Source organism: Panthera leo, assembly GCF_018350215.1.
Source record: "Panthera leo isolate Ple1 chromosome B3 unlocalized genomic scaffold, P.leo_Ple1_pat1.1 chrB3_random_Un_scaffold_42, whole genome shotgun sequence".
NCBI lineage: Eukaryota > Metazoa > Chordata > Mammalia > Carnivora > Felidae > Panthera > Panthera leo.
The window spans coordinates 61,967-134,055 of record NW_024962220.1 but is presented as its reverse complement, the minus strand read 5'-3'; the positions used below and the strand labels follow the sequence as shown (position 1 = coordinate 134,055).

The following is a 72,089-nucleotide window of genomic DNA, read 5'->3' as shown; positions in this document are numbered from 1 at the left end:
CAATTTCTTGCCATCTGATGTGTTGCTATGACAGACAAGAGTAAATAATGTCTGCCTAAATAACCCAGAATGATGGCATATAAGCCATTGGTGGATGGCATATAGAATATACAACTGGACTGCCATGAACCTCATGGGGCCCATCTCAAATCACATTAAGGGTGAATGTGTTTTAAGAAATCGAAAATACTTTCACTCATACTATTGAAGAGGAAAAAAAGGGGCTCTGATGCAACACATAATTGCCTGTGTGAGCTTGATGTCTCTCACTATAAATGACCATGAAACCAATAACTTACATCAATAGCATGAAATATTGACTCAATTAAGCTAACTAGCCTTACTAGGAATTGGGCACTTTTTTCCACGTGGTTAACACACTATACATTGTTTTGAAACTGAAAGCAAGTCCTTTGAAAATTCTGTGATGGGATGAACAGAACTTACTAGAGATCCTTGGGGCTGCACTGGCATTTCCTTGAGGAACAGGGGGTCCCCTGTCCTCCTTATATCCCCGGTTATAAGTAGGTCCCATTGCACAGATGTCTGCGACTATCTGAGAAACAAAGTGTTCAAATGATTGGAAATCACCGAGGGGTCTCATTTCATGGGCAAGTTAATCCAACTTCATGATATCTTCAAGACTGCCATAGCCTGTGTCACTTGTGACCATGGAAAAAGGAATCTCCTCCAGGTAGCTGAGGTAGTAACAGTCTGGAGGCATGAAGGGGTAGTCCACCTGCAAGGCTCCCTGAGCATCCTGAGTCATCATCAGCAGAGTCTGGACCAAAAGAGTTTCTTGTGCCGCATGTGCATAACATGTCTCTTGCCCCCAAAACGCAGGCTATAGGACAGCCAGCCAGGCATCTGAATGCCTTTGCTGTGGTGCGGCTCCTTCTTGGGAATTACCACCTCAGAGGAGACGTAGCGCCATGAGGGATGCCCTTGAGAACCCTGCACAGGAGCCAGCACTGCCCAGAGTGCAAACAGCAAGAGGGGTGCCCTCAGGGTGACCTGGCCCTCTGCCAGCCTCATGCCCCTGCTCAGAGACATCTGCCAGTGAGAATGGATAAATGGAGGATCCTCAGCAAAGCCAGGTCTAGACCATCAGACAGAATAGAGGGCTGTGCCAGGTGGCCAGCACCCTGCACCTGGGGGCCCCCTGTGGGTTTAGGCAACAGTCCCAGGATGTGGCATTGTGTGACCCTGCACATCAGTTCGGCTGGGGTGGATGTGGGAGAGGCAGGTGGGCCATGGTCAAGAGTGGTCACATGGACATGGGTAGGGATTTGGACCCAGAGGCATGGCTCTAGTCAACACCTTCAATCTTTCCTCCAGCTACTTGCATATGGGCTATGCAGTTATATCACCCTGAACTTCTCTACCAATTCCATGTCCTGTGGTACTGCTGGGTCACTTTCTTTGGATGACTACTTTTTCTCATTACAGAGACCACTGCTTTTGCTTCCTTGTGATGTGGAGGTAAACATTGTCAATTTTACCTTTAGGGGTGATGCTAAAAATCTCTTTGTAGTTTTGTGTGTCTTATTCTCCTTGGCTATTAGTTTGCAAGCCATTTGATCCTTTTGGTTTTTGCTTTGAAGGTTCCTCTGAGTTCACTGAGGAAAACATTTGTCAGTATTCTGAGTGATGATTGGTGAACTACAAGGTTGTATTTTAGTATTTTCTTATGCCAGCTGGGGAGAAGAGAAAGTACTGCTGACCATGTGTGAGCCCCAGGGGTTTTCTCCTCTAATTCCTTATGGGGGTTCTTTCCTGGCCTCTGGCAGTCTCCTCCCATGTAGTTTGGTTCCCTCTTCAGCTGGAGATGGAGGGGAGTTGAGGTTACTTTGGCAGCTTGCACCATGGAGTCTGCCCATGATCAAAAGATGGTATTGACCATGGCACTGCCTTGCTTGTTTAAGTACCCTCTACTGCTTTAAAACGCCCTGGGTCAGGGAGAAACCTCAGAGGTGGTGTTTGGACAAGAGTTTGCCTTCTCCCCAGTGGCTGGCCTTCTGAATATAGCTCAAATTTCTTTCCCACCAAAACTAAAACTTTGAACATTGACCTTTCCAGCAACAGGCAGCTGAATTTGGGTTTTGATAACAATGAAATGGAGAGTGAAATGGCAGTTTCCAGGGCCTGGCAGGGGGGTCAATGAGGAGTAGATCTCAAGGGCTATGATTTTGTGTTATGCAAGATGATTAAGTTCTAGAGGGGTCTCCACATCATTACCCCTGTAATTAACAATACTGTAATGTATGGTTAAAATTTTGTGAAGAGTGTGGGTCTCATGTTCAGTGAGATCTTACCACAATATAAAAGTGGAAGACACGAGTTTTGCTTCTCACACAACAGTGTGCTGAACTGCATGGACACACTCTCTACTGATAATTTGAAAACAATTAAAAAAAACTTATATGTTTTGAAAACTAACCCTGAGGATATGTCATTTACAGATATCTTCTTCCATTCCCTAGGTTGCTTTTTTGTTTTGTTGATTGTTTCCTTCACTGTGCAGAAGCTTGCTATTTTGAGGCAGTCTCTCTCTATATATAATTTTCTTGTATTATATTAATGTAAATTCAATCTGTTAACATACAGCGTAGTACTCATTTTAGGGGTAGAATGTAGAGAACCATCGCATACATATAACACCCAGTTCTCATTTCACCCAGTGCCCTCCTTAATGGCCACATGCCATTTAGCCCACCTCCCCCACTTCCCCTCAGTTTGTTCTCTGTATTTAAGAGTGTCTTCTGGTTTCCTCCCTCTCTGTTTTGATTTATTTTATTTTTCCTTTATGTTGTGTTTCTTATATTCCACTAATGTGTGAAATCATAGGATATTTGACTTTTTCTGACTGACTTGTTCCACTTAGCATAATACACTGTAGTTCCATCCACATTATTGTAATTGGCAAGATGTCATTCTTTTTGATGGCTAAGTAATATTGCATTGTATATATTTACCACCTCTTCTTTATGCATTCATGTGTTGATGAATATTTGGGCTGTTCCACAATTTGTTTTTTGTTGATAAGGCTGCCATAAAGATTGGGATGCACGTGCCCTTTCGAATCAGCATTTTGGCATCCTTTGGATACCTTTGGTATCCTTGGAAAAATGCAATTGCTTGATCACAGGATAGTTCCGTTTTTCATTTTTTGAGGAATCTCCACACTGTTTTCCAGAGTGGCTGCGCCAGTTTGCATTACCATCAACAGTGCGAAAGGGTTTCGCTTTCTCTGCATCCTTGCTGACATTTTGTGTTTTCTGAATTGTTAATTTTAGTCATTGTGACAGGTGTGAGTTGGTATCTCATTGTGGTTTTGCTTTATATTTCACTGATGAAGAGTGTTGTTGAGCATCTTTATTCGTGTCTTTTTGCCATCTGGATGTCTTCTTTGGAAAAATATGTATTCATGTCTTCTGCCCATTTCTTCACTGGATTATTTGTTTTTTGAGTGTTGAGTTTGGTAAGTTCTTTATAGATTTTGGATACTAACCCATTGTCTGAGATGTCATACAAATATCTCCCCCCATTTTGTCAGTTGCCTTTTAGTTTTGTTGATTTGTTCTTTGCTGTGCAGAAGCTTTTTATCTTGATGAGATCCCAATAGTTTATTTTTGCTATTGTTTCCCTTGCCTCTGGGGACATGTCTAGTAAGAACTTGTTCTGGCCAAGGTCAAAGAGGTTGGTGCCTGTGTTGTCCTCTAGGATTTTGATGGTTTCCTGTCTCCCATTTAGGTCTTTCATTCAATTTGTATTTATTTTGGTGTGTACTGTAAGAAAGTGGTCCAGGTTCATTACAAGTTCACGATGCTGTCCAGTTTTCTCAACACCAGTTTTTGAAGGGACTTTTTCCATTTGATAGTCTTTCCTGCTCTGTCAAAGATTAGTTGATCATATAGTGATGTGTCCATTTCAGGGTTTTCTAATCTTTTCCATCAATCTATGTGTTTTTTTTTTTTTTTTGCCAGTATCATCCTGTCTTGATGACTACAGCATTGTAATATAGCTTGATATCCAGAATTGTGATGCCTCCAGGTTTTTTTCTTTTTCAAGATCTTTGGTTATTTGGGGTCTTTTGTGGTTCCATGATAATTTTAGAGTTATTTGTTCTAGCTCTGTGAAAAATGCTGGTATTATTTGACAGGAAATTGAATTATTTGCATTGAATGTCTAGATTGCTTTGGATAGTATTGTCATTTAACAATGATTTTTCTTTTGATCCATGTGCATGGAATATTTTTTCCATTTCTTTGTGTTTTCTTCAATTTCTTCCATAAATGTCCCAGACTTTTCAGAGTACAGATCTTGTACCTCTTTACTTAGGTTTATTTCTAGTATATTATGGTTTTGGTGTAATTTTAAATGGGATTGATTCCTTGATTTCTCTTTCTCCTGCTTCATTATTGGTGTATAGAAATGTAACAAATTTCTATATGTTGATTTTGTATGCTACAAATTTACAGGTTTATTGTACCAGTTCTAGCGGGGTTTTTTTTGGTGGAGTCTTTAAGGTTTCTATATATGGTATAAAGTTCAACTCCAGAACTGAATAATCCTATTAAAAAATGGCCAGAAGACATGAATAAGCATTTTTCCAAATGTGACCTACAGATTGTCAATAAACACATGAAAAGATGGTCAACATCACTCCTCATCAGGGAAATATAAATCCAAACTACAATGAAATATCAACTCACACTGGTCAGAAAGGCTGAACTCAACAGCACAAGAAACAACAGGTGTTGGTGAGGATGCAGAGAAAGAGGATCCTTTTGGAGGTGCTGGTGGGAATGCACACTGGCACAGCCACTATGGAAAACAGCATGGAGGTTCCTTAGAAAGCTAAAAATACAACTACGTTACGATAGAACAAATGCACTACTAGGTATTTACCCAAAGGATACAAAAATACTAATTTAAGGGAATTGTACCTCTATGTTTATAGCAGCTATGTCACAAACAGCCCAGCTATGGAAACAACCCAGCCGAAGTATGCATTGATTGATGAATGGGTATAGAATACGTGGTATATCTACATAACCCCGTCCACGCACACTGGAATATTTCTCAGCCGTAAAAGGAATGACATTAGCTATTGTTAAGGACAGGGATGGGCCTAGAGAGTATTATATTTACGGAAATAAGTCAGAGAAAGACAAATATATGATTTCCTCCATATGTAGAATTTAAGAAACAACAAATGGGCAAAGGGACAAATAAGAGAGAAGAGGCAAACCAAGAAATAGGCGATTTTTTCAATGTTCACTTATTTATTTAGAGAGAGAATGGGAGGTGGGGCAGAGGCAGATGGGAAGAGAATCCCAAGGAAACGTCGTGCTGTCAGTGCAGAAACCAAAGTGGGGCTCAGTCTCAGGAATGATGAGATCAAGACAAGAGCCCAGATCAAGAGTCGTGGGCCTAACCCATGGAACCACGTAAGCCCCACGAAACAGATACTTAACTATAGGGGAAAAACTGATGGTTACCCTGGGGAGGGTGTGTGGAGGGATGGGGAGGTAGTTGATGGGGATTAAGGGGAGCGCTCATAACGAACACTGGGTGCTGTATTGCAATGTTGAATCACTATATTTTACACCTGAAAGTAATAGTACATTGCATGTTAACTAACTGGAATTTGAAGAAAAACTCAAATAATGTATTTATAGTGCCTGCAAATGGCCATGTTGGCATACAGCCCATGAAGAAGCATTTATTGCAGAAAATATACTACCAGAAAGAATACCTAGACTATTTGAACTAAGGTATGTTCTTTTCCTTTCCCACCCCAGATCAGCAAGAAGAAACTCCAGTGCAAGTAACTGTGACTATAGGCATGTGCCCCTGAGCCTGGCTGCAACCTCCCCTCCAGACTGTTGTAGCCAATACACACGGTTCCCGGTGACCAGCTCCTGTTCAGAGGACTCTTTCCCAGAGGGACAGGATGTCAGTGACCCTAAGCTGTTTGCTGTTGAGGCCAAGCCCCAGCAGGTGCCACTGAGATGTGCGACTCACTCATTGTTGGCAGCCCCACTCCCAGAAAGGAAGCTCTGCCCTGGGCACAGTCCACTAGGGATGCTGGGAACCTGATCACCCCAGACCTGACTTGTATGGCAGGAGTCTCATGCCACCAGGACAAGCAAGCCACAAGGCAGTGAAGCTGCCAGCCACCCCTAAACAGAGCCCTCAGTTTCCAAACTGTTTGGAATCCTGTTTGTCCCCGACACGCCCTGCAGCTGCAGACCTTTGCCCAGAGTATTGCCCAGGGTAAGGGGGAGATGGAGTAATCCTCTAATCCAAGGAGCAAATCTGTTCCTATAGAACTGACTTCATTTCCAGCTAAGTGTGAGGAAGAAGGTCTGGGCCTCATGTTGTGGGAGAGTCAGGTGCAGGAGACAGATGGTTTCAGTGGAGGATTCCTAACCTACTCCCCCTCACCTGCAGGAGAGAGCCAGAGCCAGGGACAGTGGAGGGAACAGCTCCTGTCAGAACACATATCAGACTATGGTCTCAACTACTCTCCATTCAGAGGAGTGCGAGGTTGTAGGGTTCAGTCTGTGGAGACTCCATACATCAGAGGGTGGTTGAACATAGGAGTGCTGTCAAATGAAGCAGAGTATCTCATCATGTGGTTTGGGAAAGAAAGAGATAAGGAATGCCCAACCAAACCACTGTCACCATGGTCTGGCTGTGTGAATGTCCCAGGTCACACCACCTCTGTAATTATGGGACTACCGCCCTTCCCTCCACATCATGTCTTTGAGTTTCACCTGATTTCAGGTGTGCATCAGTAGTGTCACATTTCTCTGGCAAAGCCTCCCATTGATGGAATTTTCGTAGTTGGTTTATTCCTTTATATATAGAAAGGCTTTTGCCTTATTCTGAGCTCCTAACACTAAGAAAGATGCTGTAAATCTTTACACACCATTTATTTATTTATTTATTTATTTATTTTTAATTTTTTTTTTAACGTTTATTTATTTTTGAGACAGAGACACAGCATGAACGGGGGAGGGGCAGAGAGAGAGGGAGACACAGAATCGGAAGCAAGCTCCAGGCTCCACGCTTCGAGCCATCAGCCCAGAGCCATCAGCCCAGAGCCATCAGCCCAGAGCCATCAGCCCAGAGCCCGACGCAGGGCTCGAACTCGCGGACCGCGAGATCGTGACCTGAGCTGAAGTCGGACGCTCAACCGACTGAGCCACCCAGGCGCCCCACACCATTTATTTTTTGAGCATGGGATTTCATTCTTCAGGGACAAATACTCGGGAGTGGTATTTCCAGGTTCCTTTTTATGTCATCCATGTATAATTTCATAAGCAACAGCCAACGGTTTTCCAGACCTGGTGTTTGTTTGTCAACCTTCCTGCATTGTTTGAGGCCCCACGTATGCTGGATGCTCACCTGGATGTTGTTGTCAGAGTTGTTCCTACCTGAGCCATTGGGATGTGTGTATAGGGCATCTGTTGCGTTCTTGATTTGAATTTCCCTGACAGTCGATGGTGTGAAGAGTCTTCTCCAGTCAGTAACTAATGTGTCTATAACCTCAAGGATAGGATGTCTACTACACAAGGCTGTGCTTGTTTGATGGAGGTTTGTTTCCTTTCTTCCTATTGACTGTTGAGGGTTCTTAGCATATTCAAGATGCAGGTCCCTTGGTGGTTATGCAATTTGTGAATGTTGTCTCTTACTCTGTAACTTATCTTACTATTGGTATTCACGTGGGCAGATAAGCGGAATTGATTTTCACAAAGTCTATTTATACCATTTCTTTTTATGGGTGTTGTGTTCTTAGCTATAGTTTTCCTTTTCTTGATGATTGATTGCTTATTACTAATATTTTTTTTTAAATGTTTATTCTTGATAGAGAGAGAGAGAGAGAGACAGAACGTGAGCGGGGAAAAGCAGAGAGAGAGGGAGACACAGAATCTGAAGCAGGCTCCAGGTTCTGAGCTGTCAGCATAGGGCCTGACAACGGGGCTCAAACCCTCAAATTGTGACACCGAGACCTGAGCTGAAGTGAGACACTTAACTGACTCAACCATCCAGGCACCCCACTGATTTCTTGACTTACAATGTAACTAAAAGTCTTGTTTTTTTTTTCTGGTTTCTCTCAATGTTGACATGTTCCCTATTTGGTCTCTGTTGACTTAGAGTTTTGTCGTTTGTTTTTAAATTTATAGACTCTAGCAAATCATTTTCGTGGCATGGTTTTTCCTAATATATGGAAATTAAGTGGAAATATAGGAAATTGAAGTTCAAATTTCACAAGAGTTGCCATTCTGTGTCTCTTTGGCCAGACTGCTCATCAGATTTGATAGATATGCTCCTGGGGTCCAAAAACACGTTTACCTTTTCAGGTGGTGGGCTTTCTATATGTCTCAGGAGCCGCTGAGCTCTGTGCACACAACTGAGTTCTTGACACAATTTTTCCTTCGCAATTCTATGTGAAACCCTCAAAATCCATTTTTTGCATTGCCAATTTTAGACACTTCATGAATAGAATGCATTGAAGCTCTTGTATCATTTCCTAAAATTATTTTACTCTTGCGTGTTTGGGACTGTAATTTTTCTTCTTCCTTCCAAGGGGAGCTCATATCTGCATTTGTGGAATTCTTCCAGGCTTCTCATCTCTTAATACTTTCCCAATGTGCTGTGCAGTTTTTGACCAAATGAATACTTAGGTTTATTTGTACTCTACCACATTGGGTGATAGGAGCCGCGCGAGAGGCTGCATCATATGGGTTTTTTTTTTGTCCCCTTGTATGTTACCTGTCATATTGAATGTTTATAGAACATATAGCCCCTCACTTTCATGAACCACTAACAGGGGACATGGTTCTCTTCAAGAGACAGGAAAGGAAGACAAGGGAGCTGAGAAAGCAAGTTGGGGAAGGAAACCCAGAGCTTCTCAGGAAGCGTCAACTGTCCACACTTTCCAGTTCTGCAGATGTGGGTCCCTGCTGAGGCCCAACCTGGGTTCTTGTGCAGGTGTCTGGACAAGCTGCCCATGATGTGTGGGCACAGGGGAGTTGGGAAGGGCAGCTGTGGTTTGAATTCCAGCTCACCTGGCACTGCTGTGAAAATTCATGAGTATGTTAATTTATGTCCACCATCAGTTAGGGATATAATGAGTAAATGCAAGACGTTAGACTCACTACCTTAGATTCCATGTTCATGACAATTTGTGACAACAATTCTCCCTTCCTTTTTTCCACTTTTTCAATTTTTTAAGTTTGTGTTTAAATATTTGTTAGTTAACATATTGTGTAATATTAATTTCAGTAGTAGAATTTATTGGTTCATCACTTACATTAACACCCAGTACTCATCACAACACGTGGCCTCCTTAATCCCCAACACCCATTATCCCATCCCCCACACACCTGCCCTCCAGCAACCCTCAGTTTGGTCTCTAACCTTAGAGTTTTTTTTTATGATTTCTTGCTCTTTTTCCCCTTCCCCTAGATCTAAATTCCCCATAGGAGGAAATCATATGGTGTTTGTCATCTTTGACTGACTTACTTTGCTTAGCATGATGCCCTGTAGCTGCATCAACATCTTTGCAAATGGCAAGATTTCATTCTTTTTTATGACTGAGTAATATGCCATTCTATACATATAGCAGATTAATCACATGGTGGACTTTTGGTCTCTTTCCTCAGTTTGGCTGTCATAGTTAATGCTGCTGTACACATTGGGGTGCATGTACTTCCTCAAATCAGAAGTTTTGTATGCTTTGGATGAATTCCTAGTAGAGCAATTGCTGGAGTGTAAGGTTGTTTAATTTTTAGTTTTTAAACTGTTTTCTGGAATGGTCTGGGCACTTTGCATTCCCACCAAGAGTATAAAAGGTTTCCCTTCTCTCCTCATCCTCATCAATATCTGTTGTTTCCTGAGTTGTTAATTGTAGCCATTCTGACAGGTGTGCGGTCATCTCTCATTGTAGTTTTGATTTGTAATTCCCTGATGATGAGTGATGTTGAGTGAATGTTCGTGTGTCGGTTAGCCATCTGAATGCTTTGTTTGGAAAAGTATCTCCTCATGTCTTCTGACCATTTCTTCACTGGATTCTTTGTATTTTGGGTGTTGAGTTTGAGAAGTTTTTTTTATAGATTTTGGATAGTAGGCCTTTATCAGATATGTGGCTTGCAAATACCTTTTTAATTTCTGTAGAATGCCTTTTAGATTAGTTGATTGTTTCTTTAGCTGTGCAGAAGGTTTTTGTTTGGATGAGGTCCCAGTAGTTCAAGTTTGCTGTTGTTTCCCTTGCCTCTCAAGACATGTCTAGTAAGAAGTTGCTATGTCTGAAGTCCAGGAGGTTGCTGCCTGTGTTCTCCTCTAGGATTTGATGGTCTCCTGTCTCACATTTAGGTCTTTCACCCATTTGGATTTATTTTTGTGTATGGAGTAAGAAAGTGGTTCAGTTTCATTCTTCTGCATGTTCTGGTCCAGTTTTCCCAACACCCTCTGTTGACAAGGCTGTCTTTTTTCCCATTACATAGTCTTTCCTACTTCATCCAAGATGAGGTGGCCATACATTTGTGAGTCCATATCTGGGTTTACTCTTCTGTTCTCTTGATCTATGTGTCTCTTTTGTGCTTGTAGCTTACTGTCTTGATAAGTACAGCTTTGTAATATAGCATGAAATCCATAATCATGAAGCCACAATTTCTTTGTGTAGCAGAGACATTTCAACACTACTTGCTCCTTAAATCCATGAACATGAAGGTGTTTCCATTTCTTTGTGTCATCCTCAGTTTCTTTCACCGTTTTTAGAGTCTTCAGATTATGGATATTTTAACTCTTTAGGTATCCTATTATATTTGGTGCAGTTGTAAACGGCATGGATAGTTTTTTTTATTTTTCTTTCTGTTTCTTCATTATTGCTGTGTAGAAATGCAGCCGATTTCAGTATGTTGATACTGTATCTTGTGACTTTGCTGAATTTGTGTATCAGTTCTTGCAATATTTTGGTGGAGTCTTGAGTTTTTTATATACAGTGTCATGTTATCTGTGAAGAGGGAATGTTTGACTTCTTCTTTTCCAACTTGAATGCCTTTATTTATTTATTTATTTATTTATTTATTTATTTATTTTTGTTGTCTGTTTTTGAGGATAAGACTTTCACTGCTGTGTTAAGTAGAATGATGGGAGTGGACGTCCCTCTTGTGTTCCTGATAGTAGAGGAAAAAGTTTTTTTCCCCACTGAGGATATTAGCTGTGGGGTTTTCATGTATGGACTTTATGATGTTGAGGTGTGTTTCCTCTACCCCTTGTTGAGGGTTTTATCAAGAAAGGATGCTGTACTATGTCAAATTTTTTTTTCATCTATTGAGAGGGTCATATCATTCGTATCCTTTCTCTGATTGATGGTATGTATTACATTGATTTATTTGTGACTGTTGAACCACCCTTACAGCCAAGGAATAAATCCCACCTGGTCACATTAAAGGATCCTCTTAATGTATTGGTTGATTCAATTTGCAAGTATTCTCTTTCTTTTTTTTGTTAACGTTTATTTATTTTTGAGACAGAGAGAGACAGAGCATGAATGGGGGAGGGTCAGAGAGAGGGAGACACAGAATCTGAAACAGGCTCCATGCTCTGAGCTGTCAGCACAGAGCCTGACACGGGGCTCGAACTCATGGACCGCGAGATTACGACCTGAGCCAAAGTTGGACGCTTAACCGACTGAGCCACCCAGGCGCCCCTGCAAGTATTTTCTTGACAATTGTTGCATTCTTGCTCATTAGGGCTAGTGGCCTGTAAGTCTCATTTTTAGTGGGGTTTAATCTGGTTTAAAACTGTGATCATACTCATCTTGTAGAATGAATTTGGAAGTTTTCTTTCCATTTCTATTATTTGGAACAGTTTGTGAAGACAGGAATATTCTATTCTACTTAAATAGAATATTTCACACTCTTGTTAAATATCTGGTAGAATTCACCTGTGAACCTATCTGGCCCTGGATTTTTGTGTGTCAGTAGATTTTTGATTAAAGATTCAAATTCTTTGCTCATTATCAGTCTGTTCACATTTTCTATTTCTTCCTTTTTCAGTTTAGGTAGTCTTCATTATTCTGGGAATTTATCCATTTCTTCCAGATTGCCCAATTTGTTGGCATATAAATCTCCAAACTATTGTCTCATAGATGTATTTCTGTGGTGTCAGTCGCGATGTCTCCTCTCAAATTCTGATTATATTTACTTTCGTCCTTTCTGTTTTTTTTTTTGCCAAGTCTGCCCATGGGTTTTCATTTTTATTTATTCTTACAGAAACCAGCTTATAGTTTCATTCATCTGTTCTACTGTTTTTCTTTGTTTCTATATCATTTATTTCTTTTCTAATCTTTTTTGTTTACCTGTTCATGCTGGCTTTAGGGTTCATTTGTTGTTCTTTTCCTAGTTTCTTTAGTTGTAAAGTGGTTGTGTGTTTGAGACCTTTCTTCTTTCTTGAGTTTGGCCTGTACTGCTATATATTTCACTCTTCCATCAACTTTGCTGCCTCCAGATGGTTTGGAACTGGCATGTTTTCATTTTCATTTGCTTCCATGTATTTTTTATTGCTTCTGTAATTTCCTGAAAATCTCATTCAGCTTTTACTACAATGTTCTTTAACCTAATGTTTTGGTGGTGTTGCCCAAATTTTTCTTGTGGTCGACTTTAAGTTTCATAGTGTTGTGGTTTGAAAATACGCATGGAGGGGCGCCTGGATGGCGCAGTCGGTTAAGCGTCCGACTTCAGCCAGGTCACGATCTCGCGGTCCGTGAGTTCGAGCCCCGCGTCAGGCTCTGGGCTGATGGCTCGGAGCCTGGAGCCTGTTTCCGATTCTGTGTCTCCCTCTCTCTCTGCCCCTCCCCCGTTCATGCTCTGTCTCTCTCTGTCCCAAAAATAAATAAAAAAACGTTGAAAAAAAAAAAACTTTGAAAATACGCATGGAATGATCTCAGTCTTTTTGTACTTGTAGAGGGCTGATTTGTGACATAGTATGTGATCTGTTCTGGAGAATGTTCCATGCGCACTCAAAAAGAATGTGTATTCTGGTGCTTTAGGATGGAATGTTCTGAATATGTCTATTAAGTCCATTCAGTGCATGTGTCTTTCAAAGCCATTGTTTCCTTATTGATTTTCAGCTTAAATTGTCTTTCCATTGTTGTAAGTGGAGTGTTAACGTTCTCTATTATTACTATTGTCTATTATCAATGAGTTTCTTTATGTTTCTTATTAATTGAGTTATATATTTCAGTGCTTACATTTTTGGGGTATAAATGTTTAAAGCTTCAGATCTTCTTGTTGGATAGACCCCTTTATGATGATATACTGCCTTCCTGATCTCTTGTAACAAACTTTGGTTTGAAAACTGGGTAGTGTGATATGAGTGTGGTACTACAACTTTCTTTTGACGTCCATTAGTATGATAAATTGTTTACCCTCCCCTCACTTTCAATCTACAGGTGTTTTAGGTTGAAAATGAGTCAATCGTGTGCAGTGTGTAGAAGGATCTTGTATTTGTTTTTATCCATTCCGGTATCCTATGTCTTTTGATTGGAGCATTTTGCCCATGGACATTCACGGTAATTATTGATAGATATAAACTTAGTGCCATAGTGTTACCTCCAAAGTCATTGTTTCTGGAGATTTTCTCTGCTTATTTCTAGTCTTTGTTACTTTTAGTCTTCCTTTCCCACTCAAAGGGTCCCCTTTAATTTCTCGCAGGGCTGATTTAGAGGCCATGAACTCCTTTGGTTTTTGTTTGTCTGGGAAATTCTATCATTCCTTGTATCTGAATGACTGCCTTACTGGAGAAAGTATTCTTAGCTGCAAAATTTTCAATTGCGCATGTTGAGGATATGATGCCACTCCCTACTTGCATGAAGGTTTCTGTAGAGACATCTGCCATAGTTTTTTTTTAATCTTCCCTTGTTAGTTAGCAACTTCTTTTGTGTTGATGCTTTTATGGTTTTTCTTTATCTGGATATTTTGCCATTTTCCTATGACATGTCTCAGTGTTGGCCTCCTTTTTTTTTTTTTTATTTTATTGGGTGTTCTCTCTGCCTTCTAGATGTGGATGTCTGTTTCCTTCCCCAGCTTGTGGGAATTTTCACTATATTCACTCAGCTAAAATGTATCCCCCTTTTTCTCCCTCTTATTCTTTTGGGACTCCTTTCAAAAGAAGGTTATTACAGTTTATGGAATTGCTGATTTCCCTAAGTGTACGTTTGTGATGCAATATTTTAATTTTCGTCTTCTTTCCAGCTTCATCTCCCCCATACTTTTATCTTCTATGTCCCTTCCTCATTCATCTGCTTCTTTCAGCCTTGAGGTCATTATATCCAATCAGTTTCACATCTCGGTTACAACATTTAAAATTTCATCCTGACTAGTTTTTAGGTCTCTTCTGTTTGCAGTAAGGGTATCCCTCATGTCTCATATATTTTCCTCAAGCACAGCTAGCATCCTTATGATACTTTTTGAAAATCCTGTTTCATTATGAGAGTTTTCAGAAATTCTGTTTGAGGCACATTAGTTTATGTGTTTTAATTATTTCCCTCACAATGACCTTTTATCATTTTTTCTTTTAGGATGAGTTCCTCCATCATGTTGTTGTCTATGTCTCTGCCTTCTTAAATGTTTTAGAAAATCCTGTTATCTTTTCTGCTTCTAGGGTAGTATCTTTATTGAGCAGTGTTCACATACTGTCCACGGCCTGACACTTCACGAAGCATTTGTTTTATGTTCCGTGGCACTGTGCTGTCGTGTTTTCGCTGCTCTGTCCCTCAGGACAGTCCTCTGCAGAGTTTCTTCTTGCCTCCAGTGGGGAGTGTTGGACCTTGTCCCCAGTGTTGTGAGTTTTAACTAGGTGAGTTTGGTCTGCTTGTTAAAAGAGGCTAATTCCTATCTCCCCTAGAGGTGAGGATATGCCTCACTGTATGATCAGCTGACTTGCTGCGTGTGGGGGCTTACGGTGGTCTTTGGAGGAAGGGGTGCAGTGGTGGTCTGGTTGCCAGGCACTCTTTCCTAGTAAGCAAGCACTTGATGGGGGCTGGAGTAGGTGGAGCTTGGTGTTAGTGGCTAAGCTTGCACTGGGGATGCTGTGCTGCTGAGTGAAATCTGTCCATGCTGATTGGTGGAAGGAAATATTGGCATCAGCTCCCTCTCTAGTCCCTGGAGTTGGAGTTCCCAGCCTCCCCTGTTCAGGAAGCCCTCACACAGAGAGAACACTTGTGGGTCCCAGGCTTCTGTCAGAATTGCTTTCACCCTGTCTGCGTCCAAGCCATTGACACATCTGGTGGCACAGGGCTCTTATGTTTTATCTCAGGAGCTCTAGCTGGGTTTGAAAACTCCAAATTGTGTGAACTCAATATGACAGGGACCCCACTGATCCTCTGGGAGAGGGTCTTGATGTGCTGTGCCTGGAGCTGATTTACCCCAGATGGGCAGCTGCATCAATACTAGGGGCTTGGAGTGCATGGTGAAGAACAACCAGAAGGCAGTGTCCAGCTAGCTGCTCTCAGAAGAGGCTCCTCTGCTAATGATCAGGGAACTTTAATGGTGCCTGTCAGCTCTCCTGTCCTATGAGAGGCAATGCCCCGTCTCCCAAATGCACTCCACAAAGGGAATTGTCTCTCCCCATGCGACCCAGGGGATACTCAGACCACAGTTCCCCTTATGGGCCTCTGCCCTCCTCCACAGGAGCACTGCTGTGCCCACCAGACTCCACCCCAATGATGGGATTGACTTTTAAATCTTCAGTCTTTGAGCTCCACGTTTACAGGGGGTTGACTTGTCATGATTAACTTTATAGGTTATCTTGACTGTGTCATGGGTGCCCAGATTCACCACTGTTTCTGTGGATGTCTGTGATGTGTTCCAGAAGAGATTGGCATTTCCATCCATGGCTTCTTTCTGCCTGGGCACCACCCATTCCATTAAGTTTGTGAATAGAATCTGATGCAGATGGAGGATGAATTCCCTCATTTTTACTTCCCATGTGCTTGTTTGAACTGGAATATTGGTCTCCTCTGGCCCTTTTTCTGAGAGTTACATCATCAGCTCTCCACGTTCTGAGACTAGACTCTAGTCAGAATCAGACAAGAATTACATCACTGGTTTTCCTGGGTCTTCAGCTTGTGACAGTAGGTCATGGGTCTTCTCAACATGTTTAGTTATGGAAACCAATGACCTTTTGGTTCTGTTCCTCAGGGGAATCTTGCCTAATACATGGAGATTGGTTGTCTCTCCTTTAGAGTAATTGAATAAAGCTGTAGCTCATTTAAAGTCCTGAGTAGCAAAGGGCTATGAAGAAAGTGTCACGTTGTTTGACTGGGACAAGGGCTGGGTGAGGATAATGAGGAGCTGTGGGATCCTGTGGTCCTGGCTGCACAGGGAGCGCATCTGGGAATTCTGTAAATGTGCAGCTGTTGTGCCTCAGGAAATCTGTAATTCACTCATGTTGAGGGACCGGAGTAAGCAAGTGCAAACAACTGTGTCTTTGTGCATGTTCGTCTAGTTTCCCTATGACAACCCAGTTGCTAATTCCGAGAGTTAATAGGTAAACACAGAATCATATACCCAGGGAGGCTCCCTGGGGAAACTGCTGTGTGGAGAGTAAGCCCCAGACCCTGACAGGAAACCTGCCTGTAACCTCCATGTGCACCTGCGCCTGGGAACACAAAGCAGAATTGTGCATAGTGTGCACCCCCTGGTGGTGCTGATTCCCTCCTTCAGGGAGGTTTGTGTCTGGGCTCCCAGTGAGGTCCCCTCACTGTGTCTTTCGCACAGTAATATGTGGCCGTGTCCTCGGTCTTGAGGTTGTTCATCTGCAGATACAGCGTGTTCTTGGCGTTGTCTCTGGAGATGGTGAATCGGCCCTTCACGGAGTCTGCGTAGCCTGTGCTACTTCCATCATATTTAATATATGCGACCCACTGCAGCCCCTTCCCTGGAGCCTGGCGAACCCAGCCCATTGCATAGCTACTGAAGGTGAATCCAGAGGCCACACAGGTGAGTCTCAGGGACCCCCCAGGCTTCACCAGGTCTCCCCCAGACTCCACCAGCTGCACGTCACACTGGACACCTGCAGACACAAGACATGTTGGTCAGGAAACTGTCACACATCCACTGTTTCACTCACATCCATTCACAGACTCAGTGTCCCTCGTTCACCATGAATTACCTTTTAAAAGAGCAACCAGGAACACCCAGCCCAGCACAAACTCCATGGTGAGGTGTGTGTGTTCTGTGCTGATCACAGAATGGGAACACCTGGGACTCCCGGGGCTGGGGCTCGTCTCCCAGCTGCACGGTCGGGCTGGGTTGGTTTTATCAGCACAGAAAGGGCCCCATTTGCATGTGCTCTGACATATATGTCAAGCTCCAGTCTTAGATTTGATTCTTTAAAAGTGAACTACAGGGTTAGGACGCACTTGTAGTTTAGTTTGTGTAGATGGTGCTGTGACAATTTGAATAATTGTATTCAGTGAGTACAGGTGTATTTGCAGTCCTGTGTGCATTTTTACAGGTCTTTCATCAACATAGATCATTTTCACTCTACAAGAGTTTTACATACTTTTTGAAGTTTAACCCAAAATACTTTATTCTGTGCCATTTTCACTTGTATAATTTTGTTATTTATTTTGCATGTATTTTCATGCTGGTGTGTAGAATCACAGGTCGTTTATTTTTATTTATTTTCTTTGTTCATTTTGCATCCTGCTCTTTTCCTCATTTAAAAAAACTGGTTCTAATATTTTTTTGTGGTATCTCTAGGGTTTTGTTATGTTTAAGATCAATGTCACCTGCAAACAAGTAATTTTCCTTCCTCCTTACTGATTTAAATGTCTTTTATTTTTTTAATTCCCTATTTTTTTCTGGTTATGTCTTCCAGTGGTAGGAGAAGAAAGCTTTTCCCTTCTTTTCTTCTGGGATTTAGCCAGTGTAAGGATTCAATTTACATAAGACCTTTCTACAGGAGAGAATAAATTTCATTTTGTAAGTGCATGGCCTTCCTAATGATATGACACCCAGAGAAAGGACAAAGCAGGTGGCACTTGTGTCTTTCAGACAAAAAAAACATTGGGTTTGGCAAGAGTTAAGTTTGGGGTATTATGTTAGTCACCAAGTAAGTAGGTTTGTTTGCGTAGCCTTCTTGTCCCTGTGTTCCTTATTCTGGTGCTAACGATGGTTCTTCCCTCTTGGTACACGGGAGGGAGATTTATATCCTGCTGTCAAGGGACGATGGAGAGTCTGAGTGTACTTGGGCTCTTTCTCAAGTGACTTTCACCCAAATAAGCAGTGTGACAAGATGACATAGTTTGAGGTGGCATATGTATTCTTCACGTTATCATGGGGAATACTTATGTTAGGGGTGACCATCATTACCTGGCTCCTGATTTGACAGGAAAGCCTTCAGCATTTTACCGTTCAATATGCTGTCAGGTGTGGGCTTTTCATAGTGGCCATGATCATGTGGAGGTAATTTCCTTCAGTCCCTTTTTAATTGGGTTCTTTTTAAATGATGAACATGTGTTGAATTTTGTCTAATGTTTTTTTGAATCAATTAATGATGGCTTTGATTCAGTCATTCCCTCTGGTAATGGAGGACATCACATTTATGCATCTGTGTATGTTGAAGGATCCTTGCATCCCTGGATGAATCCCACTGGATTATGTTGTATGATCCTCTCAATGTTCTGTTGATTTCAGTATGCTCAGATTTTGTGAAGGAATTTTGCATGTATGTTCATTTGAGATAGTGACCTGTAGTTTCCCTTCTTGTGGTGTCTTTCTTTGGTTTTGGTGTGAAAACAATGCTGTCCTCACAAATTTCATTTGGGAGTGCTGTTTTTTTATCAGTGGTTTGTAATAGTTTGAGAAATATTGGCATTAATTTCTCTTTAAATACTTAGTAGAAGTTTTAATAAAGGCATGGACTCCTATGCAGATTTCTTGGAGGGCGAGGCTTTAGATAGAGAAATCTTATTAATTTTTCTTTTGTTCATTTTGTATTTTTCCATGAAACAGTGTTGGTGGACTACATTATGGCATAAAATGTGTAATTTGTTCCTGGTGATCTAATTGTTGGCCTATAAATACCTAAGTTTTTCTTTAATGATCCTTTTCATGTCTTTAGTTCAGTTATGTCTCCTCTTTCAATTCTGATGGCATTTGTTTGAGTCTTCCCTATTTCCCCAGGCTACCTATTTGTTTCAAATTTTATATACTTTTCCAAATACAAATTTTTATGTAATTGATTTGTTTTCTGTATTTGTGATAGTCTCTATTTTCTGTCTGCTTTATATTTTTATGTTATTTTTATGTTTATCTTGTTATGTCAGTAAAAATGCCAATGACTTTTTTAAGGAACCTGAAAAATATACAATTCATATGAAAGCACACAACACATGGAAGCAACAAAACAATCATGACGTCGAGAGAACCTGGAGACATCACACTTCTCTCTTTCTAAAGATATTGCAGAGGTACATTAACCACAACAGTGTGCTGCTGGCATCAAATGAGACATTTAGGCCAGTGGAGCTCATTACGGAGCCCAGAAGTAGAAGTTTGCAGATGCAGTGAGCAAATCCTCCACGAGATTTCCAACAATGCACAGTGGGGGGAGGATAGTGTCTCCTAAACATGGTGTTGACTAGGGGCTCCTGTGTGGCTCCGTAAGTTAAGCATCCCACTTCCACTCAGGTCATGATCTCACGGTTTGTGGGTTCGAGCCTCACATCAGGCTCCTGCTGACAGCTCGGGGCCTGGATTCTGTTTCTGCCTCTATCTCTGTGCCTCCCTACTCATGATCTGTCTCTCTCCCTCAAAACCAAAGTAAGAATTAAAAAATAGTATTGATATATACATGCCAAATAATAACATTTGGCCATAATCTTGCTTCATACATATACGTCGACACAAAAAAATCTCAAAATGGATGAAGGATTAAGAAGAACACTTGAACCTAAATGCCTTCAAAGAAAACATGAAAGATAAACATGATGACATTCACTTGAGAATGATTGATTTGATATAAAAGCAAAGTCACAGAGAACAAAGCAGGCAAGGGGGACTACATCATACCAGAAAAGGGGCAAGCAAATATTTGCAGAGCTAGAAGGCAGTCTATGGGAGGGTAGACATTACAATAAAAAATATTGAAAAGGAGTTAATATCCAAAATGCAGGAGGGACAATAAGGTGTTCTCATTTCCCTGCCATCAGACCACACCTCAAGCTTCCCCCTTTCCCTATTGGAGACCCACCTCCATTCAAAGTGCTCCTCAGAGGATGAGTCTTAAAGATGTGCCCACTGGTGTCTGGGCCTCACATGCACAAGAGGATGGATTGCCCCCAGTGCAGAGCCTGTGCTCAGGGGGCCTGAGAAAGGAACTGCCCCCACCCATCAGTAGCCAGATGCCCTGTCTTGCAGCAGAGGGAGGACCTGACCCTGTAATAGACTCTGTTACCGCAGGATGTTCTTGCTTTACCTCCTCACCGTGTAACACCCCGATCTTGTGAGTAAAGAAAGAACAGAATTTGATTCAGATGGAAATCAAAGCTACTGATTTGTACAATGTAGGAACCATAAAGTCTTTTGTCATCTATTACCCCCCCCCCCCATCTTTTGTCCCTAACCAGGCTGCCGCTCATGCCTCAATTCCTGGTGATGAAGATGCATTCCTGGGATGAACATCTGCTCAACTTTCTTGTCAATGCCATTGCACTCTGATTCACAAGTTCTCTTTTCATGTATGCTTGGGGAAGGCAACTAAGTTGGGCTCAATAGTACTCCAAGTTCTTGAAGCCAACTTACATTCTGTGCCTTCACCCAAGGCTGCACTCTTGTTTCGCATGTCTGTGACTTGTCACTCTATTACCAAAGGAGTCAGAGAGCCCTTGCAGACTCCCCCACCCTCCTAAAGCACCAGCCGGTCAGGGCCATACACCCTCCTGTCTTCTTAATGTCCATGGTTGCAAACAGCTACTGCCAACGAGGACTATGTCACAGTGCTTCGAAAATCACCACAAAGTGTCTTGTCAGTTTTTCACATCCCTCTCACCGGTACAAAAATGCAGTTGCATAAGCTTCTAAGGAAACCTGGCTACTGCTTCCCAAGGACCCCTAACTTCACTGCCTTTGTCTCTGTGAGCCCCTCACCCCTACCTGATGCTGCCACAGATTTCTTTTCGTGGCTTTCAGAGTCATTAACCTACTTTAAAGTGTTAATATTAGCTCTGTGCACACCCCAAACTCTCAACTGTATATCAACAACATGTTTCACCTTTCATTCCATGGAAATGGAGTGGCTGCAGGTATCCTGTGACAACCTGTGCCTCTCGGATATGTCCTATAACTTTCTTCCCATGAAAATTAGACCTTGGGCCATCAGGCCCCACTGCATGCTTGTACCCCCACAGCTGCTGTCTGGATACATTAGGATCCCCACTCACCTCTGTATTCCTCTCTGACAAGTTTGTAATTTCCAGGCCCACCACCTACCTACCAGCAGGCCACTGACCAACCCCTCCATCATCTTGTGTCATGTTAACAGTTTAAATTGGGCTATCCCACTCCCCTCTCTAAAAAGGGAGACCCAGGGCACCTGGGTGGCTCAGTTGGTGGGCGTCCTAGTTCAGCTCAGGTCATGATTTCGCGGATTGTGAGTTTGAGCACTGCATCGGACTCTGTGCTGTCAGCTCAGAGCCTGGAGCCTGCTTCAGATTCTGTGTCCCCCTCTCTCTCTGCTCCTCCAAACTCACACTCTTTCTCTCAAAAATAAATAAACATTAAAAACATTTAAAAGGGGGGACCCTACTTCATTCCACACGATTGCCCTCAGCTACAGGAATGGTTTCCGGGACATCTGGTGGTCAACCCTGAGTTCTATTTTTTAAAAAAAATTTTTTTCTTTAACATTTATTTCTTATTGAGAGACAGAGAGACACAGAGCATGAGCAGGGGAGGGGTAGAGAGAGGGGGAGACATAGAATCTGAAGTAGGCTCCAGGCTCTGAGCTGTCAGTCCAGAGCCCGATGTGGGGCTTGAACTCACAAACTGCGAGATCATGACCTGAGCTGAGGTCCATAGCTTAACCAACTGAGCCACCCAGTTGCCCCACCCTGACTTCTGTTTTGTGACAGCTTCTGTATGTGGGGAAACATAGGAGCCACTCAGGCCAGTTTCCCTACTAAAAGTACTCCAGGCGTCCTCTCTGCCTGCTGTAAAATCAGTCTAAGCCACTGCGCTCCCAGGTTTTCCCAAGCTTGCACATGTGCAAAGGGAAAGACCGCCACTATTCACAACCATTCCAGACATGCCCTGGAGTCTTCAGGGCTGTTGGCACCTCTGCAAATCCCACAGGTCCTAACCGCCATGAGTACCAGAGGACAGAGAACATTTTGCCAGCAGGCCTATAATTGCTGCCCTATTATACGCAACTGATCTTTCTGCTAAAATTGCTAACAGTCACTCTCCAGCCCAAACCGTGAGGAGACTGTCACTATCTCTCCAGCGACTGACAGAGCTCACAAGGCTGTCAAATACACAGCCAAGATCAGAGGCCCCTGTCCTTTCCTTCATTTTAGAAGCCTGCCTTTTTCCCTGACTTGGACTATTGTTTATCATGTAAGTTCCTCACAATGGGAAAAGACAGGTGGACAGATAATGATCAGATGGGGTGTACATTGGGGTTGAGTGGGCCTCCTGAGGCCCCTTTCTTCTCTCCTTTGGTCTTGCACCAGCCCCATCAGATGGGATAATTAAGAAACAGAGAGACAGCGGGTTCTTCCCAGGCATCCACTAAACCTCTGACTAAATTATTTCCCAGGGCACTACTTGTAAATCTCTCCAAGTTTTGTGTAATATCAGCAGGCCCCAGGGAGTCCCTCTAGCCCCTCCCTACCCACTGGGGCTCTCCAGATGGATTTGAGAAATTGGCTTCCTCTTTGGTTAATGGCTGCATGATTGGTGGATGGACTGATGCTGTCTGACTGGACATGCCAATGCCACGACTGTGGTAAAGAATGTAATGCCTGAAATGGTTCCTGGATTTGCCATTCCATTATGGATTTAGCCAGACCAAGGAACTCACTTCAGCACATAGACAAACTACATACTTGCAAAGACTTGGGGGTGATAATTAGAATTTCATACCCCACATCATCCTTAATCATCACAGAAGAGGACGATGAGGATATGTGGATTAGGAGAACAGATATGGAACATGAAAAACTAGACACAAAATTCCTTCAGGGAAAAACTGCCTGGAAACTGGCCTGGAACATCCAGAATCATTGTCCTTGGCCCTTAATGAGATTTGGAATGCTCCAAACATCAGGCAGTGACTGACCCCCTTTGCAAAGTATTTTAGAAAGGAATCCTTAACCCCTTCTCTACTGATTGAGTGAACTTTATGATAACTTATATGACCAAGTTGATGCCATGCATAGCCATGTCCAAGAACTAACAGGTGCACTTGGGTCGTATCATCCACAGACAATAAGAACATGGCCTCTGCCACTGACTAGCCTTGCCACCCTTTCTACAGAATATGGGACACTCATCAGGTCTTCAGAGAGCACCCAGTGCCACCTCGCTGAGAAGGACCTTATGACGGACTGCTAACCGACTACACTGCCATCAGAATTAGGGAAAGATTCTTCTGGATTCACGCAAGCTGCTACAGACCCTTACACCAGTTTTCCAAATCCCGTCTACAGTAAATAATCAGTCTGATTGTCAATCGTTTTGACATCAGGATAGCAAGTAAGCCCCCAAAGTCGTGTTATTTCCTGACAATGCAAACAGGTGAATGCACCATGTGGATGGACAAATGGAAGGGTGTGGTATCCACAACCAGAACGACAATGTCACTCTGCCTTTCCTTCCACTGCATTGATTGGGACCAAAACTTTGATGGAAGCTTCAGGATGGTCCTTTGCTCAGGTGAAGTATTGGGAGAGAATATTTCTCTTTGTATGAAGACAGTCATGGTGCTATGTTCTCTCTCTCGGTGACATAGCAAGGCAATCTGGTGCCAGATGGTCACAAGGTGCTCCAGCATAACTCCCATGGCACACTGTCCAGATCCCAAAATGTTTCAATGGCACTCAGACTACCTGTGCATCAAGTGGCATAGCTCAGCCACTTCCAGGTAAGGCTTCCTAACAGCACAAGTCATATGAGAGTAGACCAAAAATCTGGAGTAGCTCAGTCAGGTGACAAAACCCACCTTATAGCTGCTGAAGGGGTGCAGGCCTCCCATGTCTCACAAACTTTCAGGAATGCATGATAATTGACCAGTGACAGTGACCCTCAATTGCCCAGGCCAGTGGGAACTCATGACAGGCTCTACATGTGCTTGTCAGCCTAACATCTTGGCACTCTTTGGACTGTTAGGAATTCCCAAGGCAGCAGGGTAGAGATGCACAGGTTGAGAGCAGACTGTGGCTGGGACTCCTTGGTCATCGATGCTGAATGGGACATACTGTCTAGCTCAGTCATGACAGAGTCTCCCCTGTGGCCCTTTAGATACCCTCAACTGCCTAGACAGTCTTGGGAATGTGAGCCATCTTATGGACAGCTGGGAATTTACATTTCAGTAGTCAACTGTAAAGCACCACCTGTTAGGAGGGGGCTTTAATGCCCATCATGTGGGCAGACTGAAAGGAGAAATGGTGTGTTTACTGTCCCCGCTCCTTCAGTAAATCTTGAATTATGGGGTGCAATTACTCAGTCCTCTATTGCGCACAATATTGATGTGCATATACTGTCTTAATTGGATGTAGGGGGGTGCAATTTGCAGTCCTACAGACTCCTGATATGTAGTTCCCCCCAGGAAAGCCAGGCACTGGGTTTGTTCCCACTGGCCTGATGGCATGTGAGGGCATCCACATCATTAACAAGGAATTCCAGGAAACCTTGCATTTTCATGATGGTGTAGTGCCTGTCACCATATCTCTCTTTCACACTGGTCCGTGGATATGTTGGTGTAGTGGTCTTGACAGGGAGGACCTGGGATAGAAGTTAGGTCTTCCCAGACACGTGTGCTGAGGCCTCCCACACTGAGGTGTCCCCCACAACACCTGTCAAATAGGGAGTCATTGTCAGCAGCAGTGAGGAATACAGCCAGTAGGGGGAGGTTGCGGTCGTGTCCTCCTCCCAGGGAGACATGATGCTCCTGGTAGAGTTGCCTCTGTCACTAGGTAGGCATGGCTAAGCAAACACAACACCAGGGTACTGGTTGCAACACAGTGGACCCAGCAGCTGGCGTCTTCTTCGACACCAATCTAGGGATATGGTCTTCGGTGTCCAGCAATATCTCACTTGGAGATCAGTAGGAAATACACACCTCTGGAACCCCAGGATGGTGCCTGATTGTTGGTCTCTGCAGGGAGTCTGACCTTTTATGGCACTGGTAACTTAGGTTGGGGGTTTCTGGCAACACCTGGCATCAGCCCAAAGCAAAGCTACAGACCACCGGCAAGCTCCAGCTCCTTCCCAGAGCAGCTGAGATGTGGGGGTGAGGAACGAGTGAGCCATTCTCAGTGCTAACACATTGTTGGAGGGCACCACCTAGGCCTCCAATCCCATCCCTGGGGACAAATGTGTTGGGGACCCCAGTTGTTGTACAAAATTAAGAACATGTAGACTGTATCCTGCTGAAGGAATAGGCAAGAGCCATTGCTCAGGGGGTGGACAGGTGGCTCCCTAGGCATCTGAGCTCTGGCTTTGGATACATGAGATGCATGGAGCCCTCCTGACTCAAGGTGGGGTTTCAGTGCACCCCCAACATAGGAAATGGAGGCACAGGATTTATGACTCACAGGGCTCAGAAGCAAGCGTACACAAGGACCTTGGGAAGGGCAGGCCTCCTTCCCACAGCCCCAGTGATCAGGACATAGAAAACAGGGTAGCAAGTACCTGATCACTTGAGAATGGATGGGGCTGAAGTCCCTAACTTTTCACAGGCTCACATCTGTGTGGTTATTCGAGAAGGCTCTCAGAAAACCAGTGGGAATCCTAGGCAGATCCTTATCTAAGGTTAAACTCACTGCAAAGTAGGCAAGAGAAAGAGAGCAGGGATTCACATTCATCGGGCTCCAACTGGATGCCAGAGTCATCCATAGGCACTTGTGCCTGCCTTTCTGATTCATTTCATTGGGTGCTCCTTTAAACCTCATGGTCTCAGTCTCCCACATTTGGAAATTTTGTCTCCAGAGAGGCACAGCTTGTGCTAGGTGGAACCTAATGCCAGTCCCCTTCCGTCACAGCCCACAGACACCCCAGTGTGGAACAGGCAATGTGGGTGGGTGGTAGCCCTCCATTATCCTGAACCCACGTTGGGACTGGGGGAAGACAGATTACCTGGAGAATGAGAAAATGTTCAGTGTGCAAGAGCACAGTTTTGGAGACAACTCATGAATTTGTCCCTGAAAGAGCTTGTGTGAACGTCTCTTAATTCTGGAAGCATATACCTCAGTTCCAGACCCAGATGCTGACTCAGGTCCTCTGCACATAATCTCGGGCTCAGTTTGGGCTCTTGGAAGCTTAGATATATACGTAGAGGCCATAAGCATGCAGTTTTTAAGTTTTATTTCAGCGTTCTGGTCAGTGAGCCATGAGAGATGTGTGTCAGAGCCTGATGTGCCTGTGGACCCCTGTGTCTCCTGCAGACCCCCGAAATGTGGATGTCAGCTCTGCAGCCTCATTACTGTATTGTCACACATGTGCCAGTTGGATTGTCTATAGTTGTTCAGCAGTCAGGAGGCTAATTATGGATTGTCGTCAGAAACAATCAGTCCCTTAACTTTCTCGGGGTTGATAATTTGACATTTGTGGCGACACCACAAGGAATGCAGCTATTATGGCTTAAATGGGACCAAAAACCGCTCTGAGATATAACAGGGATTCATGACTTTGCCTCACTGGCCGCATTCTTGTTGGAGGGGTCCACTGTCCGTGCTCCCACCAGTGCCTCGTCCAGTGCACCATGGAGGATCCCTGCTTATGTGGCAATGGCAGTTCCTGTTATTGTCGCACGACCCTCTGTGACTGCATTTCTCCGGGATACAGTCATAGTTCAGCTGAGCCACACTGCCATTGCAGTAGGTATCCTGACATGTTTCCAGGAGCACATGACATACCAGTTTTCACATGACGAATATCGGTTGTGCTATGACATGAATCCAGCCGCAAACACCAGAACCCTGAGATCTTGGACGGATGGAATCCAACATGCTCTTGCAGCTGAAGGAGATGTGTGATATTCCTACACTGCAGCCTTCCACACGGCACGTCTGTGTGGGAACAGGTTCAGTGTTGAATTCCCCGGGGTCTTCTGCAGTGTCCATGTCGGCTGCTTTTTTGATTTATGGTCTAGCAGACATCTTCACCTTTCCAGAATTTTTGCAAAGATTTCTTGACAGTGCATAATGCAGTGAGTGCAGTTCCCATGATAGCAGCAGCCCTCTTCAGTGCACGGGGTTCCATCTTGCATATGGAAGTCATCAGGGCCCGACAAGGACACCCCACGGCAGGACTCTGGAAGATCACATATATTTTGGATTGGCCTGCCAAGTGTCCCAGCATCGAAATCGGTGCAGTTTGTATAGCATCTGCCTGTATTACATATGTCCCGAGGGGTTAAAATACAATCACTCATACAGCATAGATTGCTATAGAACTGCTCTAAGGAGCTGCAGTCACAATGCTTGCCTGGGTCAGCCAAGTAGTTTCCGAAATGACTGTAGGTAAGGCTTTTATTTCAATGCACCATTTAGATGTTGAAGAGGCACTTGCCTAATCTGTCACTCATTTTGTGCTGCATGTGAATGAAGAAACACTTCCTGAAAGCTTCAGGTATACAAGGGAATTGGGTCCTAATGCAGTTGGACCTTTTCTGGCAAGCATATTCATCCGTGTCAACCGACAAACCAATATTTTTTGCAATCTGATGTGTTGCTATGACAGACAAGAGTAAATAATATCTGCCTAAATAACCCATCACGATGGGGCTTTGTGGATGGCATATACTACATACAACTGGATTGAAATTAACTTCATGGGATCCATTTCGAATCGCAACTAAGGATGAATGTGGTTTAAGGATTCGAAAACCCTTGGACTCATAGTATCGAAAAAAACGGACTCTGATGCAACACATATTTGCCCATGTTAGCTGGATCTCTCTCATTATAAATTATCATGAAACCAATATAGTAACTTACATGAATCCCATGAAACAATGAGTCAATTAAGCTAACTAGCCTTGTTAGGAATTGGGCACCTCTTGACCCATGGTTGAACACACTATATATTGTTTTGGAACTGAGAGCAGAATTCCGTGATGGGATGACTACAACTTACTAGAGATCCTGAGGACTGTACTGACATTTGCTTGAACAGGGGTCCCTATCCTCCTTATACCCAGGTTATAAGTAGGTCCCGTTGCATTGGTGTCTGCCACTATCTGAGAAACAATGTGTTCAAATGTTGGGAATCGCTGATGTGTCTGATTTCTTAGGCAAGGTCATCCAACTTCATGATACCTTCAAGGCCCTGATAGCACGTGTCCATGGAGACCATGGAAAGAGGAATCTCCTCCAGGTAGCCGAGGTAGTAACAGTCTGGAGGCATGGAGGGGTAGTCCATCTGCAAGTCTCCCTGATCATCCTGAGTGATCATCAGCAGATGTCTGGACCTAAAGGGTTTCTTTGGCCACATGTGGATAACGTGTCTTTTGTCCCAAAACACAGGCTACAGGACAGCCAACCAGTCATCTGAATGCCCGTGCCATTGTGCAGCTCCTTCTTTGTAATTACCACCTCAAGGAGATGTAGAGCCATGAGGGACGACCTTGAGAACCCTGGACAGGAGCCAGCACTGCCCAGAATGCAAACTGCAAGAGGGATGCCCTCAAGGTGACCTGGCCCTCTGCCACCCTCATGCCCCTGCTCAGGGACATCTGCCAGTGAGAGTGGATAAGTGGAGGATCCTCAGCAAAGTGAGGTCTAGGCCATCTGACAGAACAGAGGGCTCTACCGGGTGGCCAGTCCCCTGCACCTGGGATCCACTTGTGGGTTTAGGTAACAGTCCCAGGGTGTGGCATTGTGTGACCCTGCACAACAGTTCAGCTGGGGTGGATGTGGGAGAAGCAGGTGAGCCAGTTCAACCCTTGCTCACATGGACATAGTAAGGACTTGGACCCAGAGACATGGCTCTATTCAACACATTCCATCTTTCCTCCAGCTAGTGAATATGGGATATGAAATTTTAACACCCTGAACTTCTCTACCAATTCCATGTCCTGTGGTACTGCTGGGTCACTTTCTATGGATGACTGCTTTTCCTCATTATGGAGACCAATGCTTCCTACTTCCTTGGGATGTGGAGGTGGACATTGTCAATTTTACCTTTATAGGTGACTAAAAAAATAGCTTTGTCATTTTTCATGTCTCATTCTGGTTAGACATTAGTTTTCAAGCCATTTGATCCTCTGGTTTATGGTTTGAAGCTTCCTCTGAGTTTACTGAGGAAACATTTCCCAGTATTCTGTCATGATTGGTGAAGTACAAGGTTGTATTTTAGTATTTTTTTATGCCAGCTTGGGAGAACAGAAAGTACTGCTGACCATGTGTGAGTCCCCGGGGTTTTCCACTCTAATCCCTTATTGGGGTTCTTTCCTGGCCTCTGGCAGTCTCCTCCCATGCATGTGTGGTTCCCTCCTCAGCTGGAGATGCCAGGGAGTGGAGGTAACTTTGGCAGCTTGCACCATGGAGTCTGCACATGATCAAAACACGTTATCAACCATGGAACCCCCTTGTTTGATTAAATATGCTCTCCTCCTTTAAAACCCCCTGTGTCAGGGAGAAACCTCAGAGTTGGCTTTTGGACAGGAGTCTGCATTCTCACCAGTGGCTGGCCTTGTGCATAAGGCTCAAATTCCTTTCCTACCAAAACTAAAACTTTGAACGTTGACCTTTCCAGCAACAGGCAGCTGAATTTGGGTTTTGATAACAATAAAACAGAGAGTGGAGTGGCAGTTGCCAGGGGCTGGCAGCGAGGCGCAATGAGGGTTAGATATCAAGGGGTGTGATTTTCTGTTATGCAAGACGACTAATTTCTAGAGGTCTTCTCTACAACATTACATGTGTAGTTAACAATATTGTACAGTACGGTTAAAATTTAGTGAAGAGGGTGGATCTCAGTTTCAGTGAGATCTTACCGCAATACACGAGTTTTGCTTCTCACACAAAGTATGCATGGACACACACTCTTTACTGATAAGTGAAAATAATTTTTAAAAATTTACATACTTTGGATCCTAACCCTGAATATATGCCATTTATAAATATGTTCTTCCATTCCATAGGTTGCCTTTTAGTTTTGTTTATTGTTTCCTTCACTGTGCAGAAGCTTGCTATTTTGAGGTACTCCCAAGAGTTCATATATGTATGTATTTAATTTTCTTGTAATATTTTTAATTTAAATTTAAGTGTGTTAACCTACAGTGTAGTATTGATTTCAGGTGTAGAATTTAGTGATTCATCACGTACATATAACACACAGTTCTCATTTCAACAAGTGCCCTTCTTAATCCCACCTCCCTTTTAGCCCACCTTACCCCCCTCCCCTTGGTTTGTTCTCTGTATTTAAGAGTCTCTTCCAGTTTCCTATTCTCTGTTTTTATCTTATTTTATGTTGCCTTCCCCTATGTTGTGTTTCTTATATTCCACATATGAATGAAATCATATGATATTTGACTTTTTCTTAGTGACATATTTCACTTAGGTTAATACGTTGTTGTTCCACCCACATTGTTGTAAATGACAAGATTTCATTCTTTTTGATGGCTGAGTAATATTCCATTGTATATATTTACCACCTCTTCTTTATGCATTCATCTTCTGATGGATATTTGGACTCTCCCACAATTTGCTTATTGTTGATAGGGCTGCTGTAAACATTGGGGTCCATGTGCCCCTTCGAATCAGCATTTTGGTATCCTTTGGATAAATCCTAGTAAAACAATTGCTTGATCACAGGATAGTTCTATTTTTAATTTTTTTCTGGAATCTCCACACTATTTTCCAGAATTGCTGCACCAGTTTGCATTCCCACCATGTTAATTTTAGCCATCCTGACAGGTGTAGGTGTTATCTCATTGTGGTTTTGATGTATGTCCCTGCCGAGGAGTGACAATGAGCTTCATTACACGTGTCTTTTCGCCATCTGGAAGTCTTCTTTGAAAAATGTCTATTCATGTCTTCTGACCATTTCTTCACCAGATTATTTGTTTTTTTCAGTGTCGAGTTTGAGAAGTTCTTTATAGATTTTGGATACTAAGCCTTTATCTGATATGCCTTTTGCAAATATCTTCTATTTTGTCAGTTGCCTTTTAGTTTTGTTGATTGTGTCTTTGCTGTACAGAAGCTGTTTATCTTGAGGTCCCAATAGTTCATTTTTGCTTTTGTTTCCCTTGCATCTGGGACATGTCCAGTAAGAAGTTGTTCTGACTGTGCTCAAAGAGTTTGGTGCCTGTGTTTTCCTCTAGGATTTTGATGGTTTCCTGTCTCACATTTAGGTCTTTCATGCATTTTGAGTTTGTTTTTGTGTATATTGTAAGAAAGTGGTCTGGTTCCATTAGAGTTTCCTGTTGCTGTCCAGTTTTCCCAACACCATTTGTTGAAGGGACTGTCATTTTTCCATTTGATACTGTTTCCTGTTTTGTTGAAGATTAGTTGACCATTTATGGGTTTTCTACTCTGTTCCATTAATCTATGTGTCTCTTTTTGTGCCAGGAGCATACTGTCTTGATGACTACAGCATTGTAACATAGCTTGAAATCCAGAATTGTGATGCCTCCATTTTTTCCTTTTTTAGGCTCGCTTTGGGTGTTCAAGGTCTTTTGTGGTTCCATGATAATTTTAGAATTATTTGTTTTAGGTCTGTGAGGAATGCTTGTATTATTTGACAGGGATATTTGCATAGAATTATTTGCATTGAATGTCTAGATTGCTTTGGGTAGTATCAACATTTTAACAATGTTTTTTGTTTTAATCCATGTGCATGGAATATTTTTCCATTTCTTTGTGTCTTCTTCAATTTGTACCATAAATGTCCCAGGTTTTTCAGAGTAAAGCTCTTGTAACTCTTTAGGGAGGGTTATTTCTAGGTATCTTATGGTTTTTGGTGTAATTGTAAATGGGATGAATTCCTTGATTTCTCTTTCTCCTGCTTCATTATTGTTGTATCGAAATGCACAAATTTCTGTATGTTGATTTCGTATGCTGCAGCTTTACTGGTTTATTGTATCAGTTCTAGTGGGGTTTTTTTTTTTTGGTGGAGTTTTTTAGGTTTTCTATATATAGTATAAAATCCAACTCCAAAACTGAATAATCCTATTAAAAAATGAGCAGAAGGCATGAATAGACTTTCCAAAATGCAACATACAGATGGCCAATAAACACAGGAAATGATGCTCAACATCACTCATCATCAGGGAAATATAAATCAAAACTACAACGAAATATCAACTCACTCCTGTCAGAATGACTAAACTCAACTACACAAGGAACAACAGGTGTTTGTGAGGATACAGAGAAAGGGGAACACTTTTGCACTGCTTGTGGGAATGGAAACTGGTGCAGCTTGTCTGGAAAACAGCATGGGCATTCCTCAAAATGCTAAAAATATAACTACCTTATGATTGATCAATTGAACTGCTAGGTATTTACCCAAAGGATACAAAAATACTAATTTAAAGGGGATTGCAACTCTATGTTTATAGCAGCCCTATCAAAAACAGCCCAGCTATGGAAACAGTCCAAGTAAGCATTGACTCATAAATGGATAAAGTACATGTGGTATATCTACACACACACACACACACACACACACACACACACACACACACACACACTCATACTCATACACTGGAATGTTTCTCAGCCCTGAAAGGAATGACATTTGCTATTTGTAATGATATGGATGGAGCTAGAGAGTATTATGCTAACTGAAACAAGTGAGAGAAAGACAAATATATGATTTCATTCATATGTAGAATTTAAGAAACTTCAAATGGGAAATGGGACAAAGAAGAGAGAAGAGCTACACCAAGAAATAAACTTTTTTCAATGTTTTTAAATTTATGTTGAGATAGAATGGGGCGAGGAGCAGAGGAAGCGGGAAGGAGAATCCCAAGCAGTCTCTTTGCTGTCAGTGCAGAAACCAAAATGGGGCTTGATCTCAGGATCCATGAAATCAAGACATGAACCCAAATCAAGAGTCTTAGGCTTAACCCATGGAACATATAAACCCAACAAAACAGATTCTTACCTATACAAAACAAACTTATGGTTACCAGAGGGAACGTGGGAGGAGGTTTGGGGAAGTAGGTGATGGGGTTGCAGGGCCGCACTCATAATGAGCATTGGGTGTTGTATGGAAATGTTGAATCACTATATTTTACACCTGAAAGTAATACTCCATTGAATGTTTACTATCTGGAATATGAATAAAATCTCAAATGATGTATTTACAGTGTCTTTAAATGGCCTTCTTGGCCTACAGCCCATGAAGAAACATTTATTCCAGAAAATATACTGACAGACGGCAAAGCTAGAATTTTGAGCTAAGGTATGTGCCTTTCCTTCCCCACCCCAGCTCAGCAAATGGAAACTCCAGTGCAAGGAGCTGTGACTATAGGCATGTGCCACTGAGCCTGGCTGCAACCTCCCCTCCAGACTGTTGCAACCAATACCGGGGTTCCTGGTGACCAGCTCCTGTTCAGAGGACTCTTTCCCAGAGGGACAGGATGTCAGTGACCCTAAGCTGTTTGCTGTTGAGGCCAAGCCCCAACAGGTGCCACTGAGATGTGGGACTCACTCATTGTTTGCAGCCCCACTCCCAGGATGGAAACTCTGCCCTGGGCACAGTCCACTAGGGATGCTGGGAGCCTGGTTGCCCCAGACCTGACTTGTACGGCAGGGGTCTCATGCCACTAGGACAAGAAATCCTCAAAGAAGTGCAGCTGCCACTCACCCCTAAACTTAGCCCTTATTTTGTCCCCACCTGCAGCTGCAGAGTTTTGCCCAGGGCAGGGGGGAGCTGGAGCAATTCCCTAAACCAAGGTGCAGATCTGTTTCAGTATAACTGACTTCATTTACAGATGAGGGTGAGGAAGGTCTGGGCCTCATGTTGTGGGAGACTCAGGTGCAGGAGACTGATGGTTTCAGTGGAGTATTCCTAACCTACTCCTCCTCACCTGCAGGAGAGAGCCAGAGCCAGGGACAGTGGAGGGAACAGCTCCTGTCAGAACACATGTCAGATTATGGCCTCAACAACTCTCCATTCAGAGGAGTCCGAGGTTGTAGGGTTTAGTCTGTGGAGACTTGAAACATCTTGGTTACAACATTTAAAATTTCAACATGACTAGGTTTTAGGTCATTTCTATCTGCAGTAAGGGTTTCCTTCATGTCTCCTATGCTTTCCTCAAGCACAGCAAGTATCCTTATGATAGTTGTTAAAAATTCTATTTCCTTGTGAGAGTCTTTAGAAATTCTGTTTGAGGCATATTAGTTATATGTGCTTTAATAATATCCCTGGCAATGACCTTTTATCGTTTTTTCTTTTGGGATGAATTCGTCCATCATGGTGTATGTCTATGTCTCTGCTTTCTTAAGTGTTTTAGAAAATCCTGTTTTGTTTTCTGCTTCTAGAGTAGTGTCTTTATTGAGAAGTTCAATTGCTGTTGAGGGCTTGACACTTTAGGAAGCATTTGTTGCATATTCTGTGTGCACTGTGCTGTCGTGTATTGGCTGCTCTGTCCCTCAGCTAAGTCCTCTGCAGAGCTTCTCCTTGTCTCCAGTGATGAGTGTTTAGACATTGTCCACACTGTTGTGAGTTTTAACTAGGTGAGTGTGTTCTGCCTGTAAAAGAGGCTAATTCCTATTTCCCCTAGAGGTGAAGCTATGCCTCACTATATGGTCAGTAGACTTGGTGCCTTTGGGGGTATATGCCATCTTTTGATGGAGGGGCGCAGTGCTGATCTGGTTTCCAGGCCCTCTTTCTCTAGTAAGGAAGCACCTGAGGAAGGCAAGGGGGGGGGTATAGCTTGGTGTCAGTGGCTCAGCTTCTACTGGGAGGTTCTGTGCTGCTCACTGAATTCTGTCCATGCTGATTGGTGGGAGGAAATATTGGCATCAGCTCCCTGTCTAGTCCCTTGAGTTGGAGTTCCCAGCCTCCCCTGTTCAGGAAGCCCTCCCACAGAGAGAACAATCTGTACCTGTGGGTCCTGGGCTTCCATCAGAACCCTGCCTTCACCCTGTCTGTGTCCAAACCATTGGCCCACCTGGTGGCACAGGGCTCTTATGTTTTATCTCAGGAGCTCTAGCTGGATTTCAAAACTCCAAATTATATGAACTCAATGTGACTGGGACCCCACTGATCCTCTGTGAGAGGGTCTCGCTGTGCTGTGCCTGGAGCTAGTTATTCCAGAAGGGCAGTTGCATGAACACAAGGGGCTTGGAGTTCATGGTGAAGAACAACAAGAAGGCAGTGTTCAGTTAGCTGCTCTCAACAGAGGCTCCTATGCTAATGACCAGGGCAGTGCAATGGTGCCTGTCAGCTCTCCTGCCCCACGAGAGGCAATACACCTTTTACGAAATGCACCCTGAGAAGGGAACTGTCTCTCCCCAAGTCCCCCAGGGGATTTCAGACCACAATGCCCCCTATGCGACTCTGCCTTCCTTCTCCACAGAAGCACAGCTATGCCCACCAGGCTCCATGCCAGTCATGGCATGGACTTCTAAATCTTCAGTCTTTGACCTGCACATTTACAGGAGGTTGACTTGTCATGATTACCTTTATGTGTCATCTTGAGTGCATCATGGGTGCCCAGACTCCCCACTGTTTCTGTGGATGTCTGTGATGTGTTCCAGAAGAGACTGGCATTTCTATCCATGGTTCCTGTCTGCCTGGGCATCACCCATTCCATTAAGGTTCTGTATAGAAACTGATGCAGAGGGAGGAGGAATTCCCTCAGTTTTACTTGCCATGTGCCTGTTTGAATTGGAACATTGGTCTCCTCTGGGCCTTGTTCTGAGAGTTACATCATCAGCTCTTCACGTTCTGAGACTAGAAACTAGTTCAGAATCAGATGAGAATTACACCACTGGTTTTCCTGGGTCTCCAGCATGTGAGAGTGGAATGTGGGGCTTATCAATGTATTTAGTCATGGAAACCAATGTTCTTTGGTTTCTGTTCCTCGGGAGAATCCTGACTAATACATGGAGATGAATTATCTCTTCTTTAGAGGAATTGGATAAAGCTGTAGCTCATTTAAAGTCCTGAGTAGCAAGTGCCAGGAGGGAAGTGTGTCACATTGTTGGGACAAGTGCTGGGTGAAGATAAGGGGGGTCTGGGGGATCCTGTAGTCCTGGCTGCACAGTGAGTGCATCTGGGACTCCTGTAAAGGGTCAGCTGTTGTGCGTCAGGAAATCAGCAATTCACTCATACTAAGAGACAGGAGTAAGCAATGCAAACAACTGTGTCTTTGTGCATGTTAGGGTAGTTTTCCTATGACAACACAGTTGCTAATTCAGAGAGTTAATAGATAAAGACAGAATCCTGTGACCAGAGAGGCTCCCTAGAGAAACTGCTGTGTGGAGAGGAAGCCCCAGACCCTGACAGAAAGCTTCCTTTAACCTCCATCTGCACCTGCTCCTGGGAACACAAAGCAGAATTGTGCATAGTGTGCGCCCCCTGGTGGTGCTGATCCCCCCTGCAGGGAGGTTTGTGTCTGGGCTCCCAGTGAGGTCCCCTCACCGTGTCACTTGCACAGTAATATGTGGCCGTGTCCTCGGTCTTCAGGCTGTTCATCTGCAGATACAGCGTGTTCTTGGCGTTGTCTCTGGAGATGGTGAATCGGCCCTTCACGGAGCCTGCGTAGTATGTGCTACTTCCACTACTACTAATTTGTGCGACCCACTGCAGCCCCTTCCCTGGAGCCTGGCGGACCCAGTGCATGTAGTAGCTACTGAAGGTGAATCCAGAGGCCACACAGGTGAGTCTCAGGGACCCCCCAGGCTTCACCAGGTCTCCCCCAGACTCCACCAGCTGCACGTCACACTGGACACCTGCAGACACAAGACATGTTGGTCAGGAAACTGTCACACATCCACTCTTTCACTCACATCCATTCACAGACTCAGTGTCCCTCGTTCACCATGAATTACCTTTTAAAAGAGCAACCAGGAACACCCAGCCCAGCACAAACTCCATGGTGAGGTGTGTGTGTTCTGTGCTGATCACAGAATGGGAACACCTGGGACTCCCGGGGCTGGGGCTCCTCTCCCAGCTGCAGGGTTGGAGCTGGACTGGTTTAATCAGCACAGGGAGGGCCCTATTTGCATATCCTCTGACTATATATCAGGCTCCAGACTTAGATTTGTTTCAAATTTAAAACCAGTGTTTGAGAGGCACTTCTGGATCACTTCTTGCAGAAGGGACTGTGACAGTATAAATAATTCTAATCTGTGAACACAGTGATCTTTTCATCTGTGTTTGCCATTTTACATGTCTTTCTCCCAGCAGGTCATGTTTGGTATGTTATTTTACTTTTTAGTGAAATTTAATCCTAAATACTTTATTTTGTGCCATATAATTTTAATATGTGTTTATTTTTGTGTGATAGATAGAAGGAGAGAGAGATCAGAGAGAGAGAAAGGGACAGAGAATCCCAAGCAGGCTGTAAACAATCATTGCAGACCCTGCCTCAGAATTAAACTCAGGAACCATGAGATCATGACCTGAGCCAAAATCAACAGTAGGCTCTTAACGGATTGAACCACACAGGTGCTCCATTTTGTGCCATTTTCAATTGTGTGATTTTGTTAGTTTTTTCATATACTATGTTTTTGGTGTATGGAAATACAACATATTTTTGTATGTTGATTTGTACCCTGAACTTTTCCTGAGTTTATTAGTTCTGATACTTTTTTTGTGGAGTTTCTAAGGTTTCACTATATGTAAGTTCGCGTGATTCTCAAACAAATAATTTTCTTCTTACTGATTTACATGTCTTCATTTCATTTTCTTACCTAATTTTTATGGGTACATCTGCAACTTGTAGGAGCAGCAAGCTTTTTCCTTCCTTGCTTCTGTGTTCTTTGTCTGGTCTAAGGATTCAATTGACATAAGACAGATCTACAGAAGAGAATAAATTTCATTTGCATGTGCACAAGCTTCCTAATAATATGACACCCAGAGAATGAAGAAAGTAGGTGGCACTTGTGCCTTTTAGGAAAAAAAATGGATTTGCGAAGAGTTAACAAGACAGAGATTTGGGTTTGGGCAAGTCAATTAGTGAGGAATTAACAACGCTTGTTGGCACAGCCTTCTTGGTGCTAAGTTCCCATTTCTGGTGCTAAGGATGGTTGTTCCATTCTGGTATAGGGGAAGAAGTTTCCCAGGAGAGATTTATTTCCTGCTCTTAGGGGGACAAAGAAGGGTACAGGTTCCTTAGACTAGCTGTTACTCAAGTGACTTTCCTCCAAATAAGCAATGTGACAAGATGACATACATTGGGTGCCATATTTTACTGGTCTTCATGTTACCATGTGGAATACCTATGTAGGGAATGAGAATCCTTGCCCGGCTTCTAATGTGACAGGAAAAGCTTCAGTTTTTCACTGTTAAATATGCTGTCAGGTGTGGCCTTTTCATCTATGGCCACGATTTTGTGGAGGTTATTTCTTTCTTTCCCTCAGTTGCTGAGATTTTTTAATAATGACAATTTGTTGAATTTTGTCTAGTTTTATATGTATCAATAGATGATGATCTAGATGATCCACAGATGTGACTGCATTGTCACATATGACCCTTTCATTGTGCTGTTGCATTCACTATGCTAGGAGTTTTGCATGTATGTCCATCTGAGATATTGGCCTTTAGTTTCTCTTCTTACGGTGTCTTTCAATTTTGCAGCATAGTAAGGTTGGTCTTGTAGATGAATTGGGGCATATTCCTTTCTTTTCAGTTTTTGGTAAGAGTCTGAGAGGTATTGTCATTAAGTGTCTTTTATATTTTGATATAATTCATAGATAAAGCCCTGTGTTACTAAGCTGACTTCTTTTTTTTGGGGCGGTGTATGATTAGATTATAGATTGAATTTTATTTGTTTTCATCCTGTTAATTTTCTGTTTCTTCAAGTACAGTCTTGCGGATTGTTTGTCTCTGGAAATTGCCTAGTTGCCCTTAGTTATCTAATAATGGGTCTATAATTATCTAGGAATTTTCTGTTATTGTTTTTCACTTCTTTGGTATCAGTTATGTCCCCTCCTTAATTCTGATTGTATCTGTTTGAGTTTTACCTATTTTCCTAGTAGAGATGCTTTTTCAATTGCATTTAGCTTTCCAGATATCCATTTCAATTTGTTAATTTTTTGTTTTATTACACTTTTTATTCCTTTTATCTGTTCTAATAATTTCTAGTATTAGTTGAGTTAATAAAAATGCCAATGAATGTATCTGGGAAATTCTTATTTATATGGTACCACAAAGCACACAGAAGTGAGAAAACAATCCTGAGAAAGAAGAACAAACCTGGGGACAGCACACATCCTCCTTTCTAAGTATATTGCAGAGGTACATTGTCTATAACACTGTGCTGCTGGCACAGAGTCAGACACACAGACCAGTGGAGCAGATTACAGAGACCAGAGTGAAATGTGTCTGGATGCAGTCAGCAAATCCTCCATGAGATTTCATAGAATTAAAATTAGGGAAAAAATGGCCTCTTTCACAAGTGGTTTTGAATTCCAGTGAGTAAAATAATGACATTTGGTCCTTATCTTATAACATACAGATATGTAGACCCCCATTCAGCCCCTTCCCTGGAGTCTAGCAGACCCACCTCATCAATTAGCTACTGAAGGTGAATCTAGAGACTGCACAGGAGAGTCTCAGGGACCCCCTCCCCCGCCAGGCTTCTCAGTTCTCCCCCAGACTCTACCAGCTGTACGTCACACAAGACATCTACGGATACAAGTCAGGAAAATGTCACACATCCACTGTTTCTCTCACTCATATCCACTAACATAGTCAGTGTTTCTTGTTCATCATGAATTACTGTTTAAAATAGAACCAAGGAAAACCAAAGTGAACCCAAACTCCATGGTGAGATGTCTGTGTTCTGTTCTGATCACTGAATGTGAACACTTAGGGGCTGGGGCTCTTCTCCCAGCTACAGTTTCAGGGATGGGAGGGTTTAATCAGCATACAGATGTCCTTTGACAATATAGCAAATTTTGCAATAGAATCCTCAAGAAGCCAGTGACCCTTGGCAGGTGTAAGGGATGGGGCAGTGTTTGGTGTCACAATATCTTTCAGGACATTGTGATTTATTAATTTGTGATTTTGCTGCAGTGATTATCAGTACCCATGATAACCCTTATTTTCACATATGCACCCAAACACTTGAGGTAAGAATCAGTATACTACCATTGTACAGGTTAACAGATACACTGCAGCAGAGACAGAGTGTGTGAATGTCCAAGATCACGTATGAGGTGAGAGTAGTCCCAGTATCTGAACCTGTGCTCCCCATCAGGGGACCCACCGGCCTCCTGAACCACATGCAGGACAAGGCTGGACATCCCAGTGAGGTTTGCAGGTTCCTGACTTTCTAGAAGTCCCAGGAGAGTGATGGGTGGAAGCCAGGTCTATTCTGTCACAAATTGGAGAGAGTGAGAAGCCTCGACAGAGACTCACAGAGCTGATGGAGATGCCAGGGGTTTTCTACAAACACAAGGGGTCATTTACACATGAACCCTATGTGGACATCAATGGAAACCCTCAATATGGAGCCTCTGGGTGGCTCAGTTGGTTAAGTGTCCGATTTTGACTCAGGTCATGGTCTCACAGTTTATGAGTCTGAGCCTTGTGTCGGGCTCTGTGCTGACAGCTCAGAGCCTGGAGACTGCTTCATATTCTGACACTGTGTCTCCTCTCTCTCTCTCCCCCTTGCCCGCTCGTAGTCTGTCTCTCTCTCCCATAAAAATAAATAAACATTAAAAAAAGAAAGCCTCAATAACGTTAAAATGGTTGAATTTTATTAAAATATGTTGAAGGCAAAACACCTGAGATCAGGAAGGATGATGTTAATTAAAAATATTTCTTCATCTATGAAATGGAGATCATTATTCTTCTAAACTCTTGTTAATGTGAGAATGATCAAAGATGTATTTATCCCAGTGTCTGACCCTGGGAAAATTTGTGTTTTCCCATTATCATGGTTTATTTAAACACGGAGGACACCTGTGTGTTCCACAGCTTTTACAAACTCTTTGCTGTGTTCATGTCAGAGGAAGTGTGCAGAGCCTGGATCTGAAAGCCCTTGAGAGGAGACCAGTCCTCAACCAATCTCTTGTCGTGGATCATGAGCTCCCTGGTCTCTGAGTTCCCCCTGGTGGTTGTGATTGCCCCCGGTGGTCCCCGTGCTCCTATTGTTTCACAGACCCCTGCAGAGATACAGTGACTCCTTTATTCCCCTCCCCATTTATGCAACAGGCAAGGGTGAGATCCTGCCATCATGAGCACTGCAGACCCTTCTGTTCACAGGATGTCTCCTCCTACATATTTTCCATCTTTCAACCCTTCACTCTGCTTCTTGCCTGTAAAGATACAGTTATATTTCCTTCAATCATTGGTGAGCAACAATTTTGAATAGTTATCCTTATCAGCTGGCGAGAGTCAGAAGAACTTTTTGTTTGATAATCGAGAGAACAAAAGATTTTTGGGCTCAGAAATTCTACTTTCATGAAGCTGGGATAAATGTGCTCAACTTCAAACATGTACCACCCTCAAGAATAAAGGAAGTGTGAATCCCAGAGACAAGTTGGAGTCTGATATTCAGAGCATTCTGTCTTTGAACCTAACGGGTTTCCCCAGATTGATAATCAAATTTTTTCTTGTTGGTGATGCACTTCTAAATTACACTGTCTTTCTTCTGGGATAGGAATGTCAGTACCTGTTATGTTATGGTTACCATGCAGAAGCATTCAGAAAACAAAAATGGTTTTCTAGAAATGCAGGTCGGCTGATGGAGAGGGTTTCACCCCAGGATGGAAGGTACCACGGTCTCACCGTACACAAGCTACATGGTTAGATTTGGGGTTTTAGAGGTAGTGAAATTTAGGTACGTTTTGGACTTGACTTAATATTTAATGATTTGACCTGTTGGAGGATTTGGGGGTGTGGTAATGTGAGTGTCATGTGGGAGGGAGGTGAACTTTCCCTGACATCAGTGTGGACTGTGGTCATCTATGTCATTCTTGAACCTGTGTAGAATAACTTATGTGGCCAAAGGGACTTGTCACATGAGATTAATTTTGACACACTGATATTACTGCCATGTGTATGAGTCTGGGGATGGAGTTCAGGACACAGATGGGCAGTCACCAAATGTCCGTCTCGGAACTGAAGATGAGTGGGTCCTGAAGACAGCACATCTGTGGGAGGGAATACCTTGAGAATTGTGGGATGAAACCCCTCATCACCAGGCACAGACACTTTCTTGCATGAAGTTCAAGTCTCCCTCTGGATCTGAGTGTCTAACTGCACCCAGGTGGATATGCATGGATGTCCCCAAAATGCTCTGAGGTGAAGAGAAACGGTAAGGAAAGAAACATGAAGAAAGATAACAACAAGGAAAGACACATAAAGGTGTCATTGCCATTGAGAGAGGACTTCTGGGGATGACATGCATCCTGTTTTCTGCAGCCTTGATTGGACGTTGTTGGACACTAGCCAGTGGAGGTCGGGGGCAGCCCTACCAACTGGGCTCCGGGATGTAAGACCAGAACCATAGCCACCCTAAGCTGACTGTATTGTGGACAAGTGACATGACTCGGGAGGTCCCTCACCTGAGGGTAAAGGGATGTTCTGGCCACCCTGTGGCCCCCCCACCCTCTGAGGTCACTCCCTCCAAATGTTATACATTCACAGCTTCTATTGTATGTGAAATGTACCCTCTCTCAGTAAGGCGATGGTCCACTGCTGGTTGTGGGAGGATCCATCCTTGTGACCTTGTCTCTGGTATAAACCTCTTCTCTGTCTTCTAAGAATGAAAGCAAAGTTCCCCTTAACATGCAGCTAAAATCCAATATTGTGCCCTCACTTGGATCCAATTATTTTTTGGTGTAAATCACTAGTGAAATTGTCATCTGTTTGGAAATTCCCTTCAGAAGCAAGTACTGGAATACATGGGTGGTGTCAGGTGGTGTAGACCAGTGGAACAGCACATGGTAACCATGCATCCTCAAGGCTGAGCTTGTTCCCCAGTGAGGAATGGGAAGTACAAGGAATGCCGGGTGACACTAGTCTGTGCTTTCTGAGTACCCAGCAGACCTGGGTGAATGAGCCTGGTCCAGGAGCAAGGACGTCTACACACAGGCAGTACATAGATGCCAGCTGTCTAGACAGACTGCCCATGAGATGTGGTCACAGAGAAGCAGGGAAGGGCAGCTGGGGTTTGAATTCCCACTCACGTGGCACCAACATTGGGAATCCTGAGTATGTTTGTTAATTAATGTCCACTACCAGTTAGGGATAAAATGGGTAAATGCAAGTTGTTAGACTCACTGCCCTAGATCCCATTGGTTATGACCATTTGTAACAACATTCGTCCCCTTCCTTTTTATCCCCTGTTTTTTAATGTCTGAAGATTTTATTTATTTACATCTTTGTTAGTTAACATATAGTGTAGTTTTAGTTTTGGGAATAAAATTTAGTGATTCATCACATACATTAACACCCAGTGTGCATCACAACAAGTGACCTACATAATCTCTATCACCCGTTTAGCTATTTGAATCAGAATTTTTGTGTCCTTTGTGTAACTACCTTGTAGAGAAATTGGTGGGACATAAGGTAATTCTATTTTAACTTTTTAAACTCTTCTCCAGTGTGGTCACACCACTTTGCATTGCCACCAAGAGTATAGGAAGGTTCCTCTGTCTCCACATCCTTGCCCATATCTGTTGTTTCCTGAATTGTTCATTTTAGCCATTCTGACAGGTGTGAGGTGGTATCTTATCATGATTTTGAATTGTTTTTCCCCAATGATGAGTGATGTTGAGCATCTTTTCATGTGTCTCTTAGCCATCCAGATGTTTTCTTTGGAAAAGTGTCTGCTCATGTCTTTTGACCATTCACTGGATGTTTGTTCTTCTGTGTTTGTTAAGTTCTTATAGATTTTGGATACTAACTCTTACCATGTATGTCATTTTCAAATATCTTCACTCCTCTGTCAGTTGCCACTTAATGTTGTTGACTGTTTCCTTCACTGTGTAGAAGCTTTTTATCTTGATGAGGTCCCAATAGTTCATTTTTTGCTTTTGTTTTCCTTGCCTCTAGAGGCATGTCTATTAAGAAGTTGTCAAGGTCGAGGTCAAAGAGGTTTCTGCCTGTTTTCTCTTATAGATGTTGATGTTTTTTGGTCATACGTTTACGTTTTTCATCCATTTTGAATATATTTTTGTGTTTGCTGTATGAAAGTGTGGCAGATTCATTCTTCTGCATGTTACTCTCCAGTTTTCCCAGCACCATTTGCTGAACAGACTGTTCAGCAAATCTGGTTCTCTATTCTGTCCCATTCATGTATGTGTCTATTTTTGTGCCAGTACCATGCTTTTTTGATGATTACAGCTTCGTAATACAGCTTGAAGTCTAGAATTGTGATGCCTCCAGGTTTGGATTTCTTTTTCAACATTGCTCTGCCTATTCGGTGTTTTCTGGTTTTATACAAATTTTAAAATTCTTTGTTCTTTTTCTGTGAAGAATGTTGGTGTTATTTTGGTAAGGATCACATTGAATGTGTAGGTTGCTTTGAGTAGTAGTGATATTTTACCAATATTTGTTTCCCAATCCATGACCATGGAATGCTCTTCCTTTGTGTCTTGTGTAATTTGCTTCATATGCTTTCTATAGTTTTTAGCATACAGATCTCTAACATGTTTGGTTAGGTTTATTCCTAGGTATGTTATGATTTTTGGTGCAATTGTAAATGGGTCTGATTCCTTAATGTCTCTCTTTTCTGCTTCATTTTTGTTGTGTGTATATAGTGCCAATAACTTGATGTTGTCTTTGTATCCTACAACTTTTCTGAGTTTTGTTTCCGTCCTAGAAGTCTTTTGGTAGAATCTTTTGGATTTTACACACAGAATATCATGTAATCTGCAAAGAGTGAACGTTTGACTTATTCCTTTCAAATATCTTCGCGTTTTATTTCTTTTCATTGTTTGATTGCAGAGGCTAAGCCTTCTAGTACTGCGTTGAACAAAATTAGTGGCAGTGGATATCCCTGTCATGTTCCTGACCATATGTGGAGAGCACTCAGTTTTCCCTATTGAGGATGATGTTAACAGTGCATGTTTTGTATGTGGCCTTTATGTTGTTGAAGAATTTTCCATCTATCTTTACTTGCTTGATGGTTTTTATCAAGAAAAGATAGTGTAGTTTATCAAATGCTTCTCTGCATTTATTGAAAGGATCATTTGGGTCTTATCCTATTATTGATATGGTGTATAACTTTGACTGATTGTTAATATCGGTCCATCCTTGCACCCCAGGAATAAATCCGACTTCATCCTGGTAAATGATTCTTTTAATGTACTGTTGGAGTCAAGTTGTAAGTATATTGTTGATATTTTTTGCATCCATGTTCACTTGGGCAATTGGTGTGTAATTCTCCTTTTCTAATTCTTCCTGTTGAAATTTTGGTAGTTTACATGTTTCTAGGAATTTATTCATTTCTTCCAGATGGCCTAATTGGTTGGTATATAGTTTTTCATAATATTCCCTTATAATTGATTGTATTTCTGGTGTTGGTTGTGATCTGTCCCATGAAATTCATGATTTTGTCTCTGTGGGTCCTTTTTCTTTTCTGTTTGAATAATCTTATGCCTTTTATAGGTACTCTATGATTGTTTACCCTCCTCGTCTGACTTTAGGCTTCATTTGCTCTTCCTTTTCTACCTTCTTTAGGTGTAAAGTGGTTGTGTGTTTAAAATTTTATTTTTATCGTGTTAGGCCTGTACTGCTATATACTTCCATCTAAAATCTGCTTTTTCTGCATCCCACAGGATTTGGACTGTCAACGCTAACATTTTCATTTGCTTCCATGTATTTTTATTTCTTCTTTAGTCTCCTGGTTAACCGCTTTATTCTTCAGCGCAATGGTCTTTTACTCCAACTATTAGTGGTGTTTCCAAATTTTTCCTTGTGGTCGACTCCAAGTTTCATAGTGTTCTGATCTGAAAATATGCATGCCATAGTCTCAATCTTTTTGTACTTGTAGGGGCTGATTTATGACCCAGTGTGTGATCTATTCTGGAGAATGTTCCATGTGCACTCGACAAGAATGTATTCTGCTGCTTTAAGATGGAATGTTTTGAATATATCTGTTAAGTCCATCTGCACCTGTGTCATTCAAAGCGATTGTTTCCTTCTAGATTTTCTTCTTACACGACCTGTTCATTTTTGTAAGTGGGGTGTCCCCTACTTACAAGTGAAAGTCCCCTACTACTAGCGTATTATTATCAATGAGTTTTTTTTTATGTCATTAATTGCTTTACATATTTCAGTGCCCCAATTTGTGGTCATAAATATTTACAGTTGTTAGTGCTTCTTGTTGGATAGACCACTTTAGGATATAATGCCCTTCTTCATCTCTTTTTGCAGACTTTGTACTTTAAATCTATGTTGCCTGATATGAATATGGTACTACAGCTTTCTTTTTTTGTCCAGTAGCAAGATAAAGTGTCCCGCAACCCCTCACTTTCAATCAACACGTATCTCTAGGTCTCAAAGGAGTCTTTTACAGGCAGAATATACCTGGATCTTGTTTTTTTAATCCATTCTGATACTCTGTGCCTTTTGACTGGACTTTTTAGTTCATTTACATTCACAGTGATTACTGAAAGATACGATATTAGTGTAATTGTGTTATCACAATGTTTCTGTAAAGTAATTTTTTTTCTGGAGATTTATTCTATTCCTTTCTAATGTTTGTTGCTTTTGGTCTTCCTTTCCCACTCAAAGAGTCCCCTTTAGTATTTCTTGCAGGGTTGGATTAGGGGTCACAGACTCCTTTAGATTTTGTTTGTCTGGGAAGCTCTTTATCTCTCCTTCTTCTCAATGACAAACTTCCTGGATAAAGTATTCTTGCCTGCCCATTTTTTTCCCATTCAGTCCATTGAATGTATGATGACACTCCCTTCTCTCTTGGTAAGTTTCTGTGAGGGGAACTAACCTTATTTGCCTTCCCTTCTTAGGGACTTCTTTTCTCTTGCTGCTTTTAGGATTTTTCCTTTATGTCTACATCATGTCAATTTTCTATGATTTCTCTTGGTAATGGCCTACTTTTGTTGATTTTGATAGGAGTTCTCTGTGCCTTCTGGATTTGGATGTTCATTTCCTTCCTTGGGTTAAGGCAACTTTCAGCTACAATTTGCACAGATAAACCTTCTGTCCCTTTTTCCCTCTCTTCTTTTGGGACTCCTATGAAAGGAATTTTACTACACTATACAGAGTGGCTGAGTTCTCTAAGTCTACATCCATAACCCAAGAAGTTAGTTTACCCTCTCTTTTCTGATTCCTTATTTTCCATAATTTTATCTTCTATATCACTTAGTCATCCCTCTGCTGCTTCCACCCATTATTATGTGCCGTAAGCATCATGTCTCTTTCATAGAATTTTTAAATTTCACCGTTGACCAGTTTTTATGTCTTTTATCTCTGTGGTATGCATATCCTTGATGTCTTCTATGCTGTTCTCAAGCCCATCCATTATCCTTACTATTGTTGTTTTCTGTTCTGTTTTAGGCCTATTCCTTATATCTGTTTTGATTAGATCCCTGGATACGGTCCTTTCTTGTTCTCTCTTTGGGGATGAATTCCTCCATATTCTCATATTGTCTAGGTCTCTGTGTTCTTCTGTGTTTTAGAAAACCTGTTATGTTTTCTGCTTCTGAGAGTCATGGCTACATTAAGAAGAGTTCGTATGCTGTACGGAGACTGGCGCTTCAGGAAGGGTTTGTGGTGAGTGCTGTGTGCACTGTGTTCTTGCGTTTTGGTGTTTTGGGAAGTGGGCATCACCCAATCCATTACGGTTATGAATAGAATAAAAATAAAAGTGAAGCAAATTCTCTCATTTTTGCTTCTTGTGTGCCTGCTTGAGCTGTAACATTGGCTTCCTCTTGCCCTTGGAGTGAAAGTTAAACCATCAGGTCCCCAATTCTCAGACTTGACTCTAGTTTGGAATCAGATGAGAATTACACCTTTGACTTTACTGGGTATCCAGCATGTGATAGTATATCATGGGACTTCTCAGCCTATTTAGTCATGTAAGCCAATGTGCTATGTGTTCTGTTCCTCAGGATTATCCTGACTAATACATGTAGATGCTTTTTCTCTTGTACTTTCAAGTATTTGAAGAAAACTGTAACACATATAAAGTTCTGAGAAGCAAAGTGACATGAATGAAGTGTCATGGTGTTTGACTGGGACAAGAGCAGGGTGAGGATAACCAGGAGCTATGGGATCCTGTGGTCCTAGATGCAAAGTGAGCGCACCTGGGACTCCTGTAAATGTTCAGTTGATGTGCATCAGGATACGTGTAAACCATTGATATTTAGTACAAGGGTAAGCAATTGTAAGAGACTCTATCTCTTGTTCATGTAAGTATAGTGTTCCTGGTAAAACAAACTTTGTAAACCAGACCCGAGTAGGTAAGCACAGAATCATGTGTCCAGAGAGGCTTCCTGGGGGAAACTGCTATATGGAGAGGAAGCCCCAGGCCATGGCACAAAACCTTCCAACAACCCCTACCTGCACCTGCTCCTGGGAACACAAACAGAATGGTGCATAGTGTGCACCCCCTGGAGGTCCTGATCTTCTTCTACAGGGCGGTTTGTGTCTGGGCTCCAGATACTTTGCAGAAGATCTTCACTGATGCCCCAGGCTTCCTCACTTCAGCCCCAGACTGCACCAGCAAAACCTGGGAGTGCACACCTGTAGAGAGGGGACAAGAGTGGATGAAATCAATGTTGACTGGTCCTGGTCCTCTCCTGTGCCAGGGACTTGGCTGACCCTTAGCTGTCGCCACTGCCACCAGGTAGAGGATTCTCCAGCTCCAGTCCATTGTGAGGGGATGTGTCTCAGGGTCTCCGGTAGAGGATGGCATTGTACGGTGATGCTCTCAGGGCACAGACACACCCATACTTAACCTAGTGCTCTGAGGTCTATTTGCATAGTCATGAGACAGAGTATTTCATACACAGGACCAGAACCATCTGGAGACGGTCTCAGAGACCGTGTACATTGGGACTCAGAGAGCACCAGTCTAATCCTTGTTTGAGGACATGGGTCCTTGGCCAGGTTCCTGAACTGTGTGCAGACTGAGCTCCTGCCACTGAGTGATAAGACCTTACAGGAAATTCTCCCCATTGTGGACCAGTATTGAATGAGGCAGAGACCACCTGAACCTGTTGTTGGCTCAGATATCTGGACGTCTTATTCCTGGAGAAGCGTGTCCCCAAACTGCTGCACAAAATGGGATAATAAATGCGTCCTGGCTTCCATCTCTTAGATGAAGATACCTAAAAGCCCTGGAGTAGCAGCGTCAAGTGTCTTCTCACTGCCTGAGTTCATTAAATGCTCTGATGGAACAGGATATTTAAACACCCTTTAGCATCCATCATCCTGCTCATATTTTAGATTGCTTTCTGGAAAAGGAAACACTGGCTTCTGACAGGAAAGCCTTCCTCACCCCTTGTGCACCTACTCACCTGGGGTAGCAGCCTGGTGCTGGGTAGTACTGAAAGCTCCCTGCAGTCTAGGCCCGGCCCTGCAGGGAGGTTCCTGTCAAGACTCACAGGACATTTATTCCAGTGTCTCTACTCCAGCATTACATGGTGGAGGGGAGCAGAATGTGCCACCCCAAATGTGCCACCGGAATGAAACATGCTTGAGAAACAGCCAGTGCAGAGACGCACTGACCATCCTTTGTTCCCTAAACAGAATATAAATCTCCTATGTGAAATACACCCTTTTTGTACCAGGAGGGGAGAAATGTCCTTAGCACCAGAAAAAGGAATTTAGGCCCCAGAATGCTGTGCAGAGAAACCTTAGTTCTTCACTATTGTAGTAGCACTAAGCACATTGAAGCTCTCAGTTTTTCCCCATTGAGGATGATATTAGTGTTGGGTCATTCATATATGGCTTTTATGATCTCGAGGTATGCTCCTTCTATCCCTACTTCTTGAGGGTTTTTAGCAAGAAAGGATGCCGTATTTTGTCGAATCCTTTCTCTGCATCTATGGAGAGGATCATGTGGTTCTTGTCCTTTCTTTTATTGATGTGATGAATCACGTTGTTTTGCAGATATTGAACCAGCCCTGCATCCCAGGTATAAATCCCACTTGGTCGTGGTGAATAATTTTTTTAATGTATTGTAGGATCTGGTAGGCTAATATCTTGTTGAGGATTTTTGCATCCATGTTCATCAGGGAAATTGGTCTATAGTTCTCCTTTGTAGTGTGGTGTCTGTTTGCTTTTGGAATCAAGGTAATTCTGGCTTCAGAAAGAGTCTGGAAGTTTTCCTTCCATTTCTATATTTTGGAACAGCTTCAAGAGAAGAGGTATTAACTCTTCCTTAAATGTTTGGTAGAATCCCCTGGAAAGCCATTTGGCCCTGGAGTCTTGTTTTTGACAGATTTTTGATAACTAATACTATTTCTTTACTGGTTATGGGTCTGTTCAAATTTTTATATTTCTTCCTATTTCAGTTTTGTAGTGTGTATGTTTCTAGGAACTTGCCCATTTCTTCCAGATTACCCATTTTATTGGCATATAATTGCTCATAATATTCTCTTATTATTGTTTTTATTTCTGTTGTGTTGGTTGTGATCTTTCCTCTGTCATTCTTGATTTTACTTATTTGCATCCTTTCCTTTTTCTTTTGGATCAAACTGGCTAGCGGTTTATGATTCAGTTCATTTTTTCAAGGAACCTGCTTCCGGTTTCATTGATTTGGTCTACTGGTTTTTTGGTTTCGATAGCATTAATTTCTTTTGTAATCTTTATTATTTCCTGTCTTCTGCTGGTTTTGGGTTCTATTTGCTGTTCTTTTTCCAGCTTCTTAAGGTGTAAGGTTAGGTTGTGTATCTGAGATCTTTTCTTCCTTCTTTAGGAAGGCCTGGAATGCTATATACTTTCATCTTATGACCACCTTTGCTGCGACCCAGAGGTTTTGGGTTGTGGTGTTATCATTTTAATTGACTTCCATATACTTTTTAATTTCCTCTTAACTGCTAGGTTAGCCCATTCATTCTTTAGTAGGATGTTCTTTAGTCTCCAGGTATTTTTTACCTTTCCAATTTTTTTCTTGTGGTTGATTTCCAGTTTCATAGCATTGTGATCTGAAAATATGCACAGTATGATCTCGATCTTTTTGTACTTTTTGTACTTTTTACTAACTTAGGGCTGATTTGTGTCCCAGTATATGGTCTATTCTGGAGAACGTTCCATGTGCACTGGAGAAGAATGCATATTCTGATGCTTTAGGATGAAATATTCTGAATATATCTGTTAAGTCCATCTGGTCCAGTGTGTCATTCAAAGCCATTCTTTCCTTGTCGATTTTTTGTTGAGATGATCTGTCCATTGCCATGAGTGGGGTGTTGAAGTCTCCTAATATTATGGTATTACTATTGGTGAGTTTCTTTATGTTTGTGATTAATTGATTTATATATTTGTGTGCTCTCCCATTTGGCGCATAAATGTTTACAATTATTAGGTCTTCTTCATCTATAGACCCCTTGATCATGATATAATGCCCTTCTGCATCTCTTGATACAGTATTTTTAAGTCTGGATTGTCTGATATAAGTATGGCTACTTGGGCTTTCTTTTGTTGACCATTAGCATGATAGATGGTTCTCCATCCCCTTATGTTCAATCTGAAGGTGTCTTTAGGTCTATAGTGGGTCTCTTGTGAACAGCATATAGATGGATCTTGTTTTCTTATCAATTCTGTTACCCTATGTCTTTTGATTGGGGCATTGAGTCCACTGAGGTTTAGAGTGAGTACTGAAAGATGTGAGTTTATTGCCATGATGATGCTTGTAGAGCTGGAGTTTCTGATGGTGTTCTCTGGTCCTTTCTAATCTTTCTTGCTTTTGATATATATATATATATATTTTTTTTTTTTTTTTTTCATCTTTTGTCCCCTGAGAGAGTCCCACTTAAAATTTTTTTCAGGGATGGTTTAGTGGTCAAAAACTCTTTTAATTTTTGTTTGTCTGGGAAACTTTTATCTCTCCTTCTATTTTGAATGACAGCCTTCCTGGATAAAGAATTCTTGTCTGCATACTTTTCTGATTCAGCACACTGAATAGACTCTGCCACTCCTTTCTGGCCTGCCAAGATTCTGTGGATAGGTCTGCTGCAAACTTGATCTGTCTTCCCTTGTATGTTAGGGACTTTTTTGTCCTTGCTGCTTTCATGATTCTCTCCTTGCCTGAGTATTTTGTGAATTTGACTATGATATGCCTTGTTGCTGGCCAGTTTTTGTTGAATCTAATGGGGTTCCTCTGTGCTTCCTGGATTTTGATGTCTGTGTCTTTCCCCAGATTAGGAAAGTTTTCCGCTATGATTGGCTCACATCACCCTTCTACCCCTATTTCTCTTTCTTCCTCTTCTGGGACTCCTATGATTCTGATGTTCCTTTCTAATGAGTCACTGATTTCTCAAATTCTTAAATCATGCTCTTTTGCCTTAATCTCCCTCTTTTTTCTGCTTCATTATTTTCTATAAGTTTGTCCTCTATATCGCTGATTCTCTGTTCTGCCTCATCCATCCTTACCACAGCTGCATTCATCTGTGATTGCAGTTCAGGTATAGCATTTTTAATTTGATTCTGGCTATTTTTTTTTTACTTCTTTTATCTCTTCAGAAAGGGATTCTAATCTATTTTTGACTCCAGCTAGTATTCTTATTATCGTGATTCTAAATTCTGGTTCAGACATCTTGCTTGTACCTGTGGTGGTTAAATCCCTGGCTGTCGTTTCTTCATGGTCTTTTTATGGGGTGAATTCCTTCGTTTTGTCATTTTGAAGAGAGAAAAGGAATTAATGAAGTAGAAATATTGAAATAAAACAATAAAATTACAAAAATATCAAAATTAAAAATTAAACATACACCCACACAAATGTAATAGTTAATGCTAGATCCTAGGTATGTTTTGTTTGGGTGTTGAAAGTGGTTTGACAGATTAGGGGAAAAACAGGGGGGAAAATAAATCATTTGAGAATTTGAAAAAATGAATACACTGAAGTAGAGTAAAATGGGTAGATGGGAGTAAAATAGAATTTGAAAATAATATACACAAAAGTAAAGAATATAGTAGAAAAGATTAAAGAAAATATTTTTAATAAAAATTAAAAATAAATATGAATTTTTTGTTCTGTAATTAAGAAAAAGTAAAGAAATGAAAAAGAGAATAAAGATAACGAAAAGAAAAAAAAATCATTTCATAATTTGAAAAAGTGAATATAATATAGTAGACTAAAGTAAAATGATGGAAATAAAATAGAATTTGAAAAATTTTACATAAAACTAAAAAAAAACATAGTAATGACAATTAAATAAGATTATTTTGTAAATATGAAATTTATTATCAAATAGGTTTCTATACAACACCCAATGCTCATCCCAACAGGTGCCCTCCTCAATACCCATCACCCATCCTCCCCTCCCTCCCAACCCTCATCAACCCTCAGTTTATTCAGTTTTTAAGAGTCTTTTACGGTTTGACTCCCTCCCTCTCTAACTTTTTTTTTCTTCCCCTTCCCCATGGTCTTCTGTCAAGTTTCTCAGGATCCAAATAAGAGTGAAAACATACGGTATCTGTCTTTCTCCATATGACTAATTTCACTCAGCACAGCACTCTGCAGCTCCATCCACGTTGCTACTAAAGGCCACATTTCATTCTTTCTCAATGCCAGGTAGTATTCCATTGTGAATAGATCCCACAATTTCTTTATTCATTCATTAGTTGATGGACATTTAGACCCTTTCCATAATTTGACTATTGTTCAAAGTGGTGCTATAAATATTGGGGTACAAGTGCCCCTATGCATCAGCACTCCTGTACCCTTTGGCTGAATTCTTAGCAGTGCTATTGCTGGGACATAGGGTAGACCTATTTTTAATTTTTTTAGGAACATCCACACTATTTTCCAGAATGGCTGCACCAGTTTGCATTCCCACCAACAGTGCAAGAGGGCTCCCTTTTCTTCACATCCTCTCCAGCATGTATAGTCTCCTGATTTGTTCTTTTTAGCCACTCAGACTGGCGTGAGGTGGTATCTCAGTGTGGTTTTCATTTGTATTTCCCTGATGAGGAGCGACATTGAGTATCTTCTCATGTGCCTGTTGGCTGTCTGGATGTCTTCTTTAGAGAAGTGTCTATTCATGTTTTCTGCCCATTTCGTCACTGGATTATTTGTTTTTCGGGTGTGGAATTTGATGAGTTCTTTATAGATTTTGGATACTAACCCTCTGTCTGATATGTCATTTGCAAATATCTTTTCCCATTCCGTTGGCTGCCTTTTAATTTGGCTGATTGTTTCGTTTGCAGTGCAGCTTTTTGTCTTCATGAAGTCCCAATAGTTCATTTTTGTTCTTAATTCCCTTGCCTCTGGAGATGTGTCAAGTAAGAATTTGCTGTGGCTGAGGTCAGAGAGGTTTTTTCCTGCTCTCTCCTCTAGGGTTTTGATGGTTTCCTGTCTCACATTCAGGTCCTTTATCCGTTTTGAGTTTATTTTTGTGAATGGTGTAAGAAAGTGGTCTAGATTCATTCTTCTGCATGTTGCTGTCCAGTTCTCCCAGCACCATTTGTTAAAGAGACTGTCTTTTTTCCATTGGATATTCTTTCCTGCTTTGTCAAAGATTAGTTGGCCATACATTTGTGGGTCCAATTCTGGAGTCTCTATTCTATTCCATTGGTCTATGTGTCTGTTTTTGTGCCAATACCATGCTGTCTTGACGATGACAGCTTTGTAGGAGAGGCTAAAGTCTGGGATTGTGATGCCTCCCGCTTTGGTCTTCTTCTTCAATATTTGGCTATTCTGGGTCTTTTGTGGTTCCATACAAGTTTTCGGATTGCTTGCTCTAGCTTCGAGAAGAATGCTGGTGCAATTTCGATTGGGATTGCAATTTCGATTGTGAAGATTGATTTGGGTAGTATTGACATTTTAACAATATTTATTCTTCCAATCCATGAGCATGGAATGTTTCTTCATTTCTTTGCATCTTCTTCAGTTTCCTTCATAAGCTTTCTATAGTTTTCAGCATACAGATCTTTTACATCTTTGGTTAGGTTTATTCTTAGGTATTTTATTAATCTTGGTGCAATTGTGAATGGGATAAGTTTCTCCATTGGTCTTTCTGTTGCTTCACTGTTAGTGTATAAGAATGTAACTGATTTCTGTACATTGCTTTTGTATCTTGCGACTTTTCTGATTTCATGTATCAGTTCTAGCAGACTTTTGGTGGAGTCTATTGGGTTTTCCATGTGTAGTATCATGTCATCTGCAAAAAGTGAAAGCCTGACTTCATCTTTGCCAATTTTGATACCTTTGATTTCCTTTTGTTGTCTGATTGCTGATGCTAGAACTTCCAACAGTATGTTAAACAACAGCAGTCAGAGTGAACATCCCTGTCGTGTTCCTGATCTCAGGTGGAAATATCTCAATTTTTCCCCATTGAGGATGATATTAGCTGTGGGGTTTTCATAAATGGCTTTTATGATGTTCAAGTGTGTTCCTTCTATCCCGAGTGTCTTGAGGGTTTTTATTAAGAAAGGATGCTGAAGATTGTCAAATGCTTTCTCTGCATCAATTGACAAGATCATATGGTTCTTATCTTTTCTTTTATTAATGTGATGTATCACACTGATTGATTTGTGAATGTTGAACCAGGCCTGCAGCCCAGGAATGAATCCCGTTGATCATGGTGAATAATTGTTTTATATGCTGTTGAATTCAATTTGCTAGTATCTTATTGAGAATATTTGCATCCATATTCTTCAGGGATATTGGGCTGTAGTTGTCTTTGTTGTAGGGTCTTTGTCGGGTTTAGGAATCAAAGTAATACTGGCTTCATAGAATGAGTCTGGAAGTTTTCCTTCCCTTTCTATTTTTTTTGGAACAGCTTGAGAAGGATAGGTAATATCTCTGCATTAAATGTCAGGTAGAATTCCCCAGGGAAGCCATCTGGTCCTGGACTCTTGTTTGTTGGGATATTTTTAATGACTGATTCAATTTCTTCACTGATTATGGGTCTGTTCAAATTTTCTATTTCTTCCTGTTTGAGTTTTGGACGTGTGTGGGTGCTTAGGAATTTGTCCATTTCTTCCAGGTTGTCCAGTTTGTTGGCATATAATTTTTCATAGTATTCCCTGATCATTGTTTGTATTTCTAAGGGTTTGGTTGTAATAATTCTATTTTCATTCATGATTTTATCTATTTGGGTCATCTCCCTTTTCTTTTTGAGAAGGCTGGCTAGAGGTTTATTAATTTTGTTTATTTTTTCAAAAAACCAACTCTTGGTTTCATTGATAGGCTCTTCAGTTTTTTAGATTCTATATTGTTTATTTCTGCTCTGACCTTTATTATTTCTCTTCTTCTGCTGGGTTTAGGGTGTCTTTGCTGTTCTGCTTCTATTTCCTTTATGTGTGCTGTTAGATTTTATATTTGGGATTTTTCTTGTTTCTTGAGATAGGCTTGGATTACAATGTATTTTCCTCTCAGGACTGCCTTTGCTGCATCCCAAATCATTTGGATTGTTGTATTTTCTTTTCTTTTAATGTTTATTTATTGTTGAGAGAGACAGAGACAGAATGCGAGTGGGTTAGGGGCAGAGAGAGAGGGAGGCACACAATCTAAAGCAGGCTCCAGACTCTGAGCTGTCAGCACAGACCCGGACGTGGGGCTCAGACTCACAAGCTGGGAAGTTGTGACCTGAGCCGAAGTTGGAATCTCAACCGACTGAGCCACCTAGGTGCCCCTGGAGTGTTGTATTTTCATTTTCATTTGTTTCCATATATTTTTTAATTTCTTCTCTAATTTCCTGCGTGACCCATTCATTCTTTAGTAGGGTGTTCTTTAGCCTCCATGCTTTTGGAAGTGTTCCAGACTTTTTCCTGTGGTTGATTTCAGGTTTCATAGCATCTTGGTCTGAAACTGTGAATGGTATGATCTGAGTTCTTTTATACCTATGAAGGGCTGTTTTGTGACCCAGTATGTGATCTATCTTGGAGAATGTTCCATGTGCACTCGAGAAGAAAGTATATTCTGTTGCTTGGGATGCAGAGTTCTAAGTATATCTGTTAAGTCCATCTGATCCAATGTATCATTCAGGGCCCTTGTTTCTTTATTGATCCTGTGTCTAGATGATCTATCCATTGTTGTATGTGGGGTGTTAAAGTCCCCTGCAGTGATCACATTCTTATCAATAAGGTTGCTTATGTTTGTAATTATTTTATATATTTGGGTGCTCCCATATTCGGTGCATAGACATTTATAATTGTTAGCTCTTCCTGATGGATAGACCCTGTAATTATTATATAATGCCCTTGTTCACCTCTTGTTACAGCCTTTAATTGAAAGTCTAGTTTGTCTGATATACGTATGGCTACTCCAGCTTTCTTTTGACTTCCAGTAGCATGATAGCTATCCATCCCCTCAATTTCAATCTGAAGGTGTCCTCAGGTCTAAAATGAGTCTCTTGTAGACAGCAAATAGATGGGTCTTGTTTTTTTATCCATTCTGATACCCTATGTCTTTTGGTTGGAGCATTTAGTCCATTTACATTCAGTCTTATCGAAAGTTATAGGTTTAGAGTCATTGTGATATCTGTAGGTTTCATGCTTGTAGTGATGTCTCTGGTACTTTGTGGTCCTTGCAACATTTCACTTACAGAATCCCCCTTAGGATCTCTTGTAGGGCTGGTTTAGTGGTGATGAATTCCTTCCATTTTTGTTTGTTTGGGAAGACCTTTATCTTTCCTATTCTGAATGACGGACTTGCTGGATAAAGGATTCTTGGCTGCATTTCTGTTCTTCACATTGAAGATTTCGTGCCATTCCTTTCTGGCCTGCCAAGTTTCAGTAGATAGGTCTGCCACTACTCTTATGGATCTCACTTTGTAAGTTAGAGCATGTTTAGCTCTAGCTGCTTTCAGAACTTTCTCTTTATCCTTGTATTTTGCCAGTTTTATTATGATATATCGTGCAGAAGATCGATTCAAGTTACTTCTGAAGGGAGTTCTCTGTGCCTCTTGGATTTCAATACCTTGTTCCTTCCCCAGATCAGGGAAGTTCTCAGGTATGATTTGTTCAAGTACACCTTCAGCCCCTTTCTCTCTCTCTTCCTCTTCTGGAATTCCTATGATACAGATATTGTTCCATTTGATTGCATCACTTAGTTCTCTAATTTTCCCCTCATACTCGTGGATATTTTTCTCTCTCTTTTTCTCAGCTTCCTCTTTTTCCATAATTTTATCCTCTAATTCACCTATTCTCTTCTCTGCGTCTTCAGTCCATGCTATGGCAGCCTCCATTTTATTTTGCACCTCATTTATAGTGTTCTTTAGCTCCTCATGACTATTTCTTAGTCCCTTGATCTCTGTAGTAATAGATTCTCTGCTTTCTTCTGTGCTTTTTTCAAGCCCAGTGATTACTTTTATGACTATTATTCTAAATTCTTGTTGTGTTGTAGTGCTTAAATCGTTTTTGATCAATTCGTTAGGTGTCGCTACTTCCTGGAGTTTCTTTTGAGGCGAGTTCTTCCGTTTCACCATTTTTGGTAGTCCCTGTGGTAGCTCCAAACTGCAGGGCACTTCCCCTGTGCTGTCTGGTGTCACTTGTGTTGGTGGGCGGGGCTGCAGTCAGACCCAATGTCTTTCGCCAGCCCACCGCTGGGGCCACAGTCACACTGGTGTGTACCTTATCTTACCCTTTCCAACGGGCAAGATTCACTGTGGAGTGGTGTGGCCCCTGTCTGTGCTGCTTGCACACTTCCAGGCTTGGGGTGCTGCTTCGATAGGATCTGGCATATTAGCCAGGGTGGGTCCACAAGGTGCACAGTCGTGGGAGGGGTAGGCTTAGCTCACTTTGCAATCAGTGGTCCCCTGTGGTAGGGGCCCTGAAGCACCAGGATTGAGGCAGAACCGTCAGAGGGATGGATCCATAGAAGCACAGTGTTGGGCGTTTGCCTGAGGCAAGCAAGTTTGGTGACAGGAACTGGTTCCCTTTGGGATTTCAGTTGGGGGATGGGAGGGGGAGATGGCGCTGGCCACTGCCTTTGTTCCTGCTGAGCTGAGCTCTGTCTTCCGGGACTCATCAACTCTGCCTCCAGGTGTCCTCTTACTCTCCCCGCTCTCTGAGAGCAGAGCTGTTGACTTTTAGCATCCCAGATGTTAAGCCCTGCTGGCTGTCAGAACTCACAGAGTCCGGCCCCTCAGCTTTTTCAAGCCAGACTTTGGGGGCTGTGACTTTCTGGGCGGTCTCCCCCTCCACTGCCCTGGCTCCCTCCCTCCCGTCCGTATAGCATGCACCTCCTCTCTGCCCTTACTACCCGCTTACGTAGGCTTCTTGTGTGTGCTTGGCTCTGGAGAGTCCGTTCGGCTAGTCTTCTGGAAGTTTTCTGGGTTATTTAGGCAGATGTGGGTGGAATCTAAGCGATCAGCATGATAAGGTGTTCTCCTAAGCCTCCATCTTCCCCTCTCTCCCCAAATAGGAATATTTTTAATAGAAATTGAAAGTAAAAATGAAGTTTTTTCTCTTGCCCCCCAAACGCAGGCTATCGGACAGCCAGCGAGGCATCTGAATGCCCTTGGTGTGGTTCAGCTCCTTCTTGGGAAATACCACCTCAGAGGAGATGTAGCACCATGAGGGATGATCTTGAGAACCTTTGACAGGAGCCAGCACTGCCCAGAATGCCCACAGCAAGAGGGACACACTTAGTGTGACCTGGTCCTCTGCCAGCCTCATGCCCCTGCTCAGGGACATCTGCCAGTGAGAATGGATAAATGGAGGATCCTCAGCAAAACCAGGTCTAGACCATCAGACAGAACAGAGGGCTGTACCAGGTGGCCAGCACCCTACACCTCGGGGCCACCTGTGGGGTTAGGTAACAGTCACAGGGTGTGGCATTGGGTGACCCTGCTCATCAGTTCCCCTGGGGTGGATGTGGGAGAGTCAGGTGGGCCATGGTCAACAGTGCTCACATGGACATGGGTAGGGACTTGGACCCAGAAACACGGCTCTATACAACACATTCCATCTTTTCTCCTTCTACTTGGATACGGGATATGCAATTATAACACACTGAACTTCTCTACCAATTCCATGTCCTGTGGTACTGCTGGGTCACTTTCTCTGGATGACTGCTTTTCCTCATTATGGAGACCAATGCTTCCTACTTCCATGGGATATGGAGGTAGACTGTCAACTTTACCTTTGTACGTATTGAAAAACATCGCTTTGTAATGTTACATGTCTTATTCTGGTTGGCTATTAGTTTGCAAGCCATTTGATCCTTTTGGTTTTTGGTTTGAAGCTTCCTCTGTGTTTACTGAGGAAAAATTTCCCAGTATTCTGTGTCATTATTGGAGAAGTACAAAGTTGTATTTTAGTATTTTCTTATGCCATCTGGTGAGAACAGAAAGTACTGCTGAAAATGTGTGAGCCCCAGGGGATTTCCCCTCTAATCCCTTATTGTGGTTCTTTCCTGGCCTCTGGCAGTCTTCTCCCATGCCTGTGAGTTTCTCTCCTCAGGTGGAGATAGATGCAGGGGAGTTGAGGTTACTTTGGCAGCTTGCACCATGGAGGCTGCACATGATCGAAAATGGTATCCACCATGGAACTCCCTTGTTTAAGTACCGTCTAGTCCTTTAAAATCCCTTGGGTTGGGCAGAAACCCTCAAAGTTGGCTTTTGGAGAAGAGTCTGCCTTTTCTCTGGGTGGCTGGCCTCCTAAATAAAGCTCAACTTCTTTTCCCATCAAAACTAAAACTTTGAACATTGACCTTTCCAGAAATACTCAGCTGAATTTGGGATTTGATAACAATAAAATGGAGAGTGGAATGGCAGTTGTCTGGGGCTGGCAGGGTGGGGCAATGAGGAGTAGATCTCAAGGGCTATGATTTTCTGTTATGCAAGATGATTAGGTTCCAGAGGGGTCTCCACAACATTACCCCTGTAATTAACAGTAATGTACTGTACGGTTCAAATTTTGTGAAGAGTGTTGGTCTCATGTTCAGTGAGATCCTAACACAAAACACAAGTGGAAGACACGAATTTTGCTTCTCACATGACAGTATGCTGAACTGCATGGACACACTCTCTACTGATAATGTGAAAATAATTTAAAAACATTTACATAGTTTGAATACTAACCCTGAGGATATGTCGTTTACAAATATCTTCTTCCATTCCATAGTTTGCCTTTTACTTTTGTTGATTTTTTCCCTCACTGTGCAGAAGCGTGCTATTTTGAGGTAGTCCCAATAGTTCATATATGTATGTATTTAATTTTCTTGTTTTATTTTTAATTTAAATTCAAGTCTTCAGTCTTTGAGCTCCACATTTACGGGAAGTTGTCTTGTCATGATTAACTTTATGGGTTATCTTGACTGAGTCATAGGTGCCCAGATTCACCACTGTTTCTGTGGATGTCTGTGATGTGTTTCCAGAAGAGACTGGCATTTCCTTCCATGGTTTCTGTCTGGACATCACCCATTCCATTAAGGTTGTGAATAGAATCTGAGGCAGAGGGAGGAAGAATTCCCTCATTTTTACTTCCCATGTGCTTGTTTGAACTGGAACAGTGCTCCCCTCTGGCCCTTGTTATGAGTGTTATATCATCAGATCCCTACGTTCTGAGGCTAGACCCTAGTTCAGAATCAGACCTATTACACCACTGGTTTCCCTGGGTCTCCAGCTTGTGACAGTAGATCATGGGACTTCCCAACCTCTTTAGTCATGGAAACCAATGTGCTTTGGGTTCTGTTCCTCAGGAGAATCCAGACTAATACATGGAGATGATTTATGTCTTGTTTAGAGGAATTGAATAAAGCTGTAGCTCATTTAACGTCCTGAGTAGCAAGTGCCAGGAGGGAAGTCTCACGTTGTTTGATTGGGACACAGGCTGGGTGAAGTTAATGGGGAGCTGTGGGATCCTGTGGTCCTGGCTGCACAGGGAGTGCATTTGGGACTCCTGTAATGGTTCAGCTGTTGTGCCTCAGGAAATCTGTAATTCACTCATGTTGAGGGACAGGAGTAAGCAATGGAAACATCTGTGTCTTTTGTGCATGTTAGTGCAGTTTTCCTATGACAACAGGTATCTAATTCAGCGAGTTAATAGGTAAGCACAGAATCCTGTGTCCAGAGAGGCTCCCTGGGGAAACTGCTTGTGGACAGGAAGCCCCAGACCCTGACAGGAAACCTGCCTGTAACCTCCATCTGCACCTGTTCCTGGCAACGCAAAGCAGAATTGTGCACAGTGTGCGCCCCCTGGTGGTGCTGATCCCCTCCTGCAGGGAGGTTTGCGTGTGGGCTCCCAGTGATGTCCCCTCACCCAGTCTCTTGCACAGTAATATGTGGCCATGTCTTTGGCCCTCAGGTTCATCTGCAGATACAGCGTGTTCTTGGCGTTGTCTCTGGAGATGGTGAATCGGCCCTTCACGGAATCTGCGTAGCTTGTGCCACTTCCATCAGTATCAATCCGTCAGACCCACTGCAGCCCCTTCCCTGGAGCCTGGCGGACCCCGTTCATGCTGGAACTACTGAAGGTGAATCCAGAGGCTACAACGGTGAGTCTCAGGGACCCCCCAGGCTGCACCAGGTCTCCCCCAGACTCCACCAGCTGCTCGTCACACTGGCCACCTGCAGACGCAAGACATCTTGGTCAGGAAACTGTCACACATCCACTGTGTCACTCATATCCACTCACAGACTCAGTGTCTCTCGTTCACCATGAATTACCTTTTAAAAAAGCAACAAGGAAAACCAAGCCAAGCACATACTCCATGGTGAGGTGTCTGTGTTCTGTCCTGATCACAGAATGGGAACACCTGGGACCCCTGGAGCTGGGGCTCCTCTCCCAGCTGCACGGTCGGGATGGGCTGGTTTCATCAGCACAGAGAGGGCCCTATTTGCATGTCCTCTCACATATATATCACACTGCAGACTTAGATTTGATTCTTTCAAAGTGAATGGCAGGTTTAGGGATGCACTTCTACATTAGTTTGTGTGGATGGTGCTGTGACAATATGAATAATTCTAATCAGTGAGCACAGGTATGTTTGCGGAACTCGTGCATTTTTACGTGTCTTTCATCAGCAAAGGTCATTTTCGCTCTACAATTACTTTACATAATTTATGAAGTTTAATCCCAAGTACTTTATTCTGTGCCATTTTTCAGTTGTATAATTTTGTTACTTGTTTTGCATATATTTCCATGCTGGTGTGTAGAATCATAGGTGGTTTATTTTTATTTATTTTCTTTGTTCATTGTGCTCATTGTGCATCCTGCACGTTTCCTCATTTTAAAAAACTGGTTCTAATATTTTTTGTGGTATCTCTAGGGTTTTGTTATGTTTAAGATCATGTCATCTGCAAACAAATAATTTTCCTTCCTCCTTACTGATTTAAATGTCTTTTATTTCTTTTTATTGCCAAAGTTTGTGGGTACTTCTTCCAGTTGTAGGAGAAGAATGCCTTTCCCTTCTTTTCTTCTGGGTTTTCACCCGGTGTAAGGATTCAGTTGACATAAGACTGATCTAAAGGGAAGAATAAATTTAATTTTGCAAGTGCCTGGGCTTGCTAATAATATGACACCCAGAGAATGAACAAAGCAGGTGGCACTTGTGACTTTCAGACAACAAAACATTGGATTTGGCAAGAGTCAAGGCAAAGGTGTGGTTTTGGGGTAATTAGTCAACAAATAACTAGGTTTGTTTGCACAACCTTCTTGTCCCTGAGTTCCTTATTCTGGTACTAAGGATGGTTCTCCCCTCCTGGTACAGGGAAGGGTAGTTTCCTAAGGGAGATTTATATCCTGCTGTCAAGGGACAAAGGAGGGTCTGAGTGTCCTTGGACTGGCTGTTTCTCCCGTGACTTTCATCCAAATAAGGACTGTGACACGATGATATGGTTTGAGGCAGGATAGTTATTCTTCACGTTATCATGTGGAATACTTATGTTGGGGATGAGCATCATTTCCTGGCTCCTGATGTGGCAGGAATGGTTTTAGTATTTTATGTTCAATATGCTGTCAGGTGTGGGCTTTCATAGTGGCCATGATCATGTGGAGGTAATTTCCTTCTCCTTTTTAATTGAGTTATTTTTAAATGATGAACATGTGTTTTTTGTTCATGAAAAAACTTTCTCTAATGATTTTATGAATAAATTAAGGATGGCTTTGATTCAATCATTCCCTCTGTTAATGGAGGACATCACATTTTTGCATTTGTGTATGTTGAAGGAAACTTGCATCTCAGGGATGCATCACACTGGATTATCATGTGTGATCCTTTCAGTGTGCTGTTGAATTCAGTAGGCTCGGACTTAATCAAGGAATTTTGCATGTATGTGTATCTGAGACCCTGGCCTGTCGTTTCCCTTCTTGTGGTGTGTTTCTCTGGCTTTGTTGTGAGAGTAAAAGTGTCCTCATAAAGTGCATCTGGGAGTGGTCTTTTTCATCAGCAATTTGTAATAGTTTGAGAAGTATTGGCATCAATTATTCTTTAAATATTGTAGAATTTTAATAAAGCCTTTTTTTTTGGAGGGTGAAGGTTTATATTAAGGATATCTTCTTACTAATTTTTGTTTTGTTCCTCTCTATTTTGCATGAAAGAGTACTGGTGGATCATATAATGCTAGAAAATGTGTAATTTGTTCTTGGTGATCTAATTGTTGACCTATAAATATCTAAGTTTTTCCTTTATGATCCTTTTCATGTGTTTAGTTCAGTTATGTCTCCTTTTTCAGTTCCGATCGCATTTGTTTGAATCTTACCTATTTCCCTAGGCTACCTATGTTTTTTAAATTTCACTTATCTTTCCAAATTCAAATTTTAATGTAGTTGATTTGTTTTCTGTATTTGTGATAGTCTTTTTTTCTCTGCTGTATCTTTTTATGTTAATTTTATATTTATCTTTTTATCTCAATGAAAATGCCAATGCCTTTTTTTTAAAGGAATGTGAAAAATATACTAATTCATATGTAACCACAAAACACATGGAAGTAAAAAAAAATCATGAAGAGGAGAGAACCTGGAAGAAGGAGAACACTTCTTCCTTCTAAATATATTGCAGAGATACATTAGCTCCAACAGTGTACTGCTGGCATGAAATGAGGCATATAGACCAGTGGAGCTCATTACGGAGCCAAGATGTAGAATTGTGCAGATGCAGTCAGCAAATCCTCCATGAGATTTCCAACAATGCGCAGTGGGGAAAGGATTGTGTCTCTTAAACATGGTGTTGACTAGGGGCGCCTGGGTGGCTCAGTCAGCTAAGCATCCAACTTCCAGTCACGTATTGTTGTCATGATTTGTGGGTTTGAGCCCCACATCAGGCTCTGTGCTGACAGCTCAGAGCCTGGATTCTGTGTCTGCCTCTATCCCTGTGCCTCCCCTGATCATGATCTGTCTCTCTCCCTCAAAAATAAAAGAAACATTAAAAAATGGTGTTGATACACACGTGCAAAATAATGACATTTGGCCGTACTCTTGCATCATACATATACGTCAGCACAAAAAAATCTCAAAATGGATTAAAGATTAAGCAGAACAGCTGACCCAAAATGCCTTCGAAGAAAACACACAGGATAACCATCATGACATTCTCTTGACAATGATTTATTTGATACAAAAGCAAAATCACAGAGAACCATGGCAGACAAGGGGGACTGCATCAAACCAAAAAGGGGGCAAATCAAACAGTAGCAGGGTGAGAAGGCAGTCTATGAAAGGGGAGACATTACATTAAAAATATTGAAAAGGAGTCAATATCCAAAATACAGGAGGGACTCCTTCACATCAATAGCAAAAATCACAATTATAATCATAACAATAAACACATCACCTGATTAAAATTTGGGTCAAACATGTAAATATCCATTTTGCTATTAAGGTTGAAAAAATGTCCATCCAGCATATGACTTGCTGTTCATCATCACTAATCATCAGAGAATTCCACCCCCGATCCACTGAGATATCACCTCACAACTGATAGCAAGGCTATTATAAAATAAGGCAAACACAACCAGAACATCTCAAGTGTTGCTGAGGATGTGGAGAACAGGCAATCCTAGAATTCACTTGATGGGAGTGCAACATCGTGTAGCTACTATGGAAAACTGTGGTGAAATAACCCACTAAACTGAGTTCCTAATCTGCTCCCATACAGTTGACTTCATGTCCAGCTGAGTGTGAGGAAGGTCTGGGCCTCATGTTCTGTGGAGAGGCAGGTGCAGAGACAGGTGGATCCAGTGGATGATTCCTTAAGTACTTCAGTAGAATGGACCCCTGGCTGACCGTTTTGTAAGACTTGACTCAGTGTGCCTCCCCACTGGTTGTCTCAGGCTTCCTGAACTGGATGGAGAACAAAAGGAGTGAAGGGTAGAAACTACTCTTTTCTCTCACAGGAACGTGTATATACTGAGAATCCTTGAGAGAAAGTCGTGGAGTTGATGAAGAAGCTGTGGGGTTGCGACAACTACAAGAGTCTTTACTCATGCTCTCTCTTCATGGGCATCAAAGGAAAACCTTAAGGAAAATAAAAGGAGAGAGGAGCTGCTCAAGTATATTAAGTTTAGATCACTTGAATGAGTCAGTCTCCTCTGTTTGAAAATCACTTACATCTATTTTAAATGGTGGCCCGTGTACTTGTGAGGCACAGGTCTGATCATATGAGAGTTAATTTATCCCCGAGCTTGGTCTCTGTCAAGGTCGGCACTACTATATGACTGTTCACTCTAAATGTTAGAAGACATCTGTGTTTGTAAATGGTTTAGGAAACAGTGTGTACTGTTTACTGGTCAGGTTGAAGTTTGCAGGGCCTGATGAGAAAGATGCTTCACAGGAAACCTGACCCTGTAACACTGGTTCTGCATATGAATTCTGAGATCTTGGGTGCCCCCTGGAGACCTGTGAACCTCCAGGTTCCCTATGTGGCTCCTGGTGTCCTGTGTGTTCCTGATGACCTGAGTGCCCCCAGGTGAATTGAGTGGCAACTAGTGACCTCAACGCCCCATGGAGACCTGAGCATCCCCCTGGAGGTCTGAGTGCTCCATGCAGAACTGAGCGACCCTGGTGTCCTCAGCTCCCCCTGGTAACCTGAGCACCCCAGCAGATCTCAGTTACCCCTGTTATCCTGAATGCCCCCTTGTGACTTTTAGGTAACCTCAGGGCAAATCGCAATTTTTGGGCCGATGCTCAGCTCTCAGAAGTCCTTTGTGGTGTTTGAGCCAGCTCTGTGGCTAGGCCTATTCTGTCCTGTTCACCCTTAGAGGGGGTTCTGATTGTGTTGCTGTTAATCCTGGGGGAACCTCCAAGGGGGTGGCCAGCACCTGCTTCATCCCTCTTCCTCTTGCCTAACAAACTGCCTAACTCTTGGACATGTGGCTCTTGTGGTCTGGACCCTAGTATGTGATAATAGAATATATGATAGTATGTGAACCATCCACTGCATCCACTCTGCTGGGGTCGGTGGATCCAATTCCACCAGAAATTACTGGTTGAGATGGAGAACCCCAAGATGCTGCTAGTGAGGTGCAGAGTGTGCAAGGCACTCACCAGTTGGGCACAACCTCTACAGCTGCACCTGGGACAGGACCCCTGGGGACAAGGAGACTCAGCCTGGGCCAGTCACCAGCAGTCACAACCATTCCCATCATCCCACATCTGACATCTGAAACCCTCACCTTTGGGACCTCTCACCAGGCACAAGGAAGGCCCTACAGTCTCTTCTGTTTCTCGAATACAGTTCTGCCTTCCTCAGGGACTTCAGCCCTGTCTGAGGAGTGAGCAGTGGGCTCCCACACCCTGAGAATGAAGTTTACTCTAGATCTTGAGAAGTTTGCCTGTGTGGGAGGAAGCATGTCATGATAAGTGGACAAAAATTGAGTCAGGCTCCCCTTGTGCTTCCAGGTCCACCTGTGGGCATCTCTTTGTGGATCTGCAAGCTTGTTGGTCCTCGGTCAAGGCAACACTTGGTCTATGAATTGTGTTGGAGGCAGGTCAAGTGATGGCCTCACCTTTCTGATCAGATAGTGAACAAATGAGTGGATCACAATTCACTGTACTCTGTCCGAAAGATATTTGAAGGGATCCATATTTTCTCCAGAAAACTTTCCAAATCAAGTCTTTAAGTACATTCAATTTTAACAGTCATTCCTCACATAACTGCATAGGAAAAATCTATATTGATGTCCAGTCTGGTGTAAATATAACAAGCAAAGGACACTTGTTCCCAGGATCATATTTCTTTTAGTTTCCACACTGATGTATTAACCTCACCTGACAACCACCTGCAAAGCATGGGCACACCTGGAGACTTCTGATCTTGATGGTTCTCTGCTGAGGGGGTTTGCTTCCTCAGTCATCTGCAAAGCTTGGAAGCAGTGCCGACATCTTTAAATGCACAGACACCAAGACATGGACACCTTTCTGTCACCTGCAGATATGATTCCCATGCATGGCTTGTGTCTCCATCTCCTGCGAAATCCCCATCCAACACAAGGGGCTGTTAACTCAGGGAGGAGGCACAGATGTCACAGAAAAGTGGGGAACTCTTCACTGATATGGACAGAGACCATCAGTATCTGAGGTAAGAAGTTAATGGCACTAAAACAACCACATTAATGAAAATGGATTGGCTGACCTGGACATCATTGGAATCTAAAAATCCGGAGGCTAAAGAAATTGCAGAAAATGTGTTCCTAGTCCTGAAGGCATGTGCCAAGAGGATAAATGCTGAGTTAACTGAATAGACTTCAAATAGTGATCAGAATGCTAGATAGTAGATAGATGATAAGTGGATAGGTGATGGATGATAGAGGGTAGATAGATGATAGATAGATAATAGATACTTTTATGTTATATTAAAGTCATTATAGAGGATTCACATCATTATGAATTTATTTGAATGAAATTACCCACTATTGGCAATATTTTTTAAAAGACCATAATTTCATACGGAAAAGAATATTTGACACCAACTTGAGATATACAAAAGAAATAATTATGACTTCAATATTTTCTGAATACAGCTTCCACATGGGGTAGCACATGCCTGCTTGTAGATTCCTCCTCCCTCTGGGGCTTTGGCTTCCATTCCCATTTGTTCCCAGGGTCTCCCTTCCCAGGATGTCCTGAGCTCTAGGATATCCAGGGACAAGAGCTCTGTCCTGGATCTGGACCATCGTCCCTCTGGCCTAACATTTACAGCTCCTTCCAGGCCCTTGCTCAACCACCAGGCTTCTGCCCACCAGGCTCCATCCCTGCATGCACAACCTGCCAGCCTCCTTCTGGACTCTTCCATTCATTTCCTGTGGATTTAACAACAGTTTGTTAGGTTGGCAGGTCTCCTAATAATAATTCGCATTGAGGAAAGAACTGTATAGGTAAAACATGACAGACTCTCTCCACAATAGCCTTGAGTTCATTCCCATGATGTTATTATTTTGCAACCCATCTCAGCCCCTTGACCCCACAGTCTTGCCTTAGAAACTGTCACTTTCATGAACGGAACTAAATCTGTCCCCCCTACACAACTGGTCCATCCTATCTATCTACTCTATATGGTCATCAGACAACCACCAAGCTGAGAAGGAACACAATACAGAGTGTGAAGACATAAGTATTTATAGAAATAATTTTATAAAATTTTATCTAATAATCAAAGTAATGAGATATTAACAGAAGTAACTTAAATATGGTAAATGACCATGTTTATTATAAGATTCTATGAGTTTAGATGAACATAATCAAGTTACAGGACAACCGAGTAACCACAGGTCAAAGAAATGTATCCTTCTCAGGTCTATCCAAACCCTTTCCTTTGCACACCAATCAGTTTCCTATCTCTCCCTTTCTCTCTGGGCCTTGCATGTTCTCTGTCTCAAAAATAAATAAACACTACAAAATAAAGATACGTACAGGTCAGTGATATTTAAGGGAGAACCCAGAAATAATCCCCTTCATCTTTAGTCAACTGAATTTTGACAAGAGCAGACAACATGACATTGGGGAGCAAATGGTCTTTTTAATAAAGGGTGCTAGACAGCTGGCTATCCATGTGCAGAGGAATGAAATTGCGTCCATATCTCACACCATATACAAACATCAAATCAAAATGGATCAACAGTTTAAATGTAAAATTATGACCTCTGGAAGCAATATATCGAGATAAATCTTCATGACCATTGGGTTTAGCAATGCTGTTAGAGATGACACCAAAGCACAAGCAAGGAGAGAAAAAGTAGATAAATTTAATTTTCTCAACATTAGAAACCTTTGTACACCAGAAGATGCTATCCCCAAAGTGAAAAGACAGGGCCTAATGGAAGACAATATTTGCACAGTATTTGTCTGGTAAGAGCCTGTTATGCAGAATGTATAAAGAGTTTTTACAACTCATCAACAAAAAGACAACCCAATTTTTAGTATGGACAAAGGATTTGGATATATCTTTCCCCAGTGCAATCATACAACTGGTGAATACCACTTGAAAAGATATTAAACATCAATAGTCCTTATGGAAATGGAGATTTGAACCACAGTGAGATACCCTTTTACACGCACTAAAAATGCTCTAATCAATACAACTATAAAATAACAAATGTTGGTAAAGATGTTGAGAAATTGGAACCCTTCAACCTTGCTTGTGGAAATGTAAAATGGTGGAGACTATGTGTAAAAGAGTTTGGCAATTCCCCCCCCCCAAAAAAAAAGATAAAAACATAGAATTACCATATGGCCCAACAATCCTACTCCTAGATGTATATCTCGAAGAATTGAAAACAGTTGTTTAAACAAAGTGTATGTGCACATACATAGCAGTACTGTTCACAATAGCCACATTGTAGAAACTATGCAAATGCCTATCAGTGTGTGAATGGATAAACAACCTGGGGCAGACCCTTAAGCAGGAATATTATTCTGTCATACAAAGAAATAAAGTAAAATGTTTTGGCTGTAGAGAATACTGGTTTCTCAGAAAGCTATCACAGAACTCCACATCTGCACTTACATCTGGAAATTTAAAGCAAAGCCTTGAGCAGGTATTCATGTTCCCGTATTCATAGCAGCTTCTTCACAACAGCCAAAAGATGGAAGCAACCCAAGTAAGTATTCACAGGTGAGTAAATAAACAAAATGTAGTATATACACAATGGAATATAATTCAGCCTTCAAAAGGAAGAGAGTTCTGACACACACCTGCACACCGACTGAACTTGGCAGTCATTATGCTGAGTGAAATGAGCCAGTGACAGAAGGAAAATACACTATGGTTCCACTTAAGTGAGGTGTCCAGAAAAGTCATACTCAGAGACACCAAGTAGAATGTGGCTGTAGGGGCCGAGTCGAAAGGGGAATTGGGATTTAGGGTTTAATAGATACAGAGTTTCCCTAGGGGAACATGACAACGTTCTGGAGATGGATGTACAACAGTGTGAATGCAGTTAATGCCAGACAACTGTATGCTTAAAGTGACTTACGTGGTAAGTGTTATGTTACATACATTTAATCAGAATTTAAAAAGGAAGGACTGATACACGTCACAACATGGGTGAATGCAGAAAACATCCTCAGTGACAGAAGCCATCCAGAAAAGGCCACTCAGGAACCATCTTGCTCTATTTTTTTTTTTAACATTTATTATTTATTGTTGAAAAAGAGAGACAGAGACAGGTCATGATAGGGGGAGGGGTTAGCAAG

The 72,089-nt window shown here is 42.2% G+C and overlaps 2 protein-coding genes and 1 gene segment (V, D, J or C); 1 reads left to right on the top strand and 2 right to left on the bottom strand.

The window, feature by feature from the left end:
- LOC122212715 overlaps positions 1 to 6,808 on the top strand; it is a 14,840-nt gene extending 8,032 nt beyond the window's left edge. The window contains exon 3 of the mRNA XM_042926674.1: positions 5,808 to 6,808. Within this exon, the coding sequence (XP_042782608.1) occupies positions 5,808 to 6,105 (298 nt within the window). The 3' untranslated portion in view covers positions 6,106 to 6,808. The remainder of the gene's footprint in view (positions 1 to 5,807) is intronic.
- Positions 6,809 to 16,741: 9,933 nt separating this feature from the next.
- On the bottom strand, positions 16,742 to 27,370 carry LOC122212713. The segment is given in 2 exon segments: positions 16,742 to 17,086; positions 27,293 to 27,370. Coding segments are annotated over 2 exon segments (423 nt in total).
- A 9,145-nt stretch (positions 27,371 to 36,515) lies between these two features.
- LOC122212712 lies at positions 36,516 to 49,263 on the bottom strand. Its single transcript, XM_042926673.1, has 3 exons — positions 49,012 to 49,263; positions 48,909 to 48,920; positions 36,516 to 37,148 (listed from the first exon to the last, which is right to left on the bottom strand). Exons 1-3 carry the CDS (start codon positions 49,261 to 49,263, stop codon positions 36,627 to 36,629), a joined length of 786 nt encoding a protein of 261 aa, XP_042782607.1. The 3' UTR covers positions 36,516 to 36,626.
- Between the last annotated feature and the right edge of the window lie 22,826 nt (positions 49,264 to 72,089).

Bases quoted from the DNA above. Each gene is read 5' to 3' on its own strand.
- LOC122212712 (XM_042926673.1), bottom strand. From the start codon at position 49,263: ATGCCATCCTCTACCGGAGACCCTGAGACACATCCCCTCACAATGGAC.